The sequence below is a fragment of the Triticum urartu genome, chromosome 4A (genome assembly GCF_056163025.1).
Source record: "Triticum urartu cultivar PI428250 chromosome 4A, HENAU_Tu73, whole genome shotgun sequence".
Taxonomy (NCBI): Eukaryota; Viridiplantae; Streptophyta; class Magnoliopsida; order Poales; family Poaceae; genus Triticum; species Triticum urartu.
Genome location: NC_141876.1, coordinates 515,118,379 through 515,189,734, shown reverse-complemented (window position 1 = coordinate 515,189,734; position 71,356 = coordinate 515,118,379). Strand labels below are relative to the sequence as shown.

Here is a 71,356-nt window from a genome sequence, read left to right as displayed (position 1 = left end):
ATTTATTACAAAAAGATATACCATTTGTCTTTGATGATGATTGTGTAGAAGCATTTGAAATACTTAAGAAAGCATTGATCTCTGCACCTATTGTTCAGCCACCTGATTGGAATTTACCCTTTGAAATTATGTGTGATGTAGTGATTATGATGTATGTGCTGTTCTAGGGAAAAGACAATGCTCAAAGAAATTATGCTACTACTGAAAAAGAATTCTTAGTAGTTGTATTTTCTTGTGATAAGTTCAGACCTTATATTGTTGATTCTAAAGTAACTATTCACACTAATCATGCTGCTATTAAATATCTTATGGAAAAGAAAGATGCTAAACCTAGACTTATTAGATGGGCTCTCTTGCTACAAGAATTTGACTTACATATTGTTGATAGAAAGGGAGCTGAGAACCCCATTGCAGACAACTTGTCTAGGTTAGAAAATGTGCTTGATGACCCACTACCTATTGATGATAGATTTCCTGATGAGCAATTAAATGTCATAAATACTTCTCATACTGCTCCATGGTATGCTGATTATGCTAATTATATTGTTGCTAAATTCATACCACCTAGTTTCACATACCAACAAAATAAAAAGTTCTTCTATGATTTGAGGCATTACTTTCGGGATGACCCACATCTTTATAAAGGAGTAGATGGTGTTATTAGACGTTGTGTGCCTGAGTATGAACATGAACAGATCCTACACAAGTGTCACTCTGAAGCTTATGGAGGACACCATGCTGGAGATAGAACTGCACATAAGGTATTGCAATCTGGTTTTTATTGGCCTACTCTCTTCAAGGATGCCCGTAAGTTTGTCTTATCTTGTGATGAATGTCAAAGAATTGGTAATATTAGTAGACGTCAAGAAATGCCTACGAATTATTCACTTGTTATTGAACCATTTGATGTTTGGGGCTTTGATTATATGGGACCGTTTCCTTCCTCTAATGGATATACACATATTTTAGTTGCTGTTGATTACGTTACTAAGTGGGTAGAAGCTATTCCAACTAGTAGTGCTGATCATAACACTTCTATTAAAATGCTTAAAGAAGTTATTTTTCCAAGGTTTGGAGTCCCCAGATATTTAATGACTGATGGTGGTTCACATTTTATTCATGGTGCTTTCCGTAAAATGCTTGCTAAGTATGATGTTAATCATAGAATTGCATCTCCTTATCACCCTCAGTCGAGTGGTCAAGTAGAATTGAGTAATAGAGAACTCAAATTAATTTTGTAAAAGACTGTTAATAGATCTAGAAAGAATTGGTCCAACAAACTCGATGATGCATTATGGGCCTATAGAACTGCATATAAAAATCCTATGGGTATGTCTCCGTATAAAATGGTTTATGGAAAAGCATGTCACTTACCTCTCAAACTAGAACACAAGGCATATTGGGCTATTAAAGAACTCAATTATGATTTTAAACTTGACGGTGAGAAGCGGTTATTTGATATTAGCTCACTCGATGAATGGAGAACCCAAGCCTACAAAAATGCCAAGTTGTTTAAAGAAAAAGTTAAAAGATGGCATGATAAAAGGATACAAAAGCGTGAGTTTAATGTAGGTGATTATGTATTGCTATACAACTCTCATTTAAGATTTTTTGCAGGAAAACTTCTCTCTAAATGGGAAGGTCCTTGCGTTATCGAGGAGGTCTATCATTCCGGTGCCATAAAAATCAACAACTTCGAAGGCACAAATCCGAAGGTGGTGAACGATCAAAGAATCAAACATTATATCTCAGGTAATCCCATACATGTTGAAACCAATGTTATTGAAACCGTAACCCCGGAGGAATACATAAGGGACACTTTCTGGAACGTTTCAGACTCCGAAAAGGAATAGGTATGTGGTACGGTAAGTAAACCGACTCCAAAACAGTTTTTAAGGCAATATTTTCCGTTTTGGAATATTTAGAAAAATAGAAAAATAAGAAGCAGTCCGGGAAGGACACGAGGGCTCCATGAGGGTGGAGGGCGCACCCTACCCCCTGGGCGCGCCCCTACCTCGTGGGCACCTCGTGTACTCTCCGGATTCCGTTTTCTTACACGACACGTATTTTGGTCGGTAAAAATTCATTATATAATCTCCTGGAGGTTTTGACTCCCGTATCACGCAAAAATCCCCTGTTTTTGTTTCGAGCTGTTTTTCTGACAGATCCAGGTCGACATGTCGTCTTCAAGCGCCCCCAAGGACCAGTTCTTCAAGAAGGTCATCAACCCCTACCTCGCAGAAGTGCTGCAACACCCTCAAACCATTGAGATGCGTGAGGGGTTGTTGCACATCCGCGATGCTGAGGGACCAAGGAAGACCGGAAGCACGGAGGCAAGGCTCGAGGCATTGGAGCAAGAAGTTTTCAAGTGTCAGGAGATGGTGGAGCGTGGACTCGATTCCAATCACATTATGATCACGGAGTTCACCAACAACCACAAGTTGGACGTCAAGGACATTGGGGAGGCCATCTTCAAGCTTCATGAGAAAAACGTGCACCTACAAGCCCAGATCTTTGACCTGCAAAATCAAAATTGTGAGTATGAATATAGATTCAAGAGGATGAGTTTGGCTATAGATTTGAGGTTTCAGGAGACTCGGTCATCCTTCTATGATAGTGAGCCTATGCCTTGGAAGAAGGACGACAAGCCTACGCCATCAACAAAATCACCACCGTCTCCACCGACAGAGAAGAATTGAGTATCTGGTATGGGCACTCCCCTTGGCAACTGCCAAGCTTGGGGGAGTGCCCCGGTATCGTATCACCATCACTTTTATCTTTACCGTTTTTCTTAGTTCGATCCTTTTGGTAATATCTTGATCTAATAGAATAAAAGTTCCTAGTATGATATAGTTGTGAGTTTTGCTTTATAATTCTTCTATGTAATCGAGTCCGTGAGCTATATAATAAAGATTAGTGTTGAGTCAAGGGCTTGATTATTTTGCCATGATCCTAAGGGAATAAAAGAAAAGAGAAAGGAATAAAAAGAAACAAAGAGATCATATGGATCTCATGGAGAGTAATGAGCTCACATAGAAAGAGTATGATGAATAAAAGTTGTTGAGAGTTGACAAACCTAGTTTTGGTCATTGTTGCAATTAATAGGAAGTAATAAAGAAAGAGAGGTCTTCACATATAGATATACTATCTTGGACATCTTTTATGATTGTGAACACTCATTAAAATGTGACATGCTAAAGAGTTGTAACACCCACGATGCGGCTATATCTCCCACGTGTCGGAGCACGACTTAGAGGCATAACCTCATTGTAGGCATGTCGCAAGAGGGGTAATCTTTACACATCCCATGTACTGAACAAGAAAGAGATAAAGAGTTGGCTTACAATCGCCACTTCACACAATACATAATTATAGCATTACATCATCCAGAATACAAACAAGGTCCGACTATGGAACCAAAATAAAGACAACCCCAAATGCATAAGATCCCCGATCGCCCCAACTGGGCTCCACTACTGATCGTCTGGAAAGGAAACATAATAACGTCCTGAATCCTCATCGAACTCCCACTTGAGTTCGGTCGCATCCCCTGGAATGGCATCATCGGCACCTGCATCTGGTTTTGGAAGTAATCTGTGAGTCACGGGGACTCAGCAATCTCACACCCTCGCGATCAAGACTATTTAAGCTTATGGGTAGGGAAAAGGTATGTGAGGTGGAGCTGCAGCACGCACTAGCATATATGGTGGCTAACATACGCAAATGAGAGCGAGAAGAGAAGGCAAAGCACGGTCGAGAAGCTACAAAGATCAAGAAGTGATCCTGAAAACTACTTACGCTCAAGCATAACACGAGACCATGTTCCCTTCCCGGACTCCACCGAAAAGAGACCATCACGGCTACACACACTGTTGATTCATTTTAATTAAGTTTAGTGTCAAGTTCTCTACAACCGGACATTAACAAATTCCCATCTGCCCATAACCACAGGCACGGCTTTCGAAAGTTCAAAACCCTGCAGGGGTGTCCCAACTTAGCCCATCACAAGCTCTCACGGCCAACAAAGGATATTCCTTCTCCCAGGACGACCCGATCAGACTCGGAATCCCAGTTACAAGACATTTCGACAATGGTAAAACAAGACCAGCAAAGCCACCCGATGTGCCGACAAATCCCGATAGGAGTCGCACGTATCTCATTCTCAGGGCAACACCAGATGAGACTAGCTACGAGTAAAACCAAACCTCATGTTTCCCCGAGGTGGCCCCGCAGGCAGCTCGGTTCGGACCAACACTCAGAGGAGCACTGGCCCGGGGGGGTTTAAAATAAAGATGACCCTTGAGTCCGCGGAACCCAAGGGAAAAAGGCTTAGATGGCAAATGGTAAAACCAAGGTTGGGCCTTGCTGGAGGAGTTTTATTCAAGGCGAACTGTCAAGGGGTTCCCATTATAACCCAACCGCGTAAGGAACGCAAAATCAAGGAACATAACACCGGTATGACGGAAACTAAGGCGGCAAGAGTGGAACAAAACACCAGGCATAAGGCCGAGCCTTCCACCCTTTACCCAGTATATAGGTGCATTAAAGTAAAATAATGATATCCCAATAATAAACATGTTCCAACAAGGAACAAACTCCAAACTTCACCTGCAACTAGCAACGCTATAAGAGGGGCTGAGCAAAGCAGTAACATAGCCAAACAATGGTTTGATAGGACAAGGTGTGTTAGAGGTTTGACATGGCAATATGGGAGGCATGATAAAGCAAGTGGTAGGTATCGCGGCATAGGCATAGCAATAGAGCGAGCAACTAGCAAGCAAAGATAGAAGTGATTTCGAGGGTATGGCCATCTTGCCTACAAAGTTCTCCGAGTTGACGTAAGCTTGATCCTCGTAAGCGTACTCAACGGGTTCCTCGATCACGTACGCGTCTCCCGGCTCTACCCAAGGCAAGAACACAAGCAAGGGAAACACAATTAACCACGGTGCAATGCGTAAGCAATATGATGCAAAACATGGCATGATATGCGGGATGTAATATGCAATGCATATGCGTGCTTCGGAAGGGAAAGATTGAACCAGGCCTCAACTTGGCAAACCAAGTTTGCCACTGGAAAGATGAGTTGATTTCGGTCTAAATCGATATAAAAATCACCGGAATCGGATGCACGGTTTGCAAATGGCAAGCAAAACAAGAATGGCACGATTCTGCGATTAACACCATGATGCCATCTAAAATGCAACAAGAAACTAAGCTACTGCACTCTAACATAGCAAAAAAGCACATGGCAGTGATATACTCAAGATGCTTGACAAAAGATGAACACTGAGCTACGGCTAAATCACACAATAGCAGGTTCAAACAAGCATGGCAAAAGTGCAAAAGATATCAGGTTCACAGTCTTAGAGAAAATAACAACATGCCAGGAATTAACATCAGGAAGCAATGTTTATAGCAAGATATCAACATGCTACAGGATCAGATCATAGCAACACAAGGCATGGCATGAATCTACACAAAGCATATAACAAAAGTCCCTTACTGACCATAATCCAAAAAGGATCATAAGATATGATGGCACCCATGTAAACATAGCAAGTTTCGTTAACAGATTCAGACTTAACAGAAAACTGGACATGGCAAAAATAGAGTTACGAAGGCACGTTTGCGAGCTCGATGCACTCAACACAAGGCATTGCATGAAAAACTAAGCATACACCCATCAAGAAGGCATGTTCAAGAAGCTAACCATGGCAAGAACAATCTCATAGCATGCATGGATCAACTACAACAACCTTGGCAAAATTGATTAACATGTACACAATCTGCCAGGAACATTTTATAGCAAAAGTAGAGCAAGATTGAGTCATGCTATGGTACTCCATAAATGCAAACAAGGACATGGATGGATAGAGCACAATCATATGCCCAAATCATCCTTACTGAACAAACTCAAAAGAGGCATGGATCACTCTGTAGCAACAAGAATACATGGCATAAAAATAACAGCAGTAACATGACAGTGAAATTCTAAGTCCGTGAAATCAGCAACATCACGAGAGCTACTTTGCATGATTGTGCTAGTCACCACATTGATCACAAAAATACATGGCATACACCCCTGTAAAGATGGCATGGCATAGCCCAAAACACATGTAGAGCTCATGCTCATAGGAGGCACACAATAATCATGGCAAAAATGACAAAAGCTCATAATCTGATAAGAAACAGGAACTAACATTTTATAGCACTCTTGCAATAGCATTTTAGGCATCCAGATGGACTCAGACAAGCATGGTGCAATGGAACAAAATGAAGATCACATCCTAATGAACATTTCGATATATTGCACGCACGAAACGGAGCTATGGATGCGGAGATATGGCATGATGAACAGGGGCTAAAAATACCACAGAAAAGGGACTTAGAGAAAAAAGGGGGAGTCAACCTTCCGGATCCAGATCTGGCACAGAGCCCGAGGTTCGCCGGAGTGGCGCCGGAGGAGCCGCCGGAGAGGAGGGAGATGGCGGGGCAGCGAGATCCCACTAGAGGACCGCGTGGAGGAGACCGGGTGGCGCGGCGCGCACACCGTCGAGGTTCGGCGGCGGTTGCCGGAGTCGCGGAGCGGCGGTGCGCAGGCACCGGCGGGCAGCGGCCCGCGGATCCGGCCGGCAGGCGGCGGGGTGGCGACCGGAGTTGGTGATAGGGACGGCGCGCCGGCCGTCGCGGGCGCGGGGAGGCGTTGGGCGCTGGCGGCGGCGATGGGCCGGGCGGGCCCGATCCGGGCTTGCCGGGCCGGCGGCGGAGGCGGGCGGTGCGTGACATGTGGCGCGCTACGATTGGACGGGGCGCGGCGGCGGACGTGTCCGGCGCGGAGAGGGGCTAGGTTAGGGTTTCGGGACCCGGAATTTCGGAGGGGGGGGCCTATTTATAGATTATGGGAGCTAGGAGAGTCCAAATGAGGTGCGGTTTTCGGCCACGCGATCGTGATCGAACGGCCGAGAGGATGGAGGGGGTTTAGCTGGGTTTTGGGCCACTTTGGAGGGGTGTTGGGCTGCAACACACACGAGGCCTTTACGGTTCCTCGATTAACCGTTGGAGTATCAAACGGACTCCAAATGGTACGACACTTGACAGGCGGTCTACCGGTAGTATACCAAGGCTGCTTGGAAAATCTCGGTCCAATCTGATAAAGTTTAACACCCGCTCACGAAAAGAGGCAAAAGGGAGCGCCGGAGGACATAGGAGTGTCGGATCGCAAAACGGACAACGGGGAAAATGCATGAGACGAACACGTATGCAAATGCGATGCACATGATGACGTGATATGAGATGCATGACATGGACAAAATGCAAAACGAAGACAAAACCCAACCACGAGGGAATATCATAACTTAGAGCCGAAAATGGCAAGAGTTGGAATACAAATATGGCAAGTTACATACAGGGCGTTACAAGAGTTGACGTTGGACAAGGAAGACAACGTAATGGGTTATGTTTTCTTACATCTGAGATAAATTATATTGTCATGGATCGTCTAACATGGTTGAGCTTGCCTTTCCCCCTCATGCTAGCCAAAATTCATAGCACCAAGTAGAGATACTACTTGTGCTTCCAAACACCCTTAAACCAGTTTTGCCATGAGAGTCCACTATACCTACCTATGGATTGAGTAAGATCCTCCAAGTAAGTTGTCATCGGTGCAAGCAATAAAAATTGCTCTCTAAATATGTATGACTTATTAGCGTGGGAGAAATAAGCTTTATACGAACGTGTGATATGGAAGAAATAAAAGCGACAGACTGCATAATAACGGTCCATATTACAAGTGGCAATATAAAGTGACGTTCTTTCGCACTAAGATTTTGTGCATCAAACCATAAAAGCGCATGACAACCTCCACTTCCCTCTGCGAAGGGCCTATCTTTTACTTTTATCTCCTACCTTGCATAAGAGTCATGGTGATCTTCACCCTTCCTTTTTACATTTTATCCTTTGGCAAGCACAATATGTTGGAAAGATCCAGGTATATATGGCTAATTGGATGTGAGTTTTCATGAACTATTAGTGTTGACATTACCATTGAGGTAAAACATTGGGAGGCAAAACTATAAGCCCCTATCTTTCTCTGTGTCCGATTAAAACTCCATACCCATAAGTATTGCGTGAGTGTCAACAATTGTGAAAGACTATATGATAGTTGAGTATGTGGACTTGCTGAAAAGCTCTTATATGTTGACTCTTTTCTATGTTATGATAAATTGCAATTGCTCCAATGACTGAGATTATAGTTTGTTAGTTGTCAATGAAGTTTACGATTCATACTTGAAATTGTGATTGAATTATTACTCTGGCATAAGAAATTATATGACAAGAATTATATAAGTTGCTGTTCTAAGAATGATCATGATGCCCTCATGTCCGTATTTTATTTTTATCGACACCTCTATCTCTAAACATGTGGACATATTTTTCCATTTTGGCTTTCGCTTGAGGACAAGCGAGGTCTAAGCTTGGGGGAGTTGATACGTCCATTTTGCATCATGCTTTTATATCGATATTTATTGCATTATGGGTTGTTATTACACATTATGTCACAATACTTATGCCTATTCTCTCTTATTTTACAAGGTTTTCATAAAGAGGGAGAATGCCAACAGCTGGGATTCTGGGCTGGAAAAGGAGCAAATATTAGAGACCTATTCTGCACAGCTCCAAAAGTCCTGAAACTTCACGAAAGACGTTTTCAGAATATATAAAAAATACTCAGCGGAAGAAGTTCACCAGGGGGGCACACCCTGCCCACGAGGGTGTGGGGCGCGCCCTACCCCCCTGGGCACGCCCCCCTACCTCGTGGGGCCCCTGGTGGCCCTCCGATGGCCATCTTCTGCTATATGAAGTCTTTCGATGGAAAAAATCATAAGCCATCTTCTCGGACGAAACCCCGCCGCCACGAGGCGGAACCTTGGCGGAACCAATCTAGGGCTCTGGCGGAGCTGTTCTGCCGGGGAAACTTCCCTCTGGGAGGGGGAAATCATCGTCATCGTCATCACCAACGCTCCTCTCATCGGGAGAGGGCAATCTCCATCAACATCTTCATCAGAACCATCTCCTCTCAAAACCCTAGTTCATCTCTTGTATTCAATTCTTGTCTCCAAGTCCGGGATTGGTGCTAGTAGGTTGCTAGTAGTGTTAATTACTCCTTGTAGTTGATGCTAGTTGGTTTATTTGGTGGAAGATCATATGTTCAGATCCTGTATGCATATTAATACCCCTCTGATTATGAACATGTTTATGCTTTGTGAGTAGTTACGTTTGTTCCTGAGGACATGGGAGAAGTCTTGCTATCAGTAGTCATGTGAATTTGGTATTGGTTTGATATTTTGATGAGATGTATGTTGTCATCCCTCTAGTGGTGTTATGTGAACGTCGACTACATAACACTTCACCATTGTTTGGGCCTATAGGAAGGCATTGGGGAGTAATAAGTAGATGATGGGTTGCTAGAGTGACAGAAGCTTAAACCCTAGTTTATGCGTTTCTTCGTAAGGGGCTGATTTGGATCCATATGTTTCATGCTATGGTTAGGTTTACCTTAATACTTTTGTTGTAGTTGTGGATGCTTGCAATAGAGGTTAATCATAAGTGGGATGCTTGTCCAAGTAAGGACAGTACCCAAACACCGGTCCACCCACATATCAGATTATCAAAGTACCAAACGCGAATCTTATGAACGTGATGAAAACTAGCTTGACGATATTCCCATGTGTCCTCGGGAGCACTTTTCTCTATATAAGAGTTTGTCCAGGCTTGTCCTTTGCTACAAAAAGGATTGGGCCACCTTGCTGCACTTTATTTACTTTTGTTACTTGTTGCTCGTTACAAATTATCCTATCACAAAACTATCTGTTACCACTTATTTCAGTACTTGCAGAGAATACCTTGCTGGAAACCGCTTATCATTCCTTCTGCTCCTCGTTGGGTTCGACACTCTTACTTATCGAAAGGACTAGATAGATACCCTATACTTGTGGGTCATCAGGGGCTCTCCGGGAGAAGTAGTTACGAGAACCTAGAGTCAGATTTAGTAAAATCATTTAACCCGAATAGAAGAGTATTCAGAGTCCCAGAGTAAGGATCGAGGAGTAAAAGATCCTAATACCACCCAAATGGCGACGTGGGCCCGTAAGGCACACAGCCATGTTAGTAAAAGTTTTTCTAATGTCTAGACTCAACTTCGGCCAAGGAGTGTGGAAGGGGGATTTCTACAGGCAGTCGGCTCTGATACCAACTTGTGACGCCCTCGATTTGATAGTACACTAATCATACACGCAAATGTGTACGATCAAGATCAAGGACTCACGGGAAGATATCACTAGACATAAATTAAAATAATACAAGCTTTATATTACAAGCCAGGGGCCTCGAGGGCTCGAATACATCAGCTTGAATACAAACGAGTCAGCGAAAGCAACAATATCTGAGTACAGACATAAGATAAACAAGTTTGCCTTAAGAAGGCTAGCACAAACTGGGATACAGATCAAAAGAGGCGCAGGCCTCCTGCCTGGGATCCTCCTAAACTACTCCTGGTCGTCGTCAGCGGCCTGCACGTAGTAGTAGGCATCTCCAGAGTAGTAGGAGTCGTCGTCAACGGTGGCGTCTTGCTCCTGGACTCCAACGTCTGGACGCAGAAATCGGGTATAGAAGGGGGGGAATGGGGGAGCAAAGCAACCGTGAGTACTTATCCAAAGTACTCGCAAGCAAGGAGCTACACTACATATGTATGCATTGGTATCAAATGGAAAAGGGGTATCATATGTGGACTGAACTGCAGAATGCTGGAATAAGAGGGGGATAGCTAGGCCTATCGAAGACTACGCTTCTGGTAACCTCCATCTTGTAGCAGAAGAAGAGAGAAGATGGTAAGTTCACCAAGTATCATCGCATAGCATAATCCTAACCGATGACCCTCCCCTCGTCGCCCTGTGAGAGAGCGATCACCAGTTGTATCTGGCACTTGGAAGGGTGTGTTTTATTAAGAATCCGGTTCTAGTTGTCATAAGGTCAAGGTACAACTCCAAGTCGTCCTGTTACCGAAGATCACGGCTATTCGAATAGATTAACTTCCCTGCAGGGGTGAACCACATTTCCCAACACGCTCGATCCCCTTTGTCCGGACACACTTTTCTGGGTCATGCCCGGCCTCGGAAGATCAACACGTCGCAACCCTACCTAGGCACAACAAAGAGGTCAGCACGCCGGTCTAAATCCTATGGCGCAAGGGTCTGGGCCCATCGCCCATTGCACACCTGCACGTTGCGTACGCGGCCGATGAGCAGACCTAGCCTCCCTTATACAAGAGCAGGCGTTCCAGTCCAACCCGGCGCGCGCCGCTCAGTCGCTGGCGTCACGAAGGCTTCGGCTGATACCACGACGTCGAGTGCCCATAACTGTTCCCGCGTAGTTGGTTAGTGCGTATAGGCCAGTAGCCAGACTCAGATCAAATACCCAGATCTCGTTAAGCGTGTTATTTTGAAGTAACCGCGAACGCCGACCAGGGTCAGACCCACCTTTCACCTAGGTGGTCTCCGCCTGCCCTGTCGCTCCACCTCAAAGTAACAGTCGGGGGTCGTCGGGAACCTAGGCCCACCACTACCTGGATGGAACCACCTGCCCCTTCAGCCCCCACATCCGAAACACTTGCGGGTACTCAACGAGCCGAGCCGACTTTAGTCACCACCTGTATAGTATGTATATATGTATGTATATACCCGTGATCACCTCCCGAATGATCATGGCCCGATAGTATAGCACGGCAGACAGACAAGAATGTAGGGCCACTGATGATAAACTAGCATCCTATACTAAGCATTTAGGATTGCAGGTAAGGTATCAACAGCTGTAGCAACAATGATAGGCTATGCATCAGAATAGGATTAACGGAAAGCAGTAACATGCTACACACTCTAATGCAAGCAGTATAGAGGAGAGTAGGCGATATCTGGTGATCAAGGGGGGGGGCTTGCCTGGTTGCTTTGGCAAGAGAGAGGGGTCGTCAACACCATAGTCGTACTGGGTAGCAACGGCATCGGTCTCGGTGTCTAGCGAGAGAAGAGGTGGAAGAAACAATAAATATTAAGCAAACAGATGCATAGTGATGCATGACGTGACAAGTAGCGGTGCTAGGAGTGCCCTAACGCGATATGAGGTGGTACCGGTGAAGGGGGGAAACATCCGGGAAAATATCCCGGTGTTTTGCGTTTTTGGCCAGATGAACCGAAGGGGGAAAGTTGCATGTTCGCTATGCTAGGGATGTGTGGCAGATGAATGGGTTGCGTATTTGGATTCATCTCGTCGTTCTGAGCAACTTTCATGTACAAAATATTTTAATCCGAATTACGGTTTAAAAGATATGATTTTCTAAAGTTTTATTAATTTTCTGAATTTATTTATTAATTTAAAACTAACATTATCCAGAACAGTGAACGATGACGCAAGCATGACATCAAAGTGACGTCAGCAGGTCAACTGGTCGGTTGACCAGTCAAACTAGACAGGTGGGTCCATTAGGACCCACATGTCATTGTCAGGGTCACTAACAGGAGGTTTAGACTAACTAAATGGGTTAATTAGCGGGTGGGGCCCAGTAGCCAGTGAGAGATTAAGGTTTTAATTAGCAATTTATCTACTTAATTTTTTTTCGTTTATGGCTGGGGCCCGCATGTCATAGACACAAGGGAGCCATGTCAGCGCTGACCGAGTCAATGGGTCAACGGGGCCCACCCATCAGCGACACAAGGGGGCCCACGCGTCAGGCCAGCTCAGCGACGGCCGGCGACTCGTCGGAATCACGCCGGTGAGCTCGTTCGTGGCGGCGCGTCCTCAGGCATCGTCGGAAATCGCCCACAGGGCATCATTTTGGGCGCGGTTAGGTCCTACGGTGAGCTGACGCTCGCGCGCGTATGATGGGGCAAGCTGCAGGTGCATGGGTGGTCGGGAGCGGCACCGGCGATGAGCCGAGACGGCGGCCGGAGCACGGCACCGACGGGGTAGACGCAAGGGGGCACGAGGGAAAGAACTAGTGGGTGCTACGGCATCCTATGGAGATGTTGAGCACAGTGGTGTGCTCAGACGCCAGCGCCGTGAGCTGTGGCCGCGACGGCGAGGTGAGCGGTGGAGCAAGTTTTCGGCCGGCGGCGGATCGGTTGCTAGAGCTCGCAATCGAGCGCGTGGAGTGAGGGGGAAGAGGGAGGAGCTCACGGCCGTTGCAGGGAAGGCCCGAGGAAGCCGACGATGGTCGGAGGATGGCGAATCCCGGTGATGTCGACGACGGAGCGGAGGGGGAAGAAGAGGTCGCAGCGGTCGAAGCGAGGGCCCCCGGTTCGCCTTCTTCATCGCAGACGACGTAGCAGAACGCGGCGGATGACCTGGACGCACTAGTGGGGCTCGGGGGCGACAGGGAGCACGAGGGCGACGGTGGCCATGTCGACAGCGCGGCGGCTGCGGCGGATCTGGAGCGCGGGGGCGAGAGGGAGCAGGAGAGGGCGAGAGGAGCAGGGACCGAGTGGGAGAGGGGATCAAGGGGGCACGGTTGTTGCCCTTATCCCCTCGAGGCAGCACCAGCGACGCTTTCCGGCGGGGACGCGCCCCTATAGCGGCGCGCAACCAAGGAACATGGAGGGGCGCGTTCGGTGCGAGGAGCTCGGCCGGCTGGGCCGGCCCAAGTGAGCTAGGTCAAGGGGGTGACGCAGGGGGCATTGCCCCCTTTTCCTTTTATGTTTTTTTGGTTTTGTCTTTTACCTTTCTTTTATCCTTTTCTATTTTCTTTTAGTTTCATTTTAATTTTAGATTTTTAAAATATAATACTACCCCTAAATTATTATATATAATTAGGCTTCTGCCACAATTTATTTGGCACTTTAATTAAATAGTTTAGTATTTTCTTAGTAATTAAAGCATTTAATACTTGTTTTTATTCACTGTTTTAATTATTATAGGACATTTAAACACTTTACAAAATTGTTGGTTCACCACCATATTTAATTATGGAATATTTGCCACACTTGGAACATTTTAGTTTGGTATGTTTGTGAACTTTTATCGTTTGACTTTAATTCAAACTTGAATTTGAATGGGTTTCAAAATAACGCGAGATTAACAACAATAACCGAGGTGACGTGGAATCATTAGCGTGGAATTACTGTAGCTTAATTACCCGGGCGTCACAATAAGTTCACGAGGTCATGGAACTCGCAAGTTGATCACCAAAACATACATCAAGTGGATCACGTGATATCCCAGTGTCACCACAGATAAGCACATGTAAGACATACGTCAAGTGTTCTCAAATCCTTAAAGACTCAATCCGATAAGATAACTTCAAATAGAAAACTCAATTCATCACAAGAGAGTAGAGGGGGAGAAACATCATAAGATCCAACTATAATAGCAAAGCTGGCGATACATCAAGATCGTACCACCTCAGGAACACGAGAGAGAGAGAGATCAAACACATAGCTACTGGTACATACCCTCAGCCTCGAGGGTGAACTACTCCCTCCTCGTCATGGAGAGCGTCGGGATGATGAAGATGGCCGCCGGAGAGGGATTCCCCCCTCCGGCAGGGTGCCGAAACGGGTCTAGATTGGTTTTCGGTGGCTACGAAGGCTTCTGACGGCGGAACTCCTGATCTATTCTGCTCCCCGATGTTTTTAGGGTATATGGACATATATAGACGAAAGAAGTCGGTTAGGGGAGCCACGAGGGACCCACGAGGGTGGGGGCACGCCCAGGGGGCAGGCGCACCTCCCTGCCTCGTGGCCACCTCGAAGCTTCCCTGACGTCTACTCCAACTCTCCTGGATTGCTTCCGTTCCAAAAATAACTCTCCGGAAGGTTTCATTTCGTTTGGACTCCGTTTGATATTCCTTTTCTGTAATTAACTGGCACTGGGCTCTAGGTTAATAGGTTAGTCCCAAATCATATAAAATAGCATATAAATGCATATAAAACATCCTAGATGGATAATATAATAGCATGGAACAATAAAAAAATATAGATACGTTGGAGATTTATCACTTCGGCGTCAGCAACGCCCGCCGGGCAGCACCTCCTCCACATGGGCCCTCGCCGTCCGCGGCACCCCCGACACTGGGATCCTCTCCGGAGCCAAATGCCAGTCATGCGGCAGCGTCACGTCGGGGTACGGTAGAGGCACGCGGTGGTGCATGTGCCACTCGGCCTAGTGCAACGGCACATTGATGCGCTGCCTCTGTCGGGGAGCGCGCGGCGACGTGGGGAGGGCGGGAAGGGAGGGGGAATGGCGGGCGGGGGCCTTGCCCTTGCGGCTGCTGCCGATGCCGGAGAAGAAGCCCATGCTGGCGGTGGCTAGGGTTGTCGCCGGCGTGGGGGCAGGGGTGGCCAGATGGGGACGGGGGCGAGTGGTAGTGGATGAGGACGGCCCCGCCGCACACCCAGCTTAAAAAAGGACGACCGCCATCGCTGATGCGTGGTCCCAAGGTGGGCGGTCGTCATAAATTATGTTGACCATCGTAGTTGGACGGCCGCCAGGTGGGGACGCGGCGGACGGCGAGGAGACGCGCGGCGCGTCCGCTTCGCGTCCGCGCCGACGCATTCCAGGCGCAATTTTGGGCTGAAAATGGGTCAGCGCGGACGCCGGACAAACACGATTTGAGTTTAGGTCGGCGCGTTGGGCCACCACTTTTGTCCGCGCCGACCCAAACGGACGCGGGCGGACGAAATGGGTCGCCCCATTGGAGTTGCTCTTATGCATGCAGCCCATATTTCTTTGCTTGATATGTACTCCCTCTGTTGAGCTTATTTTAAACTAAAGTTTGATCATAAATTTAACTTATAAGATATAATTATATCTATCATAAAAATTATGTCATAAAAACCTCTTTCAAATACAAATCCAACAATATACCTTTTGTAGTATATACTTTACTTTTTTTAGTAAAGTATATGGTTAAAGTTGGACCCAAAATACAATGGGCCCTAATAAACCCGGATGGAGGTAGTAGGTAAGGGCATCTCCAACACTGGAGGGAAAATTTGCTCATCCGTCGTCCGCGGATAGGGAGGATCAGTTCGCGGATACGGATGTGGGATGCGGCCATCCAACACTGCCCGCATATATTTCAAGCCGAGTTTGAAGTAACCAGACAAAACTCATGCAAACACGACGGATTTCATCATAGTTCGGGGAGAAAATAACACAAATCATCTATACATAGCATGTAAATAAGTTTAGTACAACAGTAGTTCAAATTCAACGAGATTAACCGAATGTTCAACAAGTTTTTCATGAACGAATCATGTCATCCCACACGTACACTGCCCCTTCAGCTTCATCCAACAATGTATGTGCGTAAATGGCTGTCCAGCATGTCCTTCTATTCTGTTGTACGTCACGGTAGCGCGTACGGGCTACACAATAATGTATAGAACAACATTGAATGGATGATTCAATCAACCGACAAGTTGAATAAGAAGAAACAAAACTTACGATCTCCTCGGCTGACGCACATAATGGTCACCTTGCCTCCAGCATATGAACCCGCCACAAAACTTGATGACGGTGGTGTGGATGGCGTACCATCGATATGGTAATGACCTCACATTGGGTTGTTGAATGATGTGCTTATCGTAGTGTGCAATGTGCTTTCATGCGTGAAACGAAACATGCACGCGCTGCCAGAAGAGCCCCCTTTGCTCCTGCCTACGAAATCCACGGATACGGACAACCACGTAGCTCATCCTCCATGATCGAGTACCCGACATTATTTGTACTCTGAAAAAACGACATGACTTTTCAGAATAAGCTCAATGACATTTGACCGAACGCCTACCGAGCATGATGCGCCAGTGCTGGTTGCAAAGTTTGAAAAAGCGAAGGCGTTAATTATGCGTTTGGCCACCTACTTGCGCTTTTATAGCTTAGGCGTGATTAGGCGCAATTAGGCGTTTCCTACACAATTGTACGAAGACGGGCAACAAAAAGCAGATTGCTATCTAAAATAGTATTAGAATGTAAACTACTAACTACAAAAGTACAAAGTACTAAAACTAAGTCACTAACAGCAGCAACAACGCAATAAGTACTAACACTACTGTACTACTACTAACACTAACATCAACACTTTTAGCACACACACATGAGCATACTTTGAGTACTACTATTAGGTTCAGAAAAATGCCCCAGCAGCTGAGAGCAGAGCACCAACCCCGGCCGCCAATGGCAGCGGAGCACCAACCCCAAGCCCCAGCAGCAGCAGAGCACCATCCCCAAGTACACGTGGGCATGGACAGCCCGACCTGAAAGCTCGACACCCGGGCCAGGCTCGGGCTCAGCTTTTCTGCCCGAAGCCCGGCCTGAAAGCCCCAAAAAAGTCTGAACATGGCATAAATGACTATTTTATTAGAAATATAGGTATAATATATCATTTAAATATCCCAAAATTAATCATGTTAATTAAAAAATTGCACTGTTCACATGTTTCGGGCCGGGCTCAGGCTTGGGATATTGAGGTCGGGCTCTGGAAAGCCCGGCCCGGCTAATGCCCAGGTTTATCCCCAAGCCCCAGCAACAGAACATCACCATCCCCAGCAGCAGCAAAGCACCAGCCCTTATAGAGAACAAGGGGGTCGAGGGCAGATCAGGAGAGGAGGAACCAACCAAGGCTCACCTAGTCACCTGTTTGGGGGAGCAAGGCCGAGATGAAACTCAATGTGGCTGGAAGCGGGAGGAGGAGGAGGAGGAGCTCGAGGTGGTTGCCGACGAGAAGAGGATAAGAAGACCCCACGACGCGAGTCTAGCAGTTGGCGGCGCGAGCTGAGATCCAGCATCGCGAGGAGAGCACCCAGACCTAACCCTAACACATGATGTCTAGTTTTGGTCGGTTCCTTCTCTCATGCCACCCGTGCCGCTGCTTTTGTTCGATTCAGGCTGCTCCCTATACACCACTTTTCCAGGGCGCAGCGCGCGCTTAAGCGCAAAGTCCACGCACCTAATCGTGTAGAATAGAAAAGGAGCTCCGCGTACGAGCGCCCACACCTTTCCGAGCGCATATGGCCTACGCGAAGCATTGGGCCATCGCCCCATGCTTCTGCGCGCCTTTTTGAAACTTTGATTGGTTGCGGAGGTTCGGCAACGCCTGTGTGCCGGTTGGAGAGGTACAAAGAAACTATCGGAAGAGGAGGAGAGTGCGGATGCAAAGCAGGGGGGCAAATTGGAAGAAAATGAGACCAGGACAGGGGTTTAGTGGGCCAGGAGTGTCGGTGTCCTACGTGGCTGCTGTCCGAACTCCTGCAAAGCCCCCCTCCTAACTTTACTTCCACTTTGTGAGAGAAAGTGCGTTCGGACCGCTCAGCGAACAAATACAGACCCGCGTTGGATGGCACAACACGTCTGGACAGTAAGGTCCGAACGCATGCGAACGATTTGAGAGTTGGTGTTGGAGATGCTCTAAGGCGTGCAAGGCATCAACATGCATCATGTAACTTCAACTAGAGCTGCAACCTCCACATGGTACGCACTCTTATCAAAGTTCTTTTCTGAAGGATAAATTTTCACCAAATCTAATGTATTTTAGCACGTACGTATTTCTTGCCTCTAAACCATTGATTAATGGAGAAGTTTCATGAACATCGAAATTGCTCACAGTCTGCAAATCGTCCCGATCATTTTGGTTGAAAATAATGATTTATGATATTTTTTGCTTCTCTGTTTCAAAGTGGTGGTGGTGTACAATTCTTTAAGCTCTTCCCTCCCTGTGCTTTTTTCCTATTGTGACTCCTCGGGGATTTGCATCTTGGAGCTCTCTCACAATTATTGGGACCTTGAGTTCCATTGGATTCTGTCTCCTGTAGAGTTGTAAGAGTGGAATCGTCTCGCTGTCATCGTCATTGTGCTTTCGAAGATGGATGACTTGATGACCTAGCCCCATTCTTCATCTGGGTCCTTTACGGTTAAGTCGATGTACTCTAGACTTATTGAAATGTTGAGGGTTCTATTGCCAACAAGTTTAAGGATATATGGCGTGCCGGAATCCTTGAAGCTGAATTTTTTCATGTGACAAGCCATGTGTGGTAGGTTGCCGGCCTTGGACCAAATTCGCAAACGAAATGGGCCAACATGTGAGTTTTGTGCGCTTTCTGCTGTGTGGGAAGACACTGACCACATCTTGTTCATGTGTGATTCGGCTGCTTTGTTTTCGAGCATCCATTCATGACTGGGTGTGATTTGGGCTCCCACTTCGTTTGCTGAATTACGTCCTCTCTTCGGGACCTTATTTTAGTTTGTTTTTTCTGCCATGTGCCGGGTGCTGTGGACGACTAGAAATAATTCATGATTGGACATTCTTTTCCTAAGAAGCCCGTGACTGCCTTTGCAAACTTCTTACCTTTTTACATTAGTGGAAACCATTGACTAAAGCTGGAGACAACCTGATCAAGTTCATGTGCCTTAGGATGTACTCCTTCCATTTCACAATGTAGTGTGTCCGCCGCAGTTTTTTATGTTGGTTAAATTTATGATCACTTAAATCTTGAAAAGCGCACACGCACTATATTATGGAATAGAGGGAGTAGTTGGTGCACTGTGAGTTGGTCGTTCTTTTGTGCGTAGGTTGATGGCTGGTGTGTCGTATTTTTATGTTATTGTTGCATGTGTTGTACACTTTATTCATGTATCCCACCCCTATGGGTGTTTATCTATGTGAACTGGTGATCGTTGCTAGATGACTTTATCTATAAAGTTGAGCTATGTGAACTGGTGACTGTGTCAAACTTATACTTCATGTTTTAATTACTGATTGTGTGATTTGTGATGATGTGAAGAGTTTCGATCTTGTACGTGCTCTAGGAATCGTTTTGATGCAAATTATCAGCTACTAGTTCATCTCAATGACGCGAAGATTTTATATTGTGAATTTATGCAATATAGCTATTTTGGTGACGCGGTTCAAAGTCTATGAAGAGAAAAGCGCAGCCAAACACCATTAAGATTAATTCATGTTTTAAGCATGTTGTTGCGACTAGATATAATTCTCCGAGTCTCAATGGCGAGCGCAAAGCGACTTTTTTTCAACTATTAAAATTCAAAGACACGTCTTTGCAATAGAATTTGAGACAACTTAATTCTCAATTGCATGGTAATATACACTGAAAGATACTCCCTTTATAAACTAATATAAGAGCGTTTAAAACACTAAAGTTTCTAGACGCTCTTATATTAGTTTACAGAGGGAGTAATTAGCAACTAAAATACCTCCTGATGAAATTAATAGAAAACATGATCTATTGGAAGCATGGAGGCAAATTTGAACTAATTCAAATGTAATGATGTTTCTATAGCGCCCAAGCAAAACCTTGTTGTAATATTAGTATATTGTACTTTTTTTGCACTGGATAATTATTTTATCAACTTGATTTGGTCTCCTTATGTGTAAATCCTGGCTCCATCACTGTTTTTCCATGGCACTAAATCCATGGAAGTCTTTGGGAGTCAAAGCGTGAAAAGCCACCACAAAAGCTCCCTAGTTTTTAAGGCTCCATAATTAATTGAGGTCTTCAATTGCAATTGGTTCATCCGATTTTGACTGAGTCAACAATTTCTCAAAGCTCTCTCATTTAATTATTTTATATTATACACTATGCTTCCTAATTTTTAAGGTCTCGCTATTAATTAAGGTCTTCAATTTAGAACTAGCTCACCCGATTTTCACCGGGTCAACAATTTCTCAAGGAGCTCTCTCATTTAATTATTTTAATCAACATGTTCCCTCATTTTGAAACTCTTTCATTCGTTTGAGATATTCAATTTTGGATTTGGTCTATGATTTTTATCGGGCCTATGATTTTTCAAACCAGTTAGCAGCAACTGACCTATAAAAACATATCAACCCTGTGCACTCTTCCACCACCTAGAAAAAAGAAGTGTCACCATGTGATACTATAGCACCAATATAGTACATGCAGCTACGTAGAAATTTCCCCATATAAATATGGGTTGATTAGCGGATAACATAAAATCACACCACGAAAGGCCCAACAAATAACCGCATTATAAATAAACATAAAACACACTGCATCATCTTCCTCATCTGCCAAACTAGATATTCATCAGTTCCAATATATAAGGGTTATTAGTTTTTTGGAATGTCAAATTTCATTAACTTTGACCAAGTTCAGAGCCAAAAATATCGACATCCACGATATTAATTAAACCAAAAAAATAATATAGAAATTCATTTCATGATGAATCTAATGACACCGATTTGATATTATAGATTTTTCATATATTTCTCTAGAAATTTGATCAAACTTAAAGAGATTTGACTTTTCGAAAAAGTAATACATCTTGTATTTTGAAACAGAATGAGTATTTTTTTAAGAATTCTAACAATAACAACGGCACAGCAAAGTGCGTCCAACTCTTCTGGTCTAGATGATGGACCAACGGACCAAGTCGAAACGCCCTAGAAACCATCCGGCCCCGGTGAATCCATGATTCACTGACTGGCATTCTTCTACACGGTTATCATCCAAAGCAGATTTTCCGTCATCTTGTCGTCGTACTCAATTCTCTCTAGCCTTCACCGTCACCGGGAGCCCGTCCGCCATCCGCAACGTCAGCGAGGCCACCTGCCGCGGCCGGTATGCGCCGTCTACCACCAATTCGAACTCCTCCAGCACGCATGCCACGATAGACTTCATCTGGATATACGCCATCTCCTTTCCCAGGCAAATTCTTGGCCCCGCGTGGAACGCCATGTACCGGAACGGGCTCTCCGGCCGGAACGTCGCCTCCGCCGGGTCCAGCCACCGCTCCGGCCGGTACGCCAGCGCGTCCGCGCCCCACACAGACTCCATTCGTCCCATTGCATACGAGTTGTACGCCACGAACCACCCCGCCCCCACCGCCGTGCCGTCCGGAAGAACGTCCGCGGCCTTCGCTTGCAGCGAGTTCACCGGCACCGGCGGGTACAGTCGCATTGACTCCGTGATGGCCGCGTGCACGTAGTGCATCTCCCTCAGCTCGTCGAGGTCGAACCCGGCTCTGCCGAGATCGCCGATCGCTCGGCGGGCGCGCACGACGGCGACCTCGTCGCGGATGCGGTGCTCCACGTCCGGACGCGAGGACAGCAGCCAGAAGAACCAGCTGAGCGCGGAGGATGTCGTCTCCCGTCCGGCGAGCAGGAAGCTGATCACCACGTCGCGGAGGGCCCTCTCGGTGTAGCTCTCGCCCTGGCTCACCATGAACCGCGACAAGAGGTCGTGCTTCTCGCATCCCATGCTCATCTCCTCCCGCCGCAACCGGATGATGCGATCGGCGAAGCCATGCACTATGGCGATGGACTCGCGCAGCCGCCGCTCGGAACCCAGGTTGAGCGCCTTCTTGATCTTCCAGAATCCTGGGACGGCGTACCGGAACCTGCCGGCGCTGAAATTGGCCGCGTCGCGGAACGCGTCGGCGAACCTGCTGCTCGCGGTCCCGGTGCTCTCGACCTCCGGGCAAGCGTCGCCGTCGGGGAGCTGGCGGGGGTCGTGGTCGAAGGCGACGCGGCAGATATTGTCGAACGCGTACCGCTCGAGCGTGTCCTGTAGGTCGAGGTGGCCGCCGGAGCCGGCGGCGCGTCGCAGCAGCGGGAGGAGCCTGCCATGGAGCTCGCTGTGCACGCTTCGCGCCACGAAGAGGCGGAGCGAGCGCGTGTTGAACTCGTAGCTGGCCGCCTTCCGCTGCGCGCGCCACGCCTCGCCGTCGGCGTTGAAGATGCCGCGGCCGAGGAAGTCGTGGAGCAGCGACGCGAAGCGCGGGCCCTTGGGGTAGTTGTCGAAGCTGGCGCGCATGATGTGCTCCAGGTTCGCCGGGTTGGCGGTGATGACGCCCCGGATGCCGCCCGGCCGGCGGAAGACGAGCGTGCAGGTGGGCTGGCGCGCGAGCACCTCGGTGAGCCAGTCCAGTATGCGGTGCCGGTTCGCCAGGAACTGCGGCAGGTGGCCAAGCAGCGGGTACGGCCGCAGCAGCCCCGGCGCGCTCTGCCGCTGCGCCGCCGCCTTCTTGTTGACGACCCTCCACGCGCGGAGGACGAGGACGGCGCCGAGGCAGAAGAGCGGCAGCAGCAGGAAGGCTGCCAGTGCGATTGCCATGGTCGCTCGCTAGCCAACTGGACTGCGCCTACCGCGCCAGGAAATCCATGCGGTTTATCTCCATGGATCTGTGGAATGTAGGTGGACGTACGGGAAGACGATAAGGGAGAGGAGAAAAAGAGTGTGGCGGCGAGCGAACGGCGAACCGGTTGCGCTGGTCTGGAAGCGCCTCCGCCGCAGGTGATTTCTTGTGCTCGAGAAAAAGAGGGTGCCGCGTAACGGGAGACCTGATGTGGACTTTCCGTTACGCTCAATAACGAATCGTCATCCGTTTGCGCTCAACTGCGTCACATTCGGCGGATCGGAAGATATTCCTCTCGATATTCCGAGGTTATGCTCCACATGACCGTTTGCATAGGTTTTTGTTGACGTCTACTACTTCCAAGCGCAACATATGTCTGTCCCCCGGAGCTCTGAACTTCATAACTGACCGCTTCTTTCCTTTGGAAACGTCGAGAACAAGTTTTTAACTACTTCATCCTTCTCAACACAAGTGTCTTGACTTTAGTATTCCCTCTCAATCATATTACTCGTCGTTTAAATAAATATATCTAACACTAAAATACAACTAAATACATTCATTCGAACAACAAATAATATGGATCAGAGAGAGTATAATTTTGTGCTAAACATTGAGACACTTCTTTTAGGACCGAGGGAGTATCATACTAATTGGTTCAAAAAAATAAAGGGTATGGCTAGGTCTCAATCGACTGAGACGTAATCAAAGTCTCAGTCACGTGATATAGTATTAGAAGAAACAGGAAAAAAACTGAAAAGAAAATTTATGTACGAATCTCCATGCAAAATCAAAAGAATATAGTATCGACTGAGACATAACAAAGTCTCAGTCGGCTGAGACTTAGCAAAACTGTAAAATAAAACTATCGGTACTAATCGCATGCACATGAACCATAACTGGGGAGACAAAGGATGAAATATTCTTGCGGGCTTCTGGAATCTGGAGTGAATATTCTTGGCATCTGACGGTTCCTCTCTGATTTTATATATTATGTCATCAATAGTTTTGCTTAGTAGCCTTGAATACCCTAGCGCTCCGCTCAATCCATATGAACCACGAAACAGTGGTTACATCAGTCGAACATCTCTCCTTGCGCGCCTAGGTGGCAGCCACATCGTAACCCGGCTACCATGAACCTCTGAATGAGACCGTGCCCACCATAAGAGCGAGGTTCAAAGAGATACTGAAGAGGTCGAACAACCTGTACCACAGCCCTATGGAGAAAGGGCATTGCATGAAGATGTGCAACGTCAGGTCTAGAGCGCTAGAGCACAGGGGCAAAGAGGGTCATGCTTCTTGCCACGCTTGGTAAGACAATTCCTCTTGGACGCATAGCCAGGTAGAGAGCTTCAGCTTCGGCGGCACCGGGGCCTTCCAGATATAAGGGCCTTAAGGTCGGATGGAGAACTACCAACGAATTGGATATTGTAATCAGATTCCAAAGAGTTGGAGCCATCTACTGTCCATCTCCAAGCGATCTTATCATGTCTTTGCGACAACATTATATCCGACGTGACATTCCAAAGCTAAAAGTAGTCCTGCAATACTTTGAGGCCTGGCCTAGGCTTGATCGCGGAGATCTACGCATTTTGCAGTAGGCCATCATAGAGTGAGTGCTTCTTTTTCCTTTCTGTGAGAAAACAAGTCTGATAACAACTTCCTCGGAGCACCATAACCCAACCAATTATCATCCTAGATAGAATCTTAGTTTCATCCCAAATCTCAATTTTTGTTGAAGCTTGGAACAAAGAAACAAGATGCTCATCCATGAGAAGAGGGAGATCTTTCCAATGCCTCTCCACATTTGTCCACGCCAACCACAACCATCTGCATTAGAGAGCCCGACTATTTTTTAGATCAACAATACCTAGGCCACCATAGTCAAAAGGCCTACATAACCTCTTCCAAGCCATGGGGCACCTTCCTGACCCCAAACCCTATTTGATGCCTTGAGCGTCAAATAAAGGCCATTGGCAACTAGCGCACCTCTTAGGAACTAATGGTCTGGCCCATATAACACACTATAGTGGTTTTTTAGGTGGTTATGTGTTTCGCGTTGGCCTTGGCCAGTTATTCTCTGTTTTTCCTCCCTCATTCATCTATATAGGGCCTAATGCGGGCTAACTTTGACCAAATGTTGGAGCACTAATATATGGCATGCAACTTACACAAAAGCATACCGTCAAATTCGCATGTGAAAGAAGTTTCCAATGATATAATTTTCACATTATACATCTCATGTACTATTAATCTTGTCAATAGTCAAAGGCTTCTTAAAAAATGCATCAGGCCCTATATAGACGGAAGGATGGAGTAGTATTTATCAAATGTGTGAACACTCAAATTCGTGAACTTTTTTAAAAAAAATTGTGAACTTCTTTTTAGTTTTTGACTTATTTTCAATTTTTTTTGTTTTGAATTTTTTTAATTATAGCGATATTTTTTCCTCCGTAAAAATCATGTGCTTTTTCCCAAATTTGTGAAGTTTCTCCAAACTTTTGTGAACTTCTTCTCAAAATCATGAAATTTTCATTTTTGTGAACTTTTCCAAATTCATGAACTTGTTTCTAAATTTATGAAGCTTCTCAAATCCATGATTTTTTTTAAATTCGTGAACTTTTTTCAAACTAAAGATTTCTTTCCGAATTTGAGTTTTTTTTCAAATTTCATGGACTTTTCAGAAAAGTCAATGGTCAACGGCCTGGTCAACAGCTAATGGTCGTTGCGAACGCTAAACCAGCGAATGAGCAATAGTAGAGCTGACCGAACGCGCGATATAAGAGGCAGCGTGCTAATGGGCCGCGTCCGCACGAATTTCGCATGAGCGCTCTAGATCTTCCTGGCACGTGTAGCGCTAAAGAGGATGTCTCCTCGCCCACACCACATCGGAGGCTGCCAAAAGAATAAACTTCAAAGTTCATTGAGTTGTGTGCTCTATGGAACCTGAAGACAGTTTTCACGCACTTTGCCGCTGCACACTGTCAAGGATGCTTCGGGATACAATGACAGATGTTTGGTCCTTGCCTAGTATTAATTCCATGCAAAACATTGGTAAAGAGTGGCTGCTACATGCGTTACAGCCTCTTTCGAATATTGAAAGGTCCATGCTACTAATGTTGTTGTGGCGGGCGTGGCATATTAGGAACGAAGTGGTCCATTACAAACCGCCACCGCCTATGGAAGCCTCGAGGCGTTTTTTGGTGAGCTATCTTGATTCTCTTGTCGGTATTAAGATTGACCTGTCCTTGGATGTAAGCAAAGGAAAATCTTTTGTCACTTATGATAATCCTTCTAACTGGTCAACTGCATTTACAAGAGAGACGGGGCCTAAATGGAGTGCTCCCAAGGCTGGCTGGGTTAAACTTAGTTCTGATGGTTCTTATGCAGAAGATGGCTCAGCGGGCGCTGGCATGGTGTTGAGAGATGACAAGGGTGAGATTGCTTTTTCCTCTTGTAGGCAACTTTTTTCATGTCGAGACGCTCTTGAAGCGGGATTATGTGCATGCATGGAAGGGTTGTCGTTTTCGATCCAAAAAAGTGAGCTTCCTATTGAGATTGAGATGGACTCTATTGTTGCAGTAAAGTTGATCCAGGCAAAGGAGGTGGATAGATTAGTTTATTCATCGCTCATTAAGAAGATTAGATATCTCATGTCTATTCGTGATTCGTGTATTACTCATGTTAATCGTAGCCAAAATAAAGTTAGTGATAGCATAGCTAGATTTGCTCATTTAGAAGGCAGAACCATGACTTGGATCAGTTTGGGTCCTACGGCTGCTATGGAGCTTGCTACGACTGATTGTATGAACTTCTTGAATTGAGTAATACATTATTCACCCGTAAAAAAAAGTTTATTGAGTTGTGTGTTGGCCCACTTACTTGCAACAATCACCATTATCTAGAAAATGGGGATCACAAAAATTCTGTCTCTCGGTTTCTTCAGTTCTCCGCCCAAAAATGCATGATTGCTATGTGGGTTTCTATATACTATCATAACCGTTTATACATCAGGAGATATGTGCTCATTTTTCATAAAATCTGACACCCCACCATCTATCCCCAACTCAGATTGATTGTCATTATGCATTCATGTCTAGTTTACAAAACGCACTTTCTGTCAAGAACTAAAATTGTTTTCTTCACACCAGGCCGGATAATCCAAAGTCAAGTAGGAAAAACCACGAATATTGATTAACATGATGTGCCATTTAAAATAACCAGCCGTGCTTAGAGGTTTTTCATCCTGGGGTTGTGTTGGGCCTGTCTTCCTGACCCAGTATGAACTCTGTTGGTGGAGGTTTGTTTATGGCCCTTTTTATAAAAAAAATTCACATTTTTGAGTTTCAAAAATATGCATTCATTACTTCTTTTTTTGCGGGTAATATGCATTCATTACCTTTTCACCATTTCCTTTCACGACACAGGACTTTAATGCATAACTATTTATGATATTTCACTGGCCCAGTTGGATAAGTATCAGAGAAGAAAATCATAACTATGATAGAATGACTGGCGTAAAATGGTTATTGGGTGGCAAAAACATAAAGAATACCCCGCGCGTTGCGACGGGAATTGGTTGATGAAAATTTTCGTTGATAAAATAAGAACAAAAATTAGGAATACATATGGCATTATATTTGATTATGTATTGTTGCAATTTTTTAATCAAATATAAGTGGAATAATTGAATGGAAAATATTTTGCATGCATGATTGAATGTTGAGGTAGGCCTTATACTATTCATATTTATAGGATGATATGACATGCTTCCATGTTAAGATAAATAAATTACCTGGGATAACCCCCTTAGGTATATAGGATGTGAGCTATTATATTGGGATGCACTCACAAATAGTTGGATCACCATCTACGGTGCCGCCAACAGCAAGAAGTTAGCAACACCACACCCTCGACAAAAACGGACACATGCACAAAAGTAGGAATGAAGAACATGTCTCCTTCAATGACCATGGGGCTTATTGTCTATCACCTTGGAGGAATAATGAAACACCACAATAACTCACAGAGTCTCAAAAAACCGTCAATGTTGGGCCTAGTTTTCTCATTTTTTGCAAGGAAATTTTGGGTCTAGTTCTCAAGGTATTCTTGAAATGAATCTCAAAATATTCAAATAAGGAATATTGAAAACAACTTTTTTTGCGGACTATCTTTCAATAAGCAATGCCATATGTAACCCCCTCCCCCCCCACCCCCCTCCCTAAAAAAATGAATGTGAAATGTGAAGATCACATAGTAAAATGTACAGTTACCTTATGTTTGTCTCTACTTTTTTTGTCTTCATTGTCTTTTTAAGGGTATAAACAGATTATAAGTCAGCTTAGCACGGTGAAACAAACTTTTGAAAATGCAATATGGAGTATATCTATATACTCTTTTTATTTTTTAATCATTTTCATCATTCTAAAAATGTCTTCCCATCGGCCGTCACGGGCAGTCGCCTACTGCGGCGTGCCCAAGATCCGCCTCCTCATGCTTTTCCCACCCTTCCTCCTGGACCTCTGGCTGCCTCGATTTCGGTGTCCTCCCAACGGCATCGGCTAGGTCGGACCATGCCCGCCTCCTATTGGGTTGGTTGTGGTGGTGCTATTGGCAATGGATCCGGGCCTCCCCCGCCTAGATCTTACCCGTGGTGGTTTCTAGCGTTGCTGGAGGTTGCTCGTGGTGATGTGCCTGGCGGCACCCGATATCACCTTCCTTGGTGACGGGTGCGACCTTCCTTCCTGTTGTGGCAGTTCTGTCTTGCAATGGTTTTCACATCTCCGCTTCCTAATCCGGCGGCCTTTGGGGGGCGGGCGTCGGCTTGCCGATGCTAGTTATGGTGACACTTGTGGGTGTCGTCTCCTTCATGGAGGCGACTCCATGGCCTGCTTTCCGTGCCCCTTTTCAAGTACTGGAGGAAACTCTAGGTCCAATTCGCCGGATTGGACAACGGTGGCGTCTCGACATTGCTCATGGTATGGTCGGTGTTGGATTTGAAGACTTTTGGAAGCTACATTGGTTTTGGGCCGCTCTTTATGGTGTGGGCATCTGGGGCATAATGCACTATATCGTCCTCCATGGCTTCTCCCTCCGGTTTGCGCAACCCACTTGTCGATCCTCTAGGCACTTGAGGGTGGAAGGTACATTGATCTGGTCAGTCCTAGGGGCATGGTCGTGGGACGGAGGTTCCAAGCATTGGCCATGACACGGTCTAAATGCCATGTATCTTGCCTCTTTGCCTTCCCGACTAGAGCTTGAGCTTTAAGAGTTTTGTTGTTTATTTTATTCTACTCACTCTGTTTTAAAATAGATGACTCAACTTTGTATTAACATTATCAATGAGATGATATGCAAGTTTTGCGTATTCGCGTAAACATAAAATTAGTCTGTTGTCGTTTGATCAGTCATCCACGGCTCAGATCGGTTAAACGTGTCTCATTGTGCCGTGTAAACTTGACGACTTGTCCACACCAGCACCAGCCTTGACTAGGTCGTACCGCCGCCCTTCGATCCCCGCATCGCCGTTTCAGAGACAAAAACTCTGCACGGTTTAGCCTAGATGGACCGCCGCCGCCGCCCCTTGTTCCCCACATCGGCGGTGCCGGCGCCGCCGCTGGAGGACGAAAATCTTCTCCTAGAGATCCTGCTCCGCCTCCCTCCATTACCATCCTCGCTCCCCCGAGCTTGCCTCGTCTGCAAGCGTTGGCGCGGCCTCGTCTCCGACCCCAAATTTCTCCGTCGCTTCCGCGCCCACCACTGCAAACCCCCGCTCCTAGGCCTTTTCGTCAGAGGCATCGACGGGCCCTCATTCACGCCCACGCTGGTCACGCCCTACCGCGTCCCCGCGGCGCGGTTCTCGCTGCCGCAGAGCCGCGGGGAGAGCTAGGCCTTCGTCGGCTGCCGCCACGGCCTCGCCCTCCTCATCAACCATACGCGTCTCGAGGCCGTCGTTTGGGACTCCATCACCGGCCACCGGCGCTGCGTGGCCTTTCCACCGGGCATCCACACCTACCATTGGGTCCGAAGCGCGGCGCTGCTCTGCCCTTCCGGCACAGACCACGTGCACGGCCACGACTGGGGCTCGCGCCCTTTCAAGCTGGTCTTGGTGGGCGTCGGCATTAATGCTGAGCCCTCTGCATTTGCTTGCATCTACGATTCAGAATCCGGTGAATGGGGAAATATCATCTCAGCAGGGACTGCACAACATGTTATTTATGCAATGCGTGCCAGCGTCCTGGTTGGGAATGCACTTCATTGGTTGCTTATTGGGGATGGAATTCTCAAATTTGATTTTGAGAGGCAGAGTTTAGTGGTGATCGAGAGACCATTAGTAGTCTGGTGAGTCCGCTTTCAGATATTGCGGACACATGAAAGTAGGCTTGGCTTTGCCATGTGGACAGAGATGGGCATGGAAATATGGGAGAGGAAGCTCAATTCTGATGGTGCCCTTGGATGGGTGCTTCAGCAGATCATCCAACTTGACAAGCTCCTTCCACCAGGATCGTTGAGAGATACAGGTTTCTGGAATCTTTCTGTCGATGGATATTGGCGGTTCTTTCTTGGACCAACTTGAGTTGATGCAACTCAGAAGTATTTCTGGAATACGTCACAGCCACTTTTATCCCTACACAAATTTCTATACTGCAGGTAATGCCCCATCTCTACATCGCATAAGTAACACAGTAATTCACTTGCTCTTTTGAGAATCAATCCAGCTCTTGGTATGTGTCTGTAACATTGTTCGTGTCGTTTAAGGATTGTTTGCTCGTGCTTTGCTATGAATCAAAATAAATATACAATCACATTGAGCTATAGTCATCATCTCACTTTGCCAGCTCGCTCATTAGAGTTCTATCTAGTACAGCGCCACGCATTAACGTCTGCGTTCGGACTACACACCATGCCCTTGGGTTCGCAATCATATCTAGTTGTGCTTCTTTGTGGAATGTGCCATAGTCTGTGCTAGGGATATTCAGAAGGCGGTTTCAGTTAGCTTGTTAAAGGAAGAGCTTCATTGTGTCTCCGTTAATTAGTTTTTTTTAGAGATTTTTAGCAACGCTGGGTAGCGTGGTTAGAAACATGGATAAACCATCACCAACTCCCGTTTATACTTCCGCCATTCCAGTTTTTAGGGTGCATCTCCAAACTCACGGCTATACAAGCGTATAGTGGTGGACTGATCTAACTTTTCCTTCAGATTTTAATTGATGTATTGGATTGTGTTTGCTTGTAGGCAGAGGGATTGGTGATGGAAATGATGGGGTTAAAATTTTGTACAATACATGAGACGATCTTCCTGAAGGATCTGCTGATGTGCTGTGTCGACTGAAAAGGTTATCATCTTCCACTTTTTTTAAAAAAATAAAGAGGATTATCCCCGGCCTCTGCATCAAGCGTTGCACACATCCATTTTATTTAAACAAATAGAGTACCAAAGTATGAATCTCATCTCATTTACATAAACAAAATCAAAGCAGTAAACAAATAGCCACAACTGGCAAAAAATAGGACACAATGCCTAAACACCTATGATATTATTGGACCGCCATACAAACCGGTTGTATGTGGCACATGCTACCGTCTCCCATCGGTTGCACCCAATGGCCATAAGCTCTCTGACTTCCGCACGGTGTAGTATTGTCATTGACCACATACAGATCCATCCAGACGCCCGGTAGATAACCTCCAAAAAGTTTGTGATATTTCTCCTGTTAAATACGACATCATTCTGATAGTTCCTAATAGTCGAAAGTAATGCAGCAACTCCCACCTGAATTCGTGCCGCTGTATTAGGCTCAACCCCACCTAACCAGTTACTGAACAGATTGGATATGCTAGTAGGTGGAGATACGTTAAAGACCACATGTATTTTTCGCCATAATAACCTGGCTAGTGGGCATGTGAGATAAAGATATTGAATCGTTTCCTTGTGATCTATAAGGTTTACTCCCCACCTATGTTTCGCCAAATTGTCCTTAGTCAAAATCACTCCTTTGTGCACAAACCACATAAAAATCTTGATTTTTAAAGGCAACTTTATTTTCCATATATGAATAGATTGTGGGATTGGTCCAATATTAATCAAGTCCACATACATAGATTTGACAGAGAACACGCTTGAAACTGAAAGTTTCCATCAGTACATCTGGCTCATTAGACACGTTGACCTCCATCAACCTACGTACTAAATGCAGCCAGCTATCCCATCGTTCCCCAACTAGTGCCCAATTAAACTGAATGTTTAGGGGAACCGAACCTAGTATTACACACAAAAGTGTCTTTAAGCTGTACAATATTCCCCGGCCAAGCATCCTCCCATAACCTAGTAGTGGCCCCATTCCCAATGATAAATTTACTCCTGTTAAAGAAAGTGACCTTGGGCCAACTCCAACGCACGGACCCAAACAGACGCAGATTTTATTTGCTTTTTGTCCATTGGGTCGCCGTCTGCACAGATGGACACGCGCGTCCGGTTGGTGCACCCAACGGCGCTACTATTTGGACAAAAACATGTCCGATTTTGTTTCCTTTTTCGCTACTAAAAAGCTGGTACATGAGCTGTTGTCGACCGTCGGGGAAGAGAGGCCGCATGCGCGGCGGCGGCGGGGAAGAGAGGCTGTTGGGGTGGGTCATTGGGTGGCGACGGTGCCAAGCTCCATGGGTGCTTGTTGAAGGCGCGAGAGCTGCTCTACATGGTAGTCGGTGGCGCCACAACGGTCGGTCGGGAGGCCCTTGGCACACCCATGCTCGCACGTGCCCTGGAGGGTGTGGCCTCCCGCGGGCGGGAGCTCTATCTCCGGCCGGCAGCCCCACCCCTGACGACGGTGGAGCTCGCCGGTAAGATCCAAGCACAGCCGATCTGCTCAGTTTCCTGGTCGTGGCAGCGGCCTGAGCCGGTGTAGGATCGAAAGTATGTCTAGAGGGAGGGTGATTAGACTACTTGACCAAATAAAAATCTAGCATTTTCCCAATTTTAGTTGTGGGTAGATTTTACCAATTAGCACAAGTCAAGCAATCAACCTACACATGCAATTCTAAGAGTATAGCAGCGGAAAGTAAAACATTGCATATAAAGGTAAAGGGAAGGGTTTGGAGAAGGCAAACACAATGGAGACACGAAGATTTTTGGCGTGGTTCCAATAGGTGGTGCTATCGTACATCCATGTTGATGGAGACTTCAACCCATGAAGGGTAACGGTTGCGCGAGTCCATGGAGGGCTCCACCCACGAAGGGTAACGGCTGCGCGAGTCCACGGAGGGCTCCACCCATGAAGGGTCCACGAAGAAGCAACCTTGTCTATCCCACCATGGCCATCGTCCATGAAGGACTTGCCTCACTCGAGTAGATCTTCACGAAGTAGGCGATCTCCTTGCCCTTACAAACTTCTTGGTTCAACTCCACATCACAACGGAGGCCCCCAAGCGACACCTAACCAATCTAGGGGACACCACTCTCCAAAAGGTAATAGATGGTGTGTAGATGGTGAACTCCTTGCTCTTGTGCTGATAGTCTCCCCAACACTCAACTCTCTCACACAGATTTGGCTATGGTGGAAGAGGGATTTGAGTGAAAAGCAACTTGGGGAAGGCTAGAAATCAAGGTTCAAAAGGTTGGAATGGAATCTCTTGATCTCAATACATGAGTAGGTGGTTCTCTCTTAGAAAATGAATGGTGGAAGTGTAGGCATGTTCTGATGGCTCTCTCTCAAATGGAGAAAGGGGTGGAGGGGTATATATAGCCTCCACACAAAATCCAACCGTTACACACCTTTGACTCATCTTGGTGGCATCGATTAGGAAATTTGGTGGCACCAATCTGTTTAAAAATATGAACGTTAGGAATCTCGGTGGGACCGATTGAAACAACTTGGTGGGACCGATGTGCTAGGGCTTAGGGCAAACATCATCTCGGTGGCGCCGATTGCATCAACTCGATGGGACCGAAGTGAGGCAATAAGCAATAGAGAATCTGTCAAGCCAACTCGCTGAGACCGATTGCATAAACTTGGTGGGACCGAAGTGAATGCAATAGATCACAGAGCGCTGACAAGGCCATTCAGTGGGACCAAGATCCCTATCGGTGTGACCGAATCGTTATGGTTTTTGGCAGTGGCTATGTTAAATGAACTCGATGGCTCCAGGTAAAAAGAATCGGTGGGGCCGAGTTTGGAATTAGGGTTTGGACATATTCGAATGGAGAAAGTGGCCGAGGGTTTTGGAGCAATATTACTAAGCACTTTGAGCAAGTAGACCATTAAGCAACACCTCATCCCCTTTTAATAGTATTGGCTTTCCTATGGGCTCAATGTGATCTTGAATCACTTAAATAGAAATGACGAGTCTTGAGTTTTTGCTAATCTTTGTCCTTCGCATTTTGAGAGGTCCACATCTCTAGTCCATGTCATGCCAATCATTGAACATCCTGAATATTTATCTTGAATGGATATTAGTTTAATGAGCTATATGTTGTTATGAATTACCAAAACCACTCGGGGATTAGTTGCACTTTCAGCCGGTGGCCTCGCCGGTGCACGCGGCGGTGGGGATTGAGCACATGCCGTATCCACCCTGTAGGCAGAGTCCCAAGTCGTGCGGTCGCTGACCTATGGGCCAGGGTGGACACGAGCCGGCGCCCAATGAAGGACAACGAATGGCGGAAAGTGTCCACTTCTATCTGGAGAGACCCATTTCTGACCCATATTTGGGCCAAGTTTGGGTCAGGACGGACAACAAACAGACACCAAGCAGACAATTTGTCCAAATGGGTCTTTCCCTTGGGCCAAGTTTTTTGTCCGGATGACCCAAATGGACGAAATGGATCTCCCGGTTGGAGTTACCCTTAGTTCTCAGTGAGCCCCTTCGAAAAGGGAGAATCATTCGGCTGCACCGTAATTTGTGGTGAAGTTTTAGAATGCAGGTATTTGTTACAATATAACTGTAACCACGCCCCTTCCTCCTCTAAGGATATCCGAAATAACCATTTGTTTTGTTAGGCAGGCATTTATTCTTTTCTTCTAGGTTTTCAATACCCAAACGACCAAACCCCCTTGGACTTTTGGCACAGAGACTCCGATCCTTACCGGGTCGGGTCACTACAAAATTTGCATCTCCAAGTATTGTATTTTACATCTCCTGGAGGTGGAGATGTAAAAAATTGTACATCATCCGCTGGAGGGTTTTGGGGCCTCGGAGATGTATAAGTTAGTTATTTTTGCATGTACATCATATATTGGAGATGCTCTAAGGGGCTTAGACGGGGCTCCATGGAACCTTATCCAAACCTCCTGCAACTAGCTCGTCCACTCATCAAACTCCAAGAAAAAGGAGCTGTCTGGAACCTTGCAAATCCTGAATAACATGAGACGAGTGAGGTCCTCCTTGCTTGGAAAGTCAACCTTATACACATTGTCCTTCAATCACACCAGAGTCTAACGGAAATCGGGTGACACAAGTGTTCACACCTACTGTACCACCCGCTCCTTAGACAAAACACCACCGGTCACATGCACAATCCTTGTCCTGGCACTCTCAATCCAAGGTCTACTTGAGTTGGCACACAGAGTCTCAAAGAATATCAGCCTATTAACGCAAACCCTAGATGCCGTGACAACCGGCTTAGGCTGAGATAGCAACGGGCACCCATGAGGATGGTCCGGCTTAACACAATTATCACAATGTTCGGTCGTGCAGTCAACCGCACAGTGACCGCCTTCACCGCACCGAGCCTTCGGAGGCAGACCACGCTGGTAAGGGTGTGAGGAAAAAGGAAAAAGTTTTATTGCTATAGGTGCGGTGAAGGTGGTCACTATGCGGTTGACTACACGACCGAACATTGTGATAATTGTGTTAAGCTAGGCCATCCGTCTCATGGGTGCCCGTTGCTATCTCAGCCTAAGTCGGTGGTCACGTCATATGGGGTTTGCGATGACAGGCTGATATACTTTCAGAGTCAGTGTGCCAGCTCAAGCAAACCTCGGATTAGGCAGGACTAGGATTTTTGAGGAGCGGGTGGTACAGCAGCTACGGAGACTTGTGTCAGCCGATTTTCGTTGGGCTGTGGTGCAATTGGAGCACAATCTCTATAAGGTTGACTTTCTGAGGAAGGAGGATCTCACTCATCTCATATTTTTCAGGATTTGCAAGCTTTCAGATTTGCACGGCGGCTCTGCCAAGCGGCGGCCACGGCAGGCTTCATCTCCGTGGAAAGGCTCTCCCACACAGCTTCGCCGCCTGCAGTCATGGCAGATGCAGTGCAAAGGAGGAGGGTGGGGAGGGGCTTGTGTTGTGTTGTGTAGTTAGCCGGGTGTGGCCGTCTTTATACAGCGGATTTCGGTGAGGCGAGGCGTCCGGGTGCGTCAATGCGCGGCGCCGGAGTGGGTTTCTCGGCCGACTAGCCTACTTAAATGGCGGCATACGGACGGACAACGGCATTGAACGGGCGTGGTAGATATCCGTCCCGTCCAGCCATGCATCTCCGGCATTGAACAGGCACGGACCTCGGAGATGCGTCGCAGGCGATGCCATCGGCCGGCGTGTCGCTTCAATGGCAGAGGCAGTGAGAGGTTGCGTCCGCCCTGAACCGTCTTCAATGTTGAGCGGTGCGTTCTACAGCGGCATGAATGCGGGCAGCTGGCGCCGGACAGGAACGCGTGCGGCTGAGGGAGGAGGGGTTTTGGTGGGCCAGGGCGGTCAGAAGTGGGAGGTGTTCCGAGGATTATGGGTTTCTTAGGCACATCTGGCAGAAGTAGCTATTTGACCATCCTCTTCTTTGCAGACGGTCACCACAATCTGTTCTTGTGCAGGAGCCAGGCAAAAAAATTGAGGCGTCCTAGCGCCCAAGCTTGCCAGAAAAGTTGTCTGAATCTTGACTTGATCGAAACCTGAAACTGAAAGTTGTAAGCAGAGCTTGTAGCGTAGACGCCTGAAGCTTCGTGATTCCATTTGATTGTGTCACGGCAGTGGTCGCTAAGCTGAATATTCCTGGACCGAAGCCATCGCCGTAGTCTGAGCACCTCCGACCAGAGCGGCTGTGTGTTGCCGTGCGCGAGGTTGGTGATCCAAGTGTTGTTTGCGAGGTCCGCCTTGGCAGTTCTGTTTTTCCTTCGGGAGTGTTTGTACAGCGAGGGGAAGACCATCCTCAGTGTGACAGAGTCTGTCCAGGAGCAGTTCTAGAAGGTGGCCGTCGCACTGTCTCCAAGGTTCACCGTGGTGGACGCGCTGAATAGGTCCCTGTCGCCGTGTCTCACGGCAGCTGTGTGCCAATCCGTGGTCTCTCAAGGCTCGTCCAGGCGTGCCAAAGCCATTTGCAGGTCATGGATCCCAAGGCCGTCATTGTCGATCGGTGAGCACACAACTGGACAGCTGACCTTGCATTTTTTGCCGGCTAGCTACTCCTCCTGAGCCCACAAAAAACGTGGTCGAGCCTTGTCCACCTCAGCAAAGAATTTCTTTGGAACTTTCAGCACTGTCAGTGCAAACGATGGCAGCGTGCTGAGAACACTTCTGACGAGCACCCTTCTACCAGCGATCGACATGAGTTTGCCTTCCCAGCCTGCTAATGTAGCCTTGATGCGGTCCAGGATGAATTGGATGTGAACAAGACATAGTCTGGAGATGGTGACCGGGAGCCTGAGGTATTTTAGTGGGAAGTTTGCTGTCTGTTCACCAAAACCCCGAAGGACATGCTGCAGATCGACATCGTCGCAGCGAATTGCCGTCATCGTGGATTTCATGGGATTGACCTTGAGCCCAGATGCCTCACCACAATCGTGCAAAATGCTCATGAGGGTCTCTATTTCTTCCTTCACCGGATTGGCAAAAATCACAGCATCATCCGTGTAGAGACTGATGCGCATGGATAATTCTCTACCCGGCAGAGGGGCGATGATGTCCAATTCAGCAGCTCTCTGAAGCAGGCGATGCAATGGATCAACGGCGATGATGAAGAGCAATGGCGAGAGTGGGTCGCCCTGCCCAAGCCCCCTGCTGTGTCTGATCTGATGTCCGGGAAAACCGTTGAGCAAGGAGCTGCTTGCAGTGGACATGAGCAGAGAGATCCAGTCCCTCCATCGAGCAGAAAAACCTAATGCTTGGAGCAGCTCGAGAAGGTATTCCCAGGAGACATTTGTCGAAGGCTCTGGCTATGTCCGGGATTTTCTTCCTGTGAAGAGCTCTAACACCATTTTGGACGTATAGAAAGCTGTCATGGATGCATTTGGAGCTTATTTATTGCATTCTCAACTAAATCAATAATTTTCTTACCATCTCCTGTCCCTAGTTACTTTTCCAGGTGTGCATCCCTCCCTGTGTGCTAGTTCATTAAGTCCAGTTTCGCCTAAACTATAGTAGATTGAAATTCTTTCCATGTGGTGTAGATTGCAAAACCAATTTTCCTACCTGTGAAGCTGATCCTTAACTGTTTGAACTACCTGAATTTTTTGATAGCCTTTGAGCCTTTGCACCTACGAGTATTGAAAATTTGAAATTTGGTTTGGCTAATACAAATCGTCTGCTGTCACAGGATCCCTCTGCGCTTTTGAAGTGCCAACATGAAGAATTTTCTATGTTCCATTCTTTCGTGGCCCTGATATTGTTTATGCGGTAAAGGGTGCATATGGCCATCTTGCAACTGTCAACCACAGCGTGTGTTTTAAACGTCTAATTTTGGTTGAATTCACCATAATAATGGTTTATCCTTGTCAAATTTGAGGACCAGCCAAAATCTGGGTCCACTTTTGTTATCGCAGTACATTGAGCAACCGGCATCTGTCGAATCGTTTCACTGTTAATTTGATCTGCTGCCTATGCCACATGCTTTCAGTTTGATCCAGACACAATTTTGGTGTTGACGTTTTGTATGTTGAAGCAGGCTGAGTATGGTTCACAGTAGTAGTAACTAGCAAACAGAAAACTTTACAAGATGCTCGGACAAAATAAATTTCATCATCCAATCCAATCCAATGGTGCAGGACCACCACTTTGGCGGTAACTTTGGTGGATGTATCCATCAATGTCGATGCGCCGTGAGCATTTCGCTTTCTCCCCTCCCTTTTCTCCCATTCCCGGATGGAGAAGCATCGACCACAGTGTCACTACCCGCAGATCAGCTGGAAGCAGACTGAACGCTCCTTGTTCCGTCCATGAAGCTGAAATTCCAACTTTTCGCCTCAAAAAAGCAGGAATGGCGGCACGCCGCGTCCGGAAAGAGAAAGGTGTGCGAGAAAAGAATGGCCCAACATCAAAGAGGGCCAGAGATCATATTCGTCGAGTTGTCGCGTGAGCGAGCGAGGGAAGATAAGATAAGATGCCTTGGGCCGCAACAAGTTGCAGCACATAAGACAGTATGGCCGCAGCAGCTAGCGACGCTTGCCTCAAAACGCAGAGAGACGGACAAGGACGGAGCACGGCCGGTTTGGTTGCAACGTCAATTTTGTTGGGCTTAGGCTAAGGGTGACGTGGAAAGAGCAGTGGAGAACATGGAACCGTGTACTGTATGCATGACATGTGATCGAACGGAATCACATCACAAGGTTCCATGATTTCATTTATCGGAATGAGGAAACAACATTATTTTCAGAGCACACTGAGGACTCTTACTCTTATCTGAACGAGTAAAGTGAAAGACACGCCCCAAAAACAGACTAGACCTTGCAAAAGAAACGGAAAACACGAAACATTTTGCAGAAATTAATCAATGGCCACCCTCGATCGAGAAGGTCGAGAGCCTAAGTGTCGTCCGGCGGTGTGGTAGGCATTGGCTGCTGGTCGCTCAGAGCTCAGAGGAGGAGGGTGGTCTCGGCGATCATGGAGGTGACGACGTAGGGGTCCATGTTGGAGGCCGGCCTGCGGTCCTCGAAGTAGCCCTTGCCGTCCTTCTCCGTGTCGCGGCCCACGCGGATGGACGCGCCGCGGTCCGCCACGCCCCACTTGAAGGTGTTGATGTCGGCGGTCTCGTGGTGGCCCGTGAGGCGGCGCTCGTTGCCCTCGCCGTAGGCGGCGATGTGCTGCGCGTGCCGCTTGCCCAGCTTCTCGATGGCCGTCTTGATCACGCCGTACCCGCCGGCCTCCCGCATCGACTTGGTGCTGTAGTTGGTGTGCGCGCCGGCGCCGTTCCAGTCGCCCGGGATCGGCTTCGGGTCCAGGGACAGCACCACCCCGGCAACCTCCGTGATCCTCTGCAGCATCAACCGATCGAATTGGAACCAGATTCAGTCAGTTGCGATACGAGGCTCGAATAATACATTGCAGTAGGTATCAGCAGGGGAGGGCAGGGACCTCGAGGATGTAGCGCGCCACCCACAGCTGGTCTGAGGCGGCGATCCCGACGGACGGCCCGACTTGGAACTCCCACTGTCAGTGTCATGTCACCAAGATGAGAATCAGGTTCAGAAATTCGCACACCCAAGCCTAGATAGCAGAGCTCTTTTGACAAGAGAGGAACCAAGTTGTGTACCTGGCCGGGCATGACCTCCCCGTTGATGCCGCTGATGTTGATCCCGGCGTAGAGGCACGCCTTGTAGTGGGCGTCCACGATGTCACGCCCGAACGCCTTGTCGGCGCCGGCGGCGCAGTAGTATGGTCCCTGCACAAAATTCACACAATCAATATCATCTGAAAACCTACTACCTTCAGTGGACTGTGGACAAATTTCAGTTCAAAAACATATTTCTTTTATGTTTTACATGCATAAGCTATAACAAATTTGTTGAGAATTTTCTTGCCTGAGGACCAGGGTAGCCACCAATGGGCCAGCCAAGAGGCCAGTTCACGTCCTTCTGGAGGAGAGTGTACTCCTGCTCAATTCCATACCTGTTTGGGTTCAGAGATAAGCCTAATCAGTGCTCTAACCGTAAGCAGATAAGGATACAAATGTGGAAACCTCCAAATTTTGTGGTCCGCCAACCCATTTTGGTAGCTTTTCTGTCTGTATCTGCTAGAGTAGTAGATAAATCTGTAATTCCAGGAACATGAATTTTACACTTATTTTTCCAAACTCTTTTCCATCCGATGCAAAGTGTGGTGTGGTACTTATCTATATTGTACTACAACTTATTGTGTTCTCACGTGTGTATGTATTTTTTACGCAAGAGCGCTACAACTCTAGATGAAACACTGCAGCAACAAAAAACTTGAAACATCGACGGAGGTATTCGTACCATGTCTCCTCAGCTGCAACCTTGGGGGTGTTGAAGATCTTGGCGGCATTGTGCCTCTTGTTGGTGGGGATTGGCACACCTTGTGGTGTGTAGCAGTCACACATAACCTACAAGGAGTAATAAATAGGAAAAGATCAACAAACCGACGACTTTGCGCCAAATACAGTAGAAACTTGGCCTCTGATTTGGCTGGAACTTTTCTCAGTTCAGGTATTTAAGATTTGTGCTGGTCAAACAGTTGTCTGAAAGGCCAAGTTGTTTCTCTGAAGAGACAGTCTCATAAGCAATTAATTATGAGCCAAGCAGGTCAACCAGTGCAATTTTAGTGTGTTTATACAACAGGGCGCAAACACCTGGCTATTTTGTCCACCAAATCACACATATGTCCAAGCACATCAAACAGCCACAAAATCCAGTTTTTACTTTTAAAATTAAGCCACAAAATTCAGCTTTTCTATTTTTAAAATTTAGTGATGCCCAGAAACTATGTTTCCTGTGATTTTTTTTTTCAAAGACCCATCTGCATCTTACTTTTCCTACTTTATGGCATCCAGCATCTTTGGTGCATAAAAAGTTTGAAAGAATCAAGGAGGATAAAAAGCAGCAAGGACTTACAAGGAGGTTGTCGCCCCTCCTGAACGGGTCCTTGAAAATGGCCTGGGGGCTTCATCAGAGTCAAAAAGAAAGAAAATACAGCTTGTAAGCAAACAAGGAAAGTAGAAATACTTGTAATAATAAGTGAAATAAAACCATTAGAGAAGGCGAGAGAATCGAGATCATCGTACTAGAGGATGACTTCGCTGTCCTCTCCGGGAGCCTGGCCGGTGCTGGAGCCGTCGTAGTTCCACTTGGGCAGCTGGCTCGCGTCCGTGATGGGGCCGTTCACCGTCTGCTCCATCCAACAGAGGGAAACAGAAAATTTCAGTGAGATTCAGCGAGCTTCATCAGCCAAGAACGAGAGAGTTCGGTGAGTTGAGAGGTGTGTGCACGCACCCTTGCTTTGCTCCTGATGTCGATACCGGATCCTCCAATCCTGAGCAAAACAAACAGAGCACTTATTAGAGACAGAAAAAAAGAGATCGCGCAGATAAAATTCGTCAGAATTTATTTTAAAAACTTGACAGAAAAATTCGAGCTGTAGCAGAAATTAAAAAACGATGGGTGCAGAATGCAAGTAGCATAAGAAGACGATCTTGCAGAATTTGCTTCTTCTTCCTCCTCCTAAGATCAGGAGGAGATGGGGAGCAGGGGAGGCTGGTAGGTAACTGACCAGAGGTACTCGACGATGATCTTGTCGGTGCAGTCGCTGAGGTCGAGGTTGACGAGGTCGGCGAGGCTGGCCATTGCTGCTGCCGGTGCTACTCGCAAGGAGGGAATGGCAATGATATGAGATGAGGTGTGCAGCTCGAGAAGCAGGGGATGAGGAGAGAGCCGGGAGGCGCGGCCGGTATTTATAGCGCGAAGCTCGCTGGGCTACGGTGCCAAGTTTCTCTTCTCAACTGCCCGTATTGATTCGTTTTTCTGTTTCAGTTTCAAAAGATACTCTCTCTCTCTTGTTTTGCGACGTTTAAAAGATACTCTGTCTATCTCCTTATTTTTATTGTAGAAAGAAGGATCCACAGGGGTTGTGTGTGTGTGTGTATGTGTGTGTGTTGCAAGAGCCTGAAGTAACCATCTCAGCTTGAGGGGGGCTCACACGTAACCAGACCGTGGTTGTAAATTGACCGAGCACATGGCTGAATTTTATTTTATTTTTGAGAGGGCAACTAGCTTAAGTTTTGAGGCCGTGTAAGAAACATGGGGAAAATTATCTGGTTACAAGTTATAACTGTTAGGATCAGCCGTGGTATCAACCAGATTTTGTTTGCTTTGTGGAGAAAAGCTCGCCCCACCCCTCCCGTGTGGCGACGGGGAGGGAACCCTAGATCAAGCCGCCAGGCTCCTCCCTCCTCCACCCTCGCCGCCGCCAAGGGGCGCAGCTAGGCGAAGCCCGGTCATCGTCGGCGGTGGCGGGGACTCTTCGTTCTCTAGCGTGGCGGGGCTGGCGCGGGCCAACACCCCCGGGCCAGGGCGTGGCACGGATGCCAGGCGTCACGACATGACGACACTCAAGTGTGGTGGCTGCTTGTAGCTGTAGCGGCGGCGCGATGGTGGTGGCTTCCTAGGACGGCGGAGGCGGGCGGTCAATCTTTTCCTTCGGGCGACACGGGTGGCAGCGGCCGTCGCTACCGTGGCGATGGTGGCGGGGGTGGTGGTGGCTCGACCTCCTCTTCTCTATTTGTGGTTGCACTTCGTTCGGCAGCTGGTGGCGGTCCTTTTTTGGGCTGGAGGTGGTGGTTCGATGTGTGTGATGCGTTGATGGCTGGCTAGTGGTTGGCAGGGGCGCCTCAAGGAAAGAGGCAGGGGTCTCCTGAAATCAACGTCGTCGGGATCTGAAGGTGCCAGATCGGGCGTGGCGAGTGGCTGGCAATCGTCGTCAACTTCCCCTCGCCGGATCTAGCCGGCTCGGCTCCATCCCTACCAAAGGGGCTCATTTGGGCCAGAAGGAGGGGTCTTTTCTACCCCTTAACCAGTTGACGGTGTTCGTGTACGGTGTTGCTGATTGAGGGCCGTCTTGGTCATGGGATCCATGGTGCTTGTGGGCGGACCTCGTGGCTCAGATGTTGGTTGGTTACCATGGTCACGTAGGCGACGTGGTAGCTAGTGTGCGATGATCAATAATAGTGGTACAACGGGCGTCCCCGCAGCTTGTTGCATTACATCTCGAAGTCGGAGAGGGCTTGCGAGGGTGAAAACCTCTCTGCTCTGCCAGGACGGCGGCGGCATCGCTTATGGGATTGTCTCCTTCTTGAAGGCATCGTCGCGGTTCCTCTTCGTCCTCCTTGTTGTTCTAGGGAAACCTTGATCCTTGGATCGAGTGGTGGTGGCGCTCCGATGTCGGGTCCTTTCTGAAGACACAATATTGGATTACCCGGCTCGTCGTGCACGACTTCGACTCTTCCTTGTGACTCGTTCACGGTTGAGGGCTTCAGTGACTTCAGCGGTGCCCTTTCTTCGTACCTGTAGGTGGCTTGGAGTTATATGGCGCAATGTAGTTGTTCTCAACACCCATGAGCTTGCCTTGAGTGTGTGTCTTGTGGTGTCGAGTTGTATGGGTTTGGCTGTATGTTGGTCGGTGCTTTGTCTAGCTGGAGGAGATCCTTTTTTTGGTAAGGATCAGCCATGGTAACTTGAGTTGGATGTATAATTTTGCCCCTACACTTTTATGTTGTTTAGTTTTTTTAAATCAAATATTGACTTATGCAATCCATGCCGTAGAAAGAAAAACTTATTGTCAGACATTCCAAAAAACACAGCTTGTGCGAGTATCGTATTGCCAAAAAGAATGACCTTAACTAAAAGGGGCAAACCTTAACTAAAAGGAGCAAAATGTAAGGGACCGGTTTCTGAATTGGGAATAACTATAACTTGCATGTATATCATGTTTAAATTGGATAGTTGTCAGCGGACATAATTATTTCCTAGTCGCTAGAGAAATAAAATAAATTCTTGCAAATAACTGGGATGAGGTCTAGGTTTGCTTTAAGCTAAAGGTGACCATATCAAAAAACAACTGTAAAAAAGCTTTGCATCTTTAGATCAATCATTTCTCACAGAGGACTTTTGAGTTTACCATTAACCAAATGATGTAGTTAAATTTCTTCATATTCAGCCAGCTATGACCAATAATGTTAGCGGTGTTCCAGCAATATTGCACGTCGTTGAGTCTCATATGCTCTGCAATTGGATGGTGGAACAGACTCACACCGTAGCCACATTACCCTACTTAGATGATGGCGAATTGGCGATGTCCTTGATGTCGGAGCCACTTGTGCTTACTGGTTCACGTAGTGACAAATGTATCATCCATGTGAGGATCCAAGTAAAAGAGGTGTGGTGGCATGGCAGCGACGTCAATCCCTCACATGCTCTAAGCAGCATTCTCCCTAACATCGAGTGTTTTTACATGTGGAGTCATAAATTATGTTACACGTTAAGCAATCGTGCAGAGCCTGAGGTAGAACGCACCTCCCAAAAATAGCCCATGGCACAGAGTTTTGTGACTCCACGTTGAATGAGAAGTGGGAGACACACATGTGACCACCACCTAAGAAACAAAGGGGTAGAGCATGTAGTGTCCCATTCCAAGCCATATCAACCCAATAATTGTGTCAGATCTGTCGGTAGCTCTACACAAAATAGAAGCTTTATTCCATAATTATAGGGTCACAGTTAGGAGGCAAAAATTCCTCAATATGTGTTGAATATCCTCTATATAGCCAAACATGGTACGACTGTAATTTGTCAGTCGATCGGCCAAATATATGTTCCGATGTTAAGCTAAAATATCTGGAGTGTATTTTGTTGAGAAAGAAACGAAAAAGAATACAGAAAAGGGTGCATTTTGCCAATGATTTTTGGTAGCGTCACACGTCTGTGGTGGTAGAGCTGCTAAACTGAACCAAGTTGGGTATTTCGTGTGGGAATTCACTTTCGTGCTGTCTCGCCCTTGTCCCGTAGGATGTTAACTGTTCGGAGCCGGAATTGGTAAGCGACCGACGTGACCTTGCTTCTGCGGTCCGATCACCTCCAGTAAACAACAAGTTTTTTTTTTGACATCACCAGTAAACAACAAGTTTTTTTTTTAATTGCCATCACCAGTAAACAACAAGTTCCTCCTATAAGAAGTGCAAGTTCTGGCTTTTCCCCCATATGTGACTTATCTTTTCTCTTTTTTTTGCCGGAACTATATGTGAGCTGTCAGCTTCTACTTCCACAACCAATCAAGAACCATGCTTCTGGTTAATTGCCTGTATTGCACATGACAAAATAAAAAGGCATTGGCTTTTCTTGTACTCTCTCCGTTCCTGAATATATGTCTTTTTAGAGATTTCAAATGAACTACAATATATGGATGTATATAGACATATTTTAAAGTATAGATTCACCATCTTGCTTTGTATGTAGTCGCTTGTTGAAATCGCTAAAAAGACTTACATTTGGGAACAGAGGAAGTACATGGCAAAAACTTTTGCTAGGCATCGGATGCCATCAATCTACCCAAAACGGGTGGACTACATAAAAACAGCAACATTTTTTCTCTCTCTCTCTCGCCGTTACCTTTCTCTGTTCATGGCGATGGGAAGGCGTCATGTAGGCCATCATCAGGCTTTCAATATGAAACATCAGCCAAGGATAAGACTGCCAAATTGATCCACACGGAGCCCTTTTAAAATGCTCGTCTACTTCGGTACAAAAGCCATGGATTGGCCCATCCTCCAGCATAGACGATGACATTTTGCTAAAACCGACAAGAAACGGGCCGGCTATCCCAAGAAGAATGCATCCGCTGTTACGCCGCATTCCTGAGTTTTCGACGACGATTCGCCAGTTTGCAAGTTTTTTAGATCGGAGGGCGAGTGTACAATATGGATTTGTTATTTGATGACATGATTGAAGTTCGTAGGGATAAACAAGTGAGCCCTCTCTTTGCTTCAAGATTCCCACGTTATAGTTTTCGCCTCCGCCAATCGTATTTTTGTTCCCTAGTTTGTCCAAATTATTCAGCTAACCTGGACTCGTTGATTCTAATAATGTTGTCTACAGCTACTGGATTCTAAACAACGGAATACCAAGGGCCAATTGAAGGCAGTGTTGGAACATACCCCTCTGGTATCTTAAACGTCTTCCATTCACCGCATTGTTGGTTGACTTTGCATCTGCATTGTTCTGCCTTGTTTTCTCTCATGTCCTTTTCATGCGGTAAGATATTGACTTTTGTATGGCATGGAAGATCGTCATTTGATGGACACATTTTTTGACAAACTCGTTGTGTTTTAACCACATTGCCCCCCTGTTTTGATGTCTTCTGCATGTCTCCAACCATTGGAGGTTAAGGCAGGTGACATTTTCGCCGATTTCAAGGTACGTGTGTACTTGAAGAAGGATTCTTGTGCAGGGATCCTTAGAATGTTTAACTTTCATTCTTCCTTTTTCTTTTCAGGATCAAATCTTTTTGCCGGCCAGATGGTTCAATGTCTTAATTTTATTCTGAATTTTTGATATCATGCTCTCTCGGTAACTCCTCTGTATGCCCTGCTGCATATTTTCTTATTTTATCTTCACTATAGTATGCAACAAACCAACGACCGTCCATGTGTTCATATATAGGGGTAGTCCAAGTGCAACCCTTGAGGGTTGAGGTGCGACAGACGATCTCACCATGATGTCCCTTTAGGCTCATAAAAGTCATGCCAGTGTGTCCCATTTGTTCCCCCAAGAACCGACTGGCCGGTTTACGTTTCTTAACTTGTTTCCAAGAACTCAATTTGTAGTTTGGTACCCATTTTTCTGTGAAGAATCTTGCATCTCCGTCGCATCACCGGCTTGTACTATTGTTCACCGAATCTATTCTCAGCACAATGGAAGTATAAAAACTCTCTTGTAGTACTACACTGGATGGAAAAAATTATGTTTTATGGAAGAAAGGTCAACCAAGATACTCATTATCATGTACTATCTCTCGCATCAAGACCATGTAAACATAACCATCATTCAACGTGTCCATTGTTTCTCAACTCTTCCATCCTGATCAATTAATGAGAAAACTATGAGCCTTTCAACAACTTCCGCTGTCATCTTTTGAAAAATATGATAAAAGAACATGTTTGTACTCTTCCGTTCAACCTGTGATACTGTCATGGGGCGTCACAGATGCCCCGACTTGTTAGATTACCGCGCATCTGGTACATGTTACCTCAACTACATTTCGGTGTGGCCCTTCGGTTAAAAAAAATGAAGTAGTAAGTACTCCCTTCGGCACAAGTTGTACTAGAGCCACGGCAATTAATTTGGATCGGTGGAAGTATATACCATTTGCTTCAGTACAACTAATTAGTCATGTAGAATGTTTTGAATAAGAGAATGAAAAAAACTAGTCCAACCGGAGAGGGCCCAATGAAAAGTTAATTGATTAAAGTACATAACAAACATGAGATACCATAATTCAGATTTCGCACCTGGTCGGCAAGGAAACACCACCAAGTCCTGACAAACCCATTTCTCGGTGTTTAGAAGGAGAGAGCATGTCTCATAGAGTGGTTCAGAGACTCGTGTTCAAGGTTGGATCATTCATAGAGTGGTTGAGAAATATGAGCACCCACCCTCATGAGAGTAATTTGTGTATGTATATATATATATGACTGAATTTCGCCGAGAAAGCGTCAGGGATACTATATCGATTCAGCACAACTTTGGATCATTTGTTGTGAAATCACAACTTGTGTGCTAATGATTTGCACGACACCCGAAATCATCATATGATGTCAAAACTAACTGGTCCGGCCCCTAGAGAAAAATGCAAGAAAATTGCAAATGAGCTAAAACTTTCTCAAAATAGTCATCAAGTATTTATGATTTTCTGGTAACTTTGAATTACCAATCAGATTTGGGGAAAATAATCTTCAAAAGGACGATTCTATTTTGAATTACCAATCAGACAAAAATTCAGCTTATTTTCTGGTAACTTTCGATCCAAATCGTCACGTGACCATCATTTTTCAGACAAAATTCAGTCCAAATCGTCACGTGACCTGACAAGTATAGGTCCGGGTTAGTTTTACATCAAATGATGGTTTTGGGTGGGTGTCAATCAAGGCAGATAGTATTCTTCAGTGGGAGACGACGTCCCCGTCGACGATGAGGTGTCTATGATGACTTTGTTGATCTCAAGATCCGTCAACTCGGTGTCACAAAGGTGCTCACAAGGGTAGGATGTTTGTGTTGCTTTCAAAGGGTTGAGTCTGTGTGTGAGCGCATGTGGTTTTACAGCAAAAACCCCATAAATTATGGGAAATTGACATAAGCTCTCCCAGATTTTTTTCTTTTCCAGAAAAGTTCTCCTAGAGTTTTTTTAACGTAAATAACTTTATTCCTAAAGTTCTCCTAGAGTTTATGCTCTGCAAATCTATATATATATATATATATATATATATATATATATATGTATATGTATATATATATATATAGGGTCGCGCTATTCGTCACCCTGGGTGAGGAATAGTTATTCTTCATCCTCCTCTATTTTACTATCAATGCACCATAATTTTACGTTCCATAAATTTTGTCTTATTTCCGACGCAAAAAAGGACCGTAAGAAAATATATAATCGCCGTAAAAAATATTTTATGTTATGTAAAATTACAAACGTAAAAACATAGTCTAAAATACACATAAACTGCAAATTTTCTTGTCTTATGACCTATATTTTTAATTTTTATGTCAAATTTTACGTAATTAATCAATAGGAATGTAACTATTTGAATTCGAAACATAATTTAATTATGAAATGATCGTAAGATTACCTTGGGTGAAGAATAACTTATTCTGCAACCTGAGTGATGAATAGTAACACTATATATATATATATATATATATATATATATATATATTCAGGATTGGGTATGGTTGCAAGAAAGAGTCTGATTTATTATCCTCTATCTCTTCTTTAGAGCAAGTACAATAGCAGACCCGCTTACATTGCAATTTTGCTTATGTGAAGGAGAGAGACATGAAAAAGTGAGGGGAGTGGGCTCTCATGCAAGAGTCTAGCTATATGCGTGCTCCTAGATAGATATAATAAATATGAAGAAAGAGATAGGAAGAAGGTGAAACAAAGTAGTCTCTTATAGCCAACCTTGTTATATGAGTGACTATAAGTGACGAATATTGTCTTTGGAGGCCGAGCTCCATGGAGCTTGGTTTTGAAAAATTTGAATTTCGTCAAATTTATATTTTCTGCATTTCAAAAAGTTTTGAAAAAGAAAACACGGATATACATGAAGGCATAACACACATATGTGTAAATTTTCACGGCAAAATACGTTGAAATGAGGGTTGTGCAAAAAAGACAAATCTAGGTTTTTTAACACATGATACTATTCATCTTCTCAGGCCATGAATTTGTCTTTTTTACAGGTCGTATTTCAACGTTTTTCATCCTGAAATTTTACACACATACACATAACATCCTTGTTTACTTGCATTATTATTTTTATAGATTTTTTTGAAACCGAAAAGTTTGAATTTTGATTTGTTTTCAAAAAAGGCCTCCATGGAGGCCAAGAGCCAAATGTATATTTTCTATAAGTGATGACTATATATGACATGGCAACATCATATAGCCCGCAATTGGCTATTCTATTAACCATGCTCTTATAGCGCAACTGGCATCGAATTCAGCTTTGGAAAAAAAAACAGCGGCAAGAAACACCACCAAGTCATGTGCAAACACATTGGCAATCACACATGGCGTACCAGCAACTGGCATCGAATTGGCATCGGGCACAAATTCCTTGGTGTGTGTTTCAGTGTGCAGAAAGGAGGGGCAGCGGGCACCGTAACAGTAAAGCGAGTAGGAGGATTGGCAAAGATAGGCGCACAAAGGAAGCTGGCTTATTTGAACCACCAGATCCCCAATGCATGATTTTGCTGACAAGACTGGATAGAAATGTGCCCCATGGCCGGATGGATTAGGACCAGTCGTACATAATCTTACTTGGTCTAGTAGAGCGTCCGCAAATTGATATCAGGGATATATTCCCTGCGTATCATGAGAAACCACCGGTCGCTGCACAAGGCCGTCGGGTCGTAGAGCATCTCTGGCCGAACTCCTCAAAAGCTTAACCACAGCCTGCACACGTCGAGTCATTTTGTTACACCTCACACACACCGAGCCTGTAAAGAAAAGAGGATGCCAAAGTGAAAAATTCAAAATTTTCAAGGCTCGTGTCATATGCTCTCTCTCTTTTTTTTTGCGGGAAGGCTCATTTCATATGCTAATCAGAATTCTTAGAGTACGAGGCTCCTTCTGTGTTACTACTTTTGTCTGAATCTGTCCTCGTGAGCCTGTACGTTTACAGCTTTTGTGTTCGGAACAAAAATTCAGTGAAATCTGATTGTTGAAGCAGGCCTCAGCGGGCAGTCAAACGCCCGGACCACAGAGGCGTCCCAAATAGTAAATCAACAATGAGAAACCAAACCCACTCAGGTCGCCCACACGTGACCACATGAGACACTAATCAGCACACGGGACAGATCATTTCGAGAGCAGTTTGGAACTAATATGTTGATACAAAGGGTTAAGCGCAGATCTTGCTCCCAAATATAACATGTAAACCGATGTATGGACAAGGTCCAAAAAATGCATGCTTAACAGCAAAAGGCTACATATACCAGGCCACGAAGGTAGAAACAGAAATTTACACCGCATATCGCTAAATTTATTGGAGATTGGTAGGCAGAACAGTTGTAACATATCTCCAGATACTACTATGCTCATATGGCCTTCAATTGAAAAATTACAGAAACCAGATGAGCAGTAGAACATCTAAGAAAAAAAATAAGAATCACTAAAGGGAGAATGGAAACGAGCTTTCTCCAACAAATAATTGCCATCCCATGACAAAATCTAGGAACCAAACAAAAAGATTACACTCTATGTACCCCCCTATGCAATCTCCTTTGGAAAAAACTAGAGGAGACCAACCAAGCCCCAACAAATTTGTGACGATGCGTCCTGCAAACGTACCATACATCACAAGCAACCATATGTGCATCATGAAATGGCTTTGGGTGCTCTAGATGGGGGCCTGCTTATCTCTGGTGTTGAGGAGGATTGTGATTCTTCATATCTTTGAATCTCCTGCATGGAATTCACAAATGCTTACCACCCTAGCAATCATCCTTTGGAGGAAAGGCGGGTTTACACAAATAAATAGTTAAATAAAGATGCAGTCATATTCTGTTAGGAAGGTGATTAAGAACACCAGTGCAAAACCAGTCAGTGATCAAGGGTCAGCATTTCTGGATTCGAATAGATATATTTTCCAAGAGCAGCAAGGCCAAAAGTTCCAATAGTAGGAATTTGAATAACAAATACAGTACAAAATTGTTATACTATTTGGATGAATCTGATGATATCATTTTCACCTTTTTGATCAAAATAGTGTTCATATATTAATTAGTAGCCAAAGTTAGATTAGTTTCATTGCACGCCCTTCAAGATGCCTAAGAATGAAGATAGTGGTAAGATCGTGAATGTAAGCAAAACAGTACCTGCGATAATACTGCTGCTGAAGCGGATTTTCGAGATTGCAGTTGATTCTTCAAATGGTTTCGGTGCTGCTGCTGCATGCTCCCAAATTGCTGGAGACGAGATGAAAAATCGATTGCGCTATAGTTTGGCACATCTTGATTTCGATTGCCATCTTCTGTCACTTGTAGAATCTGAGAGTATGGATTTGCAGAAGATGTGCGCTTGAGATTTTCACTGAAAGGCACTGTCTTCAGTCGAGTCCTCAAGATCTTGAAGGCCGCACTTTGCTGCATGAACATAAACAATATATTATAGACAGTTTAAATAGTTAAAACTTCCCTTAAGTAAACAATTCAGAAGGGGGAACTTGTGAAAAGGTCAACAGTCCCTGCGCCAAAAAATACTCGTTCTAGAAGAAATGGAAGACCACATTCCAAACTAGCATGGAACCTAACAGTACAAGGCTCAAAGAAATGGAGATCAAAATGCCAAAATGCAGAACTAACAAAGGAACCATTAGAGCAACATTTTTTACATCATAAGCTAACACCAGTACTTTCAGGGAATTGACATGGATATAAGACTTCGAAGGGATGGCGCAAAAGCAACATGCCTATTTCCACACAGAAGTTGGAAGAATATCTATGCGAGTAGAAAATCCTGTTCCAGTGGAAAGGTAAAGGCCATTCATGGGATACCTATCATAGTGCAAGATGGCTGCAGCTATCCAGGGATTTCCAATTGGACTTTGATAGAAAAAGTTCTAAATAAACTGTGTAAAGAGGCAGATTATAATGGTACATGTCTGGTGTGAGCAATATGCACCTTAGTACAACACATGCGTGTTCCAACTACGGAAAAATATAGCCTTCAGGCAATAACGATAATAGGGTCCACTGCATATTTATCTATATGGCTTCTTTTTCTATAAATATCTGAAGTCTCCAAGTTCACAATTTGGAAACAGCATATTTGTTGAACTATTGAAGAAGGCTGTAGGAATCACATTTCAACATACCTGTGGCAAGAGCATAAGGAGACCGTAAAGTGTTTTCAGAAGCCAAGTGTGTTTTCCAGGCTCAAGAAGCTGCATGTATAAAATAGTACATCAGCAGAGTGGCATACCATATAAAATAGTAACCAACATTGAAACAACAGAACTTACATATTAGGTCTAAATGTATAAACAAGCAAAATGTAAGGCATGCCATCACAATTTTCATAGCTTATCTTTGTGTTGGCCTTAAGAGTATTTTATCTGAATGTGAAATCCCTAGAAGAGAGCATCAAACTTTGGGGAAAAGTATGACCAAAAGAAGACATGGACATACAGTAATTTACAAAGATGCATCCGGACCTATTGTGTTGTGTTACAGAAGTAGATTAACAGAAGCCAGAAGTCGAAGTAGGATGATTAAATGACAAAACCGTTAAAAGAGGAGAACAAAAAAAGAGAAACAGACACATCCAAATGCTGGAACGGATTAGTTAGTCATAAAAGGCGACTTCACCTGTAAACGCAAGTAAGCAAATACTGGAGTCTCTAATAGACGGATCAATTTATCTAGCTGCACCAGAAACTTCACATTTATGTCTTCTTCTCCCAGAGACTGAATAACAGAACTCGCATGATTGTATGCCTATACACATTGGATAAGATCAAATATCAGTAGAGTCCAAGTAAGCAACACAAATATAAAATCCATCATTACCACCTGAGCAAGTAAGCACAAGCTGATTGTAGCCATTGGAGAGTGGCACCAAGAAGCGTATAAAGATAGAAATAAGTCCTTCCCACAAGTATCCACCAATGACTTTTTAAGAAGAGACCGCAGCTCCGCAAGTTCAGTAGATGTGAGCAAAATCAAATTCAATGCCTACACACAAAAATGCTTAGTTATACAGATGTTGCATTTAAAACATCCAAGTTGAAAGATGTGCTAACTGAACGTACCTGAACCATGGTGGAGGCAAAATCAAGGTCACCTTCAGTCTGAAGAATAGTAGAAAACTCTCGATAAACTTTTTCAGCACCCAGAAGAACACAAAGTCGACGAACAATCAAAGCACCACGCCTGTACAAAGTAGCAATAGAACATTTATTTGCATGCCATTAACCAGATATTGAAGTATCTAACCTAAACCACAACAATTCATGAAGAAAGAATCAGCTCTAGAGTAGCAAAATGTACGTACTTCTCCAGAAGAACATGATTGTTGTGGAAAGTATGGATTAAGTAAGACATGAGATGTTGGAAGTGATGATACTCTTCAGCTATGTGTGCATGAACTTCCAACACTAAAAGGACAACCTGCACAAGTAAAAATGCTGTGACCAAACTGCCAAGCTTGCTTCTGCGATAGCGTTTTCTTTTTACCAAAGAAGTAAAACACTAGTGGAAGCTAGTTCTATGGAACGACTGTTTTACAATACAATGAATTAGCATGAAATTTGTTCCAATCACATACTCCCTCCGTTCCTAAATATATTGCTCCATATGTAGTCTGTATTAAAATCTCTAAAAAGACTTATATTTAAGAACGGAGGGAGTATATAGCTATATTTGATTATGTCATTTCAAGGTAACAATGGATAACTGGGTCCAGACATCCAGTTCAAGATCCATTGAGCAAAGGACATCACCATTTCAGACTTGCCAAGGGCAATCACAACAAGGGTACTCTATCACAATGGCAATGATAACCATAATAATAGTGGATGGCGATCCCATTACAGTGACCATAGTGCAAGCATATAATCTCACTCCCATGTATAAATGCTTTGGAGAATCAAATGGCTGAGAGAGTTAGATGGGGACTATAAGTCCAAGAAGTCAAGAATCGATCAAAATGTGATTTTGTCCCCTTGGTACAATATCAGTATAGAAAGCATAGAACCATGATTCATCATTTAGCTCCACTCAGGAAACAAATTAATCTATACACTACACTGTTTCAAACTGTGCAATAATCTATACTTTTATAAAAGACTCAATTGGTGATGATGGTGTGTCTGTCATCCGTCATTTCTGACCATCAGATCTGCATCTAACAACTATGACGTAAGCTGTGGCATTTTTGCAACAAAGACCCCACTTCTCTGCTCCAATTTGCAGAAACCCCTTAGTACCTTGAAACCAACCACATCCCTCCCCCACCTCATCAAAACAACCATGAGGAATATAGTTTGGGTGAAACCTAATACGAGTATATTTTTAGTGATATATATACCAAAACTAGAGTGTTTTCTTTCAAGTTTGTGAACATGTATTATTCTACTTTGGATCCGTTGCAATGCACAAGCACATTGCTAGTTGTTTCCAAGATTTGACTACAGATAACCATACATAGAGCAAAGTAATATTAGCTAGACACAATGTGACACAGTTATATCATAATCTCAAGTTACAAGTACACAGGTGGTAGGCTTTTTGGAACAGCTTACCGCATCTGAAGGATCGGAGAGTGCATTTAGAAGTGGTTCAAAAATGCCATCGAGGTATGCCGAGAACTGTTCCACATAAATACAAGACATCAATTGTAATAGAATAGATTTGCAGATATGTTGATTCCAGACTCAAGGAGATAAAAGTAGCACTTCAAAAGTTAGGACATACAGTATTATGCAAGCATCAACTTGTTGACTATAGTGCTACGTAATCCAAAACATTTGCATAGTTTTTTAGTACCTCAGCACGACCTCGAACTAGTAAAGTGGAAAACCAGTGTAATGCCTCAATCCGAGTGGCTTCATGTTCGCTATTCAATTCTCTGAAACAGAAAAGGCCAGCCACATCACAAATCCCAAGCAGGCAGACATCTCAAGTTACAAGTGACTTCACACATTTATAAATGTTGCAAAGAAACAAAATACAGCTATTGGACAGGGTAGTGCAAAGCGATTAACTGGAAGAAGCATGAGTAATCAGAATTATGCTGTGACTAATGATTCGAGGTCATGGATTGAGAGTTGAACGACTAGTCGCGTGACTAGTCTATGAGTCGCAACCTGACTGTCGACTAGCTTGTTCAACTCGACTAGTTCGTTGATAGTGCAAATATGAGTTGTTTGATCTTCTGTAGGTTGCTGACTCATGGAAAACTGGAGGGCCTGGCCATTGGATACAATTGGCACAGCCTCAGGTTTTTCATCCACTTCCCATGCCTTCAAAAAAAAAATTGTATCCTATACTATATAATATTACCTCCGTCCCAAATTAATTGTCTTAGATTTGTCTAGATACGGATGTACCTAACACTAAAACGTGTCTAGATACATCCATATCTAGACAAATCTAAGACAACTAATTCGGAATGGATGGAGTATATACTAGGTATCAATAGTTGAGTACTATGCTGTTTTGGTACTAGCTACTGCTGAAATACATGTCGAGTAGTCTAGACTAGTCTATGAGTCGGTACCCCGACTACTCTGCTCAACTCATTGACAAATCCTTGTTTCAGCTAACATAAGTATGTAACTGATTTGCTAATCACTATGATATTTAAACACTATTTTAAAAACTTTGCTATTTCCCAAACAAAAAATGACTATAATTTGCATTTTGCCAGTTTCCAGAAGCATAAAACTTACTCTAACATACCGTTGGGCTTTACTGTGCTGTTCAAAGCCACTGAGAGGTTGGACTGAATTTTGGTAATTAAATGGATTTATGCAGCTGATTAAACAAAGACATTCATGGACCATGACGTCACTCTGATTATCATATGCATGACGGTTTGTCTACCGTATCCATCTAACCGGCAGCCATGTAGGGTGTTTTACAACACTGAACAGCAAGGTACCTACTAAGACATGGCAATACGAAGGATACTGTGTAATATAACACAAACAACATTTATTACATAACTAAACATAGAAATCAAAAATTCTATTCAATGGTTTGAATAGAGAACCTCTTTGCGATCACAAGAATCGCTCCAATGTCAAATCCCTCGGCTTGATCAGCTTTTATAGCTCGAAGTTCCTCATTAGTTTCACGTGCAACCTAGCAAACAAAGAAGTAAATAGTAAGCACGCAGTCTACATCTCAAGAATTGTCTGAATATAAGCAGAAAAAAGGAAGTACCACTCGAATTTTCTCCTCCTCGTCAGAGATGCATGGCAAGATAGCTCCCAAGATATCAGCATAGTAAGGGACTAGTTGTTCCCCACCAAGCTTCACGAACTCATTGATCTGCACTTTCAAGCATACAGAATGTAATAGTACTGCAATAAGATTCTAAAGATTAAATTCCTGATAACTTGCAAGACAGGAATTACCCATGTGATAGATGTCAAACGAGTGAATTCATCAGGAGAGCCTGCCCTCCTAACAAGAATTTCAGCCATACGACCATAATCTACATTCTTCTCATTTAAGGGCGGACAATCAGCAATGGAAGAGTAAAAAATGAAAACAATACTTTGCTTGTTTATGAAAAGGCAAAATCACAACATCACATAAAAAGCGTAACTATAAGGCAAGACATCTATCGCATTTACACTGTTTACAGAGTGGTACAGAATTAAAAATGCATAAGCAGTTTTACTAAGTATAGACTTACTGGTGAATTTTTTATTTCCTGCAGAAACTCTGAAAGTGCTGCATCTGCTTGCTGCCTTATCTCATGACTGGAATCACTCAGCATATTAAATAAACCTGCAGGGGGCCACCAAAGCACAAGGTTTGTTTAACTGCCAACATAAGTAATGTACTGAGGGAAAAGAGAGCCATTACCATCAAGAAAATCAGGAAGGAAACCAAGCATGTCAATATCAGGCACACTGTCTAAAACCGTGATCCACCCCACCAAAAATTGCCGCACATAAGGATTCAGCACATTCATGCGTTCTCTCAAGAGTGGTATAAATTCTTCTATGCTAAAAAGTAAAATTAAGATAAATGTAGCAATCAGAAATGGGCATTATTAAGATTAAGATGAGCAAATTATCCGACATTGGAAAACAGAATCAAGGTGTAGGGCATACCTGAATTGATCACTCTCAGTTACAATATCCTGGGTAATAAACAAATAATTTTATCAGGGACAATTAAGAAAATAGGACAGTGAACATGGGGTCTATATAAACTAAGCCATACCTTGACAAGCCTGTCAAGAAGATGAGCTGCACTCTGCACATTTGCATCAGAGTCTGCAGACAGTTTGCATAGCGCATCAAAAATCTTGTTGAAGTAGATGATAAAATCCCCTCTTACAACCTACAGACAAATACCACATTAGCATAAAGCATATATATCACTTACTTCACGTTACTCAATGAAATGTTCACCTTCGCTATGTTATATAGCGCTTCACAGGCATAGTAGCGCACTCTGCTATCTTGGTCCAGGAAAGAATTAAGCACGGGAGGTACAATTAGCTGGAAGCACATATCAATGAAGCTCATTATGCAAGCAAATTGAAAGCAAGAGAATAATAGCACAGCCCAAAAATATAGAGCTGAAACATGATCGATCACAGTCCTAGCGTAGCTGGATTAGTGAGCAGCTTAAACACGCTATATGCTTTGCACCTCAGGTTAAACCATGGAATTAGCAAATGCATATACTGAGGTTTGGTAGGTTTACCATCCAAGATAAAAACTACTCCCTTCGTTCACTATTATAACTTCATAAGATGTTCTAACTTTTTTTTCTGATTCGGATGTATATAGAAGTATTTTAGTGTGTTTGTTAACTCATTTCAGTCTGTACGTAGTCCATATTGAAATGACCAAAACTTTGTGAACGGAGGGAGTACCAATTATTGTCCCAGTCCTTTTGCAGATGAATGTTGTATTAAAGCACATATAAGATTATAGGCATCTATCTGGTATATAACGTTGAGACATCCAAGTGAAGGAACAAGGTATTGACAATTAACTATTGCCTGTCTTGTTACTTAGAGAAGTCAAATTAAATTAAGTTTCGAGCAAATTGGTATGTTACATATGACGTATGTCTTGTATGCAGGCTCATGCCCACAGCTAACACATAAACCCCAGATGCCCTACTTTCCAGAACCATAGTACAAATGATAGTTGCAGTAAGATCGTACATAATTCAAAAGACAAGAACACTGTTTTCTGCAGTGAAACATTACATGGTGCTTACTGGAATACCAGCAAAGTTACTTAGGAGCTGTACTGTCATGCAATATCACAGGACAGCAACCATATTATGCAAATTTATTCCAAGTTTCACCTTTGTGGAGATGTGACAACCATCAGAATGCTACTCCCATCCCCAACAACACACACACAGAGCAACAGCAGCGTATTTATCCAGGAGACCAGCACCAACGGAGGGGGGGGCAGGGGGCAGGTGTAAGCAGCGCAAGCATTGATGGAATGTATAATGTACTTAATAAGGTAATTTTGTCATGGATCGGCGAGTGCCATGTGACAATTTTGTTCCCAGATCCAATATTAAACCCCATTAATGCGCCTAAATTTGGTAGAACGATGTCAAGAAACAACAATAATCTTTTCCAAATCCAATCTATCAACTCTGGGAGACGGCACTAATATGTCTATAATATCCTCGTATCCTGTGGGTCGTAATATGAACAAAAAAAAAGATACAGAACTAATACCAAAGGGAAAATGGGCAGACCCTCCCAGCAATCATAGTGAATCCACACACTGAACGATTTTTCGACTTTAGCACTAATAAGGGTTTTATAAAATCCCATCCAGCGAGTCCTAAGTGGGTTTCTTTTAGGGAACACACAAAAGCTTTCCATAATTTTTCATTCCTAAATAGCTTGGTCCCAATACTTGAACTATGATACTACTATATTAGCATGCAAATGAAAAGCAATAGCTAATGAAAACTACAAGAGCCAAAGCCATCAGAGCATCCAGTATTTTTACTAAAATTAACCATTAATCACATGAATGCAGCTGCGACTGTGAAGCCAGGTATATTCTTCAATGACCATTAGCGAACCTAAATAAACCAACTGGCTACTGCGGTACCACCAATAGCAATCCAGTCCCACGATTGCTCGGTTTATATGACATTTCGTAAAATCAAGGCAGAGAAGTCTCAAGACATAGAGATACAGAATAATTCTACACAAAAAATTAACTGGACCACTCTACACAAAAAATTAATTGGACCAAACTAGACGGAATTTCAATATATATTTGGTCACAAGGTGAATTGCCAAACCTCGAGGTGCTGAGCAGCCTCACTGGTGAGCCCTACAGTAACTGCCGCGAGCCCAATCAATCCGCCCTGCTAACAACAAAACACCAAAGAACTTAACAAATCTGATCGCCCAGCGGCAGCAGAAACAAGAGTCACAGCGATCCTAGCAAACCTTCCGGTGGTTCGCCTGGGGGGAGTATGTGAAATCGTTTGTGAGCAGCCCGATCACGGCCGCAATCTTGTCGTGCTCCCCCGCCGTGGACAGCTGCTTCACGATCCCCTCAATCTACACCAACACACCCGGCCACAACAAGAAATTCCGCCTCAAATCCCGCGCGCGATTGCTCGAACGAGGCCCCGCCCCGGGTCCCCAAAAGCAATCGAAATCCCTCACCTCGAGCGCGGCGTTCTTCCGCTTCTCGTAGAGCTTGTCGGCGAGGTTGCGCAGCACGGCGCCCGGGATGATGGAGAGCGCGTCGGCGGCCATCGCAGGAGAAACCGCGGCAACAGCAGCAGATCCCCTCCGCTAGAGCGTCTCGATCGCCGGCGATCGCCGCATCGGCCCGCGGCGCCTCGCAGCCAGACGGCCCCCGACGACCGCGGCGTAACCCTAACCCCGGGGAGGCGGAGCGCGCGGGGACGCGAGGACCTGGAGCCCTAGAGCCCAGCCCGAGCTCCCGAGCTCGCAACGCGCGGCAGCAGAGACGCGGGCCTGGGAATGGATTTGGGGGCGGAGACGGTGGTGGTGTGATCTGGAGGGGAGGGGGAGGGGATCGGGGCGCTCTCTTCTTCTCCTTCGCTTCCCAGGGGTAACGTTTACCGTTGTGGCGGCCATTAACGGCGCCTGTTTCCCGTGGGTGCGGGTCCAGCGTGGAGCCGACCCTGCCAGGTGGGGACGGGCGTCGGGGCGGTGCAGGGGGCTCGGTCCAGGCCGCGCGCGAGGCCGTGGACTGGCTGTCTTCGTGCGGGCAATTGGATTGGGTGCTGGGGGCTGGGTGGTCTCGGTCCAGGAAGGCCGTGTGCGGTGGCAGGTGACGGGGCAGGGAGAGGGCGCGCGTGGACTGGGTGTATGTGAGGCGAGGGAGGGTCCCCGGTCGTGTCAGCCTGTCTCTTTCCACGAAAAAGGGGACGCTGCTCATGTTATCGTCCGTCTTTCTGGTCCAACAGGTCCGTTCGTGATAGCGTTGGGAGATCATGCGGCGTGTGAATTGATTTTCTTCCCGGTTATGAACATCTTCGGTTGCCCGAGAGGATCGCGGCTGAGAAAAACGCAATCCTCCCGGTTAATAAAGAGGTAGTGCAGCTTTTTTAGCCATCAATCAAAATCATGCCATTTTGTAACGTCTATCTCTTGCCTTTTGTTTTCACATGTGTTATCTTGCAAATCGTCATATTTGTGTCACGGACCCACGGTGCCAGCGGTGCGGTTGCACCTGCCGAGACATCCTATCAAAAACGTCAATTGCACGTGCCATATGAAACTACACCAAAATTATTTTATCGGTTTGATAATGTATAAATCATGGTATTGCTTATGGAGTCGTGTTTTCTTGGTGTTACTTAAGGTTTTGTTTGTTGATGGTTGTGAGGGGCTGAGGACTTTGTCCTAAGCTGCAGGTCCGAACATGCTGTCGCCAATCTCGTGCACCCCGATGTCTTTTCTCGTCACTCTTCTTTCCTTTTCAGCTCAGTCTTAACATTTCGCCGTGCTTTGTTGGCACTCCGGATTAATAAAGAGATAGCTTTTTAGCCATCACGCAACATTGTAACATATATCTCTTACTTTCATCTTTCACATGTTATCTTGCAAATCAACATGGTGGTGCCAAGACGCCAAGGTAGCCGCTTGCCATGGTGCACGTGTAATTTGATGCCAAAAGTACCATACCAGCATTTGGCATCGTCGACTATGTCACTGCTCGGAGCTCGCGGTTTTCCATGTTTCTTATGTTCTAGTTGTTGGCGGTTTGGTAGGGGTTTGCCCTATGCCACGATCGAGATGTACCGTCACTAGTTGCAGACATAATAGATACCTCAGTGTTCTTCCTCGTCATCCTTTTCACCTCAGTATCAAGCAGTTAGCCATCTTTTTTTGGCACTTCATGATACTGCTCATTATTATGATATTTAATATGTTTACTTAGTATTGCCTCGAATTCAAAGATAAGTTAATAATCCCTAATTTGTTATGTCATGGTCCGACAAGTTTATGGTAAGATAGATATTGCCTACATTTTTTTCTTTTTTCCTGCACGGTTGCATAAGGCTAATTTTCCTTGGTCCATCCATCTTTACATCGGTGGAGTGTGATCTATAAGAAAAATGGACTTTTATTTCTGTGCACCTGGTTCGTTAGTTGTACTCATTCGTCCTCACTCTGTTAACTTTTGCATACTTTTCCCCACTTCCTTGCTCGAAACCCTCAAAACGGGTTACAATGGATGTTGCCCTCGGGTCAATGTCTTTGACCGTTAACTCTGACGAGTGGGGCCGCATAGGACCGAGTCCACCTTTGACCGTTTACCCGCATAGTGGTTTCGTATGCTGACCGTACAGTGGTATTCGTATACGTGGGCGCATGCAACTGACCGCGGTCGTGAGGTAGCACCATTGTTGAGGAAATCATTAACTGGTAGCTGCTCGGTCGGCTGGTGAGTAGGGGATTAATAGGCTAATCGGCAAGTTAATCTGCCATTTAATCAATTAATCGGACGATTTATCAGGTAATCGGCTACTCGGGAACCCTATGAGTAGGGATTAATCGGCAAGTTAACTGGTTAATCGGATGAATTCTTGAATAGGGGGTAGCACGTGTCCATGGAACATGCCCGAAACATCCCATCGTATAAAGAGGGGGAACCACCTCGCTGTGCATCATCCCTACCATTTCCCCCAGGGTTTTCCCCCAAATCCACTCCCTGCCGCATCGTCTTTCTCCCCCCACCGGCGTCGTCTCGCTCTCCCCCACCGCATCCTCTTCCTCACCTTCATCGCCTCCATCTATCCAATGGCTGAAGCTCGTGGCGACGCCGGTGCAGCGGCCGGAGATGTAGTGGAGCTGCAGGGCGCAGTGGCCGCGGATGTTGTCAACATCCAGGGCATTGCGGGGAAACTCGCAACCGCTGCGGATGTGGAGAAGGAGGTGGCGGGCTCCGCCTCAGCGCTGCCGGAGCAGAAAGTGACGGTGTCGAGCGGCGCAGTCCATCCTGATACCCCTGATGCGCAGCCTGGCGAGGAGCAGGAGGTATTTGCACTTGCTTGTTAGTTGTAATATTTAGGATATTAGTTTGTAGAGTTAGTTGCATTGGTTAGATTGTGATGCATACGGTAGTACAGATGGTTAGAGTAGTTGGTTTGACGGATGGGCCGGGGTTTTCTATTTTGGGGGGATGGGCGTTTTGTACTAGGGTTCGTTGGATTACATTCGTTGCAAAAATGCTAGATAGATCTGTATGAGAGATAGGGATATATGTGCTTCAATGCTACACAGATGTATGCTTATTAGATTTGTTTTAATGCTCACAGATTGGGGTTTTTAATGCTACAGACATGTATGCTTATTAGTTTGGGTCCCTATTAGATTTGCTTTTGAATGCTACTCAGATTGGGGTTTTGAATGTCATATGCCCAAATGGAATCCATTGATTAAGAAGTTATTTGATTCATTAGTATATATTTTTGTCCACAACATGTGGTTATATTAGCTCTGTTGTTTAATGTGTGTGCATGACAATGGAAAATGCAAATAGGATCATAGTATATTGAGAATATATTAGCCCTATGATCAATGTGTCATGTGTGCATATCTAAATTTTCAATTGGCTTCTGTATTTACTAGTGATGGATGTAATTGTATATTCAGGAGGATGATGGTTGGGGGAGAGGAAGCTGGCCCAGTACAACCCGTACGATCCAGAGTTTAGTGACGACGAAGAATATGAGGTATGCCTACTTGAAATTTAGATTGTTCATTTAGTTTCTTTGACATGGTGTATATGAATCTATAATGTATTAATATAATTCATTCATGTGTGCAATATGATTCTGGAGAAGATGTGTACAAAGGCAACGTCGCGTCCTTCACAGCGAAGGAGGTGGAGAAGATCAAGGCCAAGGGAGTTGCTTCCTTCTACAACCGCAAGATCAAGAAGTGGCACTGCCCCTACTGCACCACCGAGCCAAAGCTAAAGGATGGCCGCTTTTGATCACCTTGTGTCTCATGCAGAGGATGTAGCGATTCACGGGGAGGACTACATGATCCGGGGGCAGCATGCTGCCCTCGCGAAGGCCTTGACTCCGGTGTGATGTGACGATGTGATGAACTGAATGTGGTAGCATGTTTTATCTTTATCAGTTGGGTTACTTTTGGTAAACTGAATGTGGCTGTTTATGGTGTGATGAGCTGAATCTATGGTGATGGTAGTAATATATTATGTTATCTATATTTGTTTGTCCTTCAATTTGCCTGTGGTGTATGGTTAGTTGTGTTTAGATGTTGTGAAATATGAGTTTAGGTGTTGCAATGATCACACATGTTGTTTCAGTGTTGCTTCACTGATCAGACATGCTGCTTTTTCACTATTTATTAATCAAATCAAATGCATGCCTTTTCCCACCAGCATGTTTTATTATCCAATATTTTGAACTGACATTTGATAGGACAGTATAAATTCAAAAAAATGCAAAAAATTGGCAAACTATCTATATTTGTGTAGGAGATCATGTGTGCAAAATTTGAGATGATTTAGAGGAGGTCAAAGAAATTTGAATTTTAGAAATGTGCTCCAAATGAGCTCCCGGGCTAGGGTAAACAGCCCATTTGTAATCAAGTTTTTTTGGACCTACTCTAAATGAGCCAAATGTTTTTTATTAACACATATTCAATCTATATAGTGTAGATTCGAAGTCTCACTATTTTTTGAATTAATCTTCATGTTTTTACATTTTCTTTTGGAAAAATATGCTTTAATATAAAACTATCAAAAACATGTTTAAAATATGAAAATGGAAAACTGAGTTCAGATCCTTCTTATTCATTTTGAAATAAAGCTTTGGTGATTTTTTTTTATTTTTTTTCAAAAACAGAAGGTAACCCTACCTCCTCTCCTTGAACTCTATCAAATCTTGTACGTGATAGCTCATATGTGTGAAAGTTTTTTCATGAAAATGACCATAGACTAAGTTTATGATTTTTGGTTGGTAACATGTCACATAAGACAACATTGTGCGCAGGTTTTATATTTTATTGATTTATTTTTAAAAAAATAATGATGCTCATTTGACCTCAATCGTGCCAGCTAGGGTTTTTTTATGAAAATGACCATAGAGCAAGTTTAGTATTTTTCCTCGTTAGTGTGTCTTATAAAACGACGAACGGTGAAGGTTTCATATTTTTTTGATTTTTTTAAATTAGTTATGCTCAATCAAAGCCTTGGAAACCCCGTTGACCCGCTCAAAACCCCTCTAAACCCCGCGAGGTTTCGCCTAACTCTAGCTCCCAACGTCAGCCGTCTGATCATACCCTGGCGCCAAGCGATAGCCCTCATATGTGGTCTTCTATAAGCAATTCGGTGGGCAAGCTGCGTGCAGGCTCCGCGCCGTTGGATCACAAGGACGGCTCCGCGTCGTTGGATCGTGGGGCGATCCGCGAGAGGCAATCCTGTTAGTTGTGCTCGGCTGCTTGCCCACCACTGACTCCGCAAAAAAACATTGTTATTGGGCCCAAAAGAAAACCAAGCTCTGGTTGGGCCGTCGAATTGCGTCTTTTTTGCATCGTTTGCTCTATTTTTTGTGAACGTGTTGGCTTTGTTTTTTTAAATCGTTTGAATTTACACAACAATTGATAATGCGTAGAAAATCTAGTTCTTTTTGTTCTATACAAATGCAAAATGACCAAATTTATAAGGGCCAAATTTATTTTTATCATGCAAAATGGCCACAGACTATTCAAAAAATGTCTCTTTTTATTCATATAATATATATGACCACGGATTCCCACGTGTGCAATAGCTTTTTTCTTCTTCTTTTCAAACCACAGTTTCCCACACTTGTACACTCCCGATGCTGCGGTGGGTTTGCAAACAAGCTACTTCACATTTGACCCTGTTATTGCCACGGCCAAATAACACGTAGCACTACGACTATTTAAGCCACCCTCTGCCTCTGCCATCCCTCATCCATCTCCCATCCTCTGCCATCTGCTCTTCGACCCCTCCTCCTTCTTCTGCACATCCCTCAGCCATGCAGTACACCGAACCAACCCACCGCTTCCCACCCACCGTGCCGGAGAGGCTCTCCCCTATCGGCGTGTACGTTGATCGCACACTACGTGTGTGGGCGATATCAAAGTTGAGGACCACAAGGAACTTCATCGAGTTCTTCCTTGCGTCCGGCTACCACCACCTCCCGCGGGGATCTCCAACGATGTTCCGCATCGAGGAGGTCATCCAAAACAGGGTGGTGGTTGCTCTCCTTGCCCACTTCACCAACACATTCGACGCCTTCTACCTCCTCGGCCGGGTGTTTTGGTGTGGCTGTGAGTTCATCGCTTTCACCACCCACAACAGGTTCACGGAGTACACCAACATCTTCCCCACCGCGACACGCATGCACACTCTTCCGTAACCCATTGACAACACCCCGGAGGAGCAGTGAAAAGGGCGTCCGGAGGAGGAGCGAGGTGGAGAAGGCGGCGGCTAGGGTTCTAAACCATCTATCTTTTTTTAGTCTATGTTATGTTAAGTTGTAATTGAACTATGTTGGAGTTGCTCTGGGCTTGTTGTCCCTTTTATTAAGTTCTATTATTAAGTTTTTTATCTATTATATTATTAAGTTCTTCCTAGTTTGAATTATGTGATCGTGCCATGGGCTTGTTGGCCCTATCTACATATTGGGACTACATATTTGTTGATTGTTTTCTTAGAGAGCTCGCTTTGTTAGTAGAGTTCCCTTGTTAGTAACCACCTAGTGCATGCAGCCACAACGAACACTTTTTTTTACACAAGCCACAAATATGTAGCCACCTAGCTAGAAGAGAGGAACCAGCAGTAGTGGTTGTCGCTGCATCCGTGGCGGCTGGCGTGCAAGAAAGTTGCTCGGTCAGTGCATCGTGGCGGACGCATCGGTGCATGCAGGCTCGGTCGACGCATCGTGGCGGCGCACATTGACGCATGCAGGCAGGCTTTGCTGGGTGCATGCATAACAGGTTTCTGTCCTGGTGGCGTGTGCATGCGTGTAATGCAAGGGACGGCCCAACGAAACCACGACCCAACGGTCGAACAACAACACTGCCCAACGCGGCCCCACTTGTCAAGTCCAACAGATGACACAGTCCAGCGTGGCCCCACTCGTCAGAGTTAACGATCAAGCCATCGACCCGACGGCAACGTCCGTTGTGACCAGTTCTGAGGGTTTCTGGCAAGGGAGTGGGGAAAACTGAGCAAAAGTTAAGAGCGCGGGGATGAATGAGTAGAGGTAAGGAACCAGGGGCACAGATGTAAAAAAACCCTAAGAAAAATGGGGACCAGATGGACATTGCAAGTGATGCATCACACTCGCATTGTTGTAACAGGCCAGGTAATGGGCCTTTTTCATAGGCAAAAATATGTTGATGCCCCTGAGGCACGACCTAATATGGCCATTAAGACCCTCTACGTCTTGGATTGGTTCACACCTATATAAACTTGACCCTCACATCACAATACATGTAACACGTATCTTGACACTTGATAGAAGCTGGAATAAGATCAAGTCTTAGGAAGTGCCATGACTTGAATTTTGACTGATAGTGCTCTAAATCGAGTTTTCACCCCTTTTTTCTCCATTGATACATATTTCCTCCAATCCTTTGAGAAAGTATTGTGACTTTAATTTTGAATGATAGTGCTTTGCAGCAAGTTTTCAAGTTTCCACTTTGCTAAGTTGATGCATTGTCCTTTGACCCTCTCTGCAAGCTTCCAGATGTCAATGTTATAGGTTATTATTGCTTCTAGTTTCATGTCATCTTTGTGGACACATTTTTCTACAACACGTGGACGTCATAGTTGAAGTCATGACTCGAAGGCATGACCCAGTTTCAATCCTTGTAGGGATTTGTTGAAAGCAATGCGACGTTTGAGTGTGCTTCTTTAGCTTATTCTAGAGTCTCACGCGCATGACTGTAAATGTACTCCCGCTATAAGATAATGTATCTTCAAATGGAAGTAGTTTTAGATTTTGATTTTTTTACTAGATATATCTTGAAAATGATCTAGGGTTTATACTTCAAAATAGCGTCTTTAAATTATTCTCGGTGGGTACTTTAATTTTGTAATGTTTTGAAAACTTCATAGAATAGATTAATGGCCGAACTCCTGCTTTTGGAGACCACGGTGTGTTCAAAACGCCAACTTTTAGGAACATAAAGGGGGTAGTAAGTTACATCACACCATGAGATACACACGTATTTGAGCAATATGTGTTAATTTCCCAAATGACATGATACAACGTTTTTCCTTGCAATTTAAAACTACAATAGTGTATGAGGTCGAGCTAATGGATTAAAATGAAAAGGAATGTGTATTCATGATTAAACCCGGTGTCTTAAATAAAACTAGGTAGTTAATATCTCATATAACCTTAATATCATATAGGGTATCTTTTTATAAACATCAAAGTTTGTGCTAGAACTGAAAGAACATTGAGGTCCCTACATGATTTTTTGGTATTGAGTAACAAACCATTAGGGGCTAATGTGTGTGTTAAGTGTAAAAAAAAAGATCCTAGTACCACATCTGTTGGTTCCAGAGCATATGCGACACCACAAGAAGTAAAAAAACACTTAACGTGGAAAAATGTATGATTTGGTGGTATTTAATATCACTAGTGTGTTCTTATGGAAGTGCGAGGGATCATGGTTATGGTCCAAAGGGGATTGGATTAACCTAGCAAAATTATGTTTGAGATTTAAGATTTGGTAGTTTTAGGGCAACTTGTAGTAGGTCCTTAAAATTGCTTAACACACTGGTATGCGTCGATGTTATACAAACGGTTTTTAACCCCTTTCCGCGACGACATTTGGAACCTTCGCCTAGTGAGTGACGGCGACAGGGGGTCCTTCCCACACGACCCAGAAACTGTCGGGGATAGGGAGCCAAGATGCATATACAATACTCCTACTCGTTTGTGCTCGCATTGCCATCGCACTCGGTATTCTGTGGTGCTACGTTTACGATGCACGACCCATCACAAACGGTTCACTATGATAGAACGTGTATCATAAGCATACAATCACACACATTCGCTTTTATCAAATCATATGCGATAATTAATTAAGAAGATTAGCTAATCGTCGTACGAGTGTCGGACAGGATTACGAAACGTCGGATCGTCATAACATCATCATACACGAGAACTACCGCACACGCTATTCTGTGGTGCAATGTTTAAGATGCATACTTCATCAAAAACAATTCATGGTTGCGAATCATGTATGATAAGACAACTAACGCAAACGTTTAGTTTGCCCGCACCGTTTGTGATATTGTCTAACATCGCACACGCTTTGCCAACGGCAACTGTGTGCATGCTTGCACACGTTTCCTCTCTGTGAACCGTCTCGGATTATGGTGTATATCACAAACGTTTGTATTTTACCAACCATGTGTGCCATAACGACCTGGAGAGCGTAATTTCACCGTAATTTAATTGCTAATATTTCAAATTGTACCGGATTTGAATTTGAATGTATGTTATAGCTTTATTCATATCCATCAGATTCAAACAATCAATGCATTATTCGATTCATAGGTACATATGTTCAAGAATTACATAAGAACCAAATAAAAAAATGATGAACCACTGTTGTATACTTGTACTATTAAAGACGATAAAGAAAGAGGCGAAATACATTCTGATTGCTGGACAAGGTGAAGCGGAATGCTCATATTGTGCCCTCCTCCATGCAGAAGGTACGCACGACTCTAGTCCAACCCCTTGTGATGGCCGACCGCCCATCCTTCACGGTCTTCATGAAAATATCTAGATAATCATCGTATTCTAGTAGAAATACTTTAACATTTGCCTGCCCAACAATCATGTAGTTTGAGAGGTAATCTTGAGTAAACTGCTTTGGCAACCACTGCAAAGGAAAAGATTCAGACATTGTCATCTAACACAACTCATTATGGGCAGTAAAAAGAAGGCTACAAAGTTCTTACTTACCATCCTGCAGTTCGCTGTTGTCTTGGATAAAGTGTAAACAAATAGTTTAATTGCCATCTTTGGACCTATTTTACTAACAATCTTTATCAACTTCCTCACTTGATGCGGGTTCATCGATATCTCATTGCCCCATACGCAGAAAGGGTCGAAGCGCGGATATTTACCAATGACATATGTACCTAAAAGCATCAAGTTAATATTAGAAGCTAAACAACAATTGCACAATGATGTAGTACACTACTCTTTTATAATATCTTATAACATCCAATATACTCACATATTAGATGAATTAACATCTTATATATATTATGGGACGGAAGGAGTTTAGTGCATTCTTACAAATTATCGGCTGATTAACTACTGCTGTATCCATGGGTTACAGTTAGTTTGAGCTAGTTTGGGCTCAAATAACCCTAAAGTATATCTAAACATGAGAGCTAGTTTGATCTAGTTGCATCTATAACCCACCCAAAAAAACTATCCAACCCAAGAGGTGCCAATTGGAGCTAGTTCTCCTAGTGCATTTATTGTCAATCTAACTCTGCCATCCA

The 71,356-nt window shown here is 44.9% G+C and overlaps 3 protein-coding genes, 2 long non-coding RNA genes and 1 pseudogene across 7 annotated transcripts; 2 read left to right on the top strand and 4 right to left on the bottom strand.

The window, feature by feature from the left end:
* Positions 1-10,320: 10,320 nt before the first annotated feature.
* Positions 10,321-13,582, bottom strand: LOC147976362 (uncharacterized). The gene is made up of 3 exons (XR_015601474.1): positions 13,225-13,582; positions 11,991-12,065; positions 10,321-10,645 (listed from the first exon to the last, which is right to left on the bottom strand). It is a non-coding gene; the product is annotated as an uncharacterized LOC147976362 (long non-coding RNA).
* Positions 13,583-21,213: 7,631 nt separating this feature from the next.
* LOC125552458 (cytochrome P450 CYP94D108) lies at positions 21,214-23,335 on the bottom strand. The gene has a single exon (XM_048716013.2). It carries the CDS (start codon positions 23,133-23,135, stop codon positions 21,564-21,566), a length of 1,572 nt encoding a protein of 523 aa, XP_048571970.1. The 5' UTR covers positions 23,136-23,335; the 3' UTR covers positions 21,214-21,563.
* Positions 23,336-29,667: 6,332 nt separating this feature from the next.
* Positions 29,668-39,395, top strand: LOC125552457 (uncharacterized; annotated as a pseudogene). The gene is made up of 4 exons (XR_015601472.1): positions 29,668-30,804; positions 31,391-31,490; positions 36,291-38,446; positions 38,678-39,395. The product of XR_015601472.1 is annotated as an uncharacterized LOC125552457 (transcript).
* Positions 39,396-39,661: 266 nt separating this feature from the next.
* Positions 39,662-42,851, bottom strand: LOC125552456 (glutamine synthetase cytosolic isozyme 1-2). The gene is made up of 9 exons (XM_048716011.2): positions 42,583-42,851; positions 42,306-42,345; positions 42,098-42,201; positions 41,928-41,976; positions 41,313-41,419; positions 40,878-40,965; positions 40,610-40,738; positions 40,432-40,506; positions 39,662-40,331 (listed from the first exon to the last, which is right to left on the bottom strand). The coding sequence occupies exons 1-9, from the start codon at positions 42,654-42,656 to the stop codon at positions 39,933-39,935; spliced, it is 1,065 nt and encodes a 354-aa protein (XP_048571968.1). The 5' UTR covers positions 42,657-42,851; the 3' UTR covers positions 39,662-39,932.
* Positions 42,852-46,631: 3,780 nt separating this feature from the next.
* On the top strand, positions 46,632-47,845 carry LOC125554058 (uncharacterized). Its single transcript, XR_007304305.2, has 4 exons — positions 46,632-46,828; positions 46,959-47,276; positions 47,356-47,429; positions 47,523-47,845. It is a non-coding gene; the product is annotated as an uncharacterized LOC125554058 (long non-coding RNA).
* Positions 47,846-51,599: 3,754 nt separating this feature from the next.
* Positions 51,600-61,409, bottom strand: LOC125552455 (ARM repeat superfamily protein). 2 transcript variants are annotated; one of them, XM_048716009.2, is made up of 20 exons: positions 61,000-61,409; positions 60,778-60,891; positions 60,627-60,695; positions 58,742-58,831; positions 58,551-58,670; positions 58,439-58,467; positions 58,188-58,330; positions 58,015-58,109; positions 57,731-57,817; positions 57,537-57,644; positions 57,364-57,455; positions 56,136-56,217; positions 55,892-55,957; positions 54,643-54,758; positions 54,401-54,521; positions 54,162-54,323; positions 53,958-54,086; positions 53,465-53,533; positions 52,467-52,733; positions 51,600-52,053 (listed from the first exon to the last, which is right to left on the bottom strand). In XM_048716009.2, the coding sequence occupies exons 1-20, from the start codon at positions 61,090-61,092 to the stop codon at positions 51,967-51,969; spliced, it is 2,139 nt and encodes a 712-aa protein (XP_048571966.1). In that variant the 5' UTR covers positions 61,093-61,409; the 3' UTR covers positions 51,600-51,966. The 2 variants fall into 2 exon arrangements, with proteins under 2 accessions (XP_048571966.1, XP_048571967.1); XM_048716010.2 differs by having other exon boundaries at positions 60,627-60,692; positions 61,000-61,408.
* Between the last annotated feature and the right edge of the window lie 9,947 nt (positions 61,410-71,356).

Coding starts and splice junctions, on each gene's coding strand:
- LOC125552458 (XM_048716013.2), bottom strand. CDS start 23,135: ATGGCAATCGCACTGGCAGCCTTCCTGCTGCTGCCGCTCTTCTGCCTC.
- LOC125552456 (XM_048716011.2), bottom strand. CDS start 42,656: ATGGCCAGCCTCGCCGACCTCGTCAACCTCGACCTCAGCGACTGCACC. Junction 42,346..42,582: donor ATCATCGTCGAGTACCTCTG/GTCAGTTACCTA, acceptor TGTTTTGCTCAG/GATTGGAGGATCCGGTATCG. Junction 40,332..40,431: donor TGGCGCGCTACATCCTCGAG/GTCCCTGCCCTC, acceptor TTGATGCTGCAG/AGGATCACGGAGGTTGCCGG.
- LOC125552455 (XM_048716009.2), bottom strand. CDS start 61,092: ATGGCCGCCGACGCGCTCTCCATCATCCCGGGCGCCGTGCTGCGCAAC. Junction 60,892..60,999: donor GGAAGAACGCCGCGCTCGAG/GTGAGGGATTTC, acceptor GTGTTGGTGTAG/ATTGAGGGGATCGTGAAGCA. Junction 58,832..60,626: donor AGGCTGCTCAGCACCTCGAG/GTTTGGCAATTC, acceptor ATGTGCTTCCAG/CTAATTGTACCTCCCGTGCT.